At 36.0% G+C, this 72,089-nt stretch overlaps 1 protein-coding gene across 1 annotated transcript; it reads right to left on the bottom strand.

Annotated features, from left to right (window-relative positions):
• Positions 1-5,498: 5,498 nt before the first annotated feature.
• On the bottom strand, positions 5,499-53,702 carry LOC135471188 (focal adhesion kinase 1-like). Its single transcript, XM_064750295.1, is given in 33 exon segments — positions 5,499-6,300; positions 6,941-7,021; positions 7,786-7,926; positions 8,268-8,329; positions 8,616-8,748; positions 9,453-9,605; positions 10,898-11,377; positions 11,666-11,703; positions 11,820-11,899; positions 12,324-12,528; positions 12,991-13,080; positions 13,808-13,908; positions 14,440-14,555; positions 14,944-15,047; positions 15,430-15,514; positions 15,973-16,070; positions 17,839-17,904; positions 18,380-18,436; positions 19,320-19,384; positions 19,687-19,717; positions 22,414-22,446; positions 23,652-23,868; positions 24,270-24,347; positions 24,756-24,896; positions 25,274-25,391; positions 25,845-25,869; positions 25,872-25,923; positions 26,428-26,465; positions 26,468-26,514; positions 26,985-27,118; positions 27,120-27,161; positions 32,773-32,982; positions 53,621-53,702. Coding segments are annotated over 33 exon segments (3,585 nt in total). The 5' UTR covers positions 53,666-53,702; the 3' UTR covers positions 5,499-6,081.
• Between the last annotated feature and the right edge of the window lie 18,387 nt (positions 53,703-72,089).

Below are 72,089 nucleotides of genomic sequence, written 5' to 3' on the forward strand. Positions count from 1 at the left end.
AATTCTCTTACAACATAGACCTATTACTAAATTTGTAATGTGTTGTATTGCTATCAGAATGCAGTCACAATTAAACTGCCTGTCCAGTTTCCTTTGTTCATGTGGTAATGATGGAAAGTTAGAAGGATAGCCAATGGATATGGCAAATTGTTTGATAATTCATTGTTAACTTATACATGTGCAAAACAAATGTATATATGTTCAATGCTTATTTTACATATGTAAAATAAATTTTTATTACCAGTATACATATGAAGGGGGCCTTCTTGTGCATGATTAGCGTGGAAGTGCCGTGCAGTCACCCAGGAGAATCTCACCAATGAGGTCTATGTTAGTTCAAGTCCAGCTCATGCTGGCTTACTTTTCAGCATCCTACGGTGGTGATGGGTTCCTGACAAAGTGCTGACTACAGTCCAACAAGTGAAATATTCTTGAGTACAGTGTAAAATGCCAAATAAATAAATGTACATATGCAAAGTTCTTGTATACATGTCCATTTTGTTTTGTATATATGTGGAGATGTTCTGTGCCAAAATTTACTCCCCCCCCCCCATAAAAAAAGACTCAGACATATACAACATTGTTTTACACATGAATAATTTAAAGAAATCCCAAAACAGCTAGCCATATAACCGTCAGTTAATCACAGCCGCTAAACTTACCTGTAGAGCCTTATTAACCCATTTTGTTCAAGACACTGGAACCATTGTTCCCAAGTATCCAGTATTTTAGGTACTAATATTCGACTTTGAGCGGGTACTTGCCTTCCTACCTTGAATTTCGTTACCACAGGGTCTCCTGCTATCTGAAAGGCCAGACCTTCCAGCACAAGGTGTCCCTGGGCCCTTTGCCTATAGGTCTAGGAGAGTTCTTCGATCTACTTCTGCCCCCCAAATTTTATAACTTTTTACAGCCCCTCTCCAGAAGGCAACCGCTGGCACCATGGGCTTTGACAGTATAGTTCTGCTGTTTCAGCATCCCAAAATTACACAATCTTCTGCCATAATAACAATTTACTCCGGGTTTCTATCATAATTTTAGTTATCAAGTTCGATTTGTTAGCAAGGCTACCTAAGAACTCACCTGCAAGACGCCTACAATGTACATAACCCTGAATATTTACCTTTCATTAACATCACAGGCATCAGCTTAATTTTGATTCATTGTATTTTATAATAATTAATATGCACGTAGGACTGCAACAATGGAACATCCCCAGTACATTATTGTAATTATAATTGTATGCAAACTTGCCCTCAATACAAGCAACACCCTTTAAGTTACCACCCCTCTTACATACATTTACCATGGCATTGTTTTCGATCTTATTAGAGGCCGATGCTTGGGTATATGACACTAACTACTTCGTTAAAGTACAGCTAAAAATCACCTGAAACGTGTCTGAGTCTATTTGGAAGGCTAGAACTAAGGGTGGCTTCACCTGGACCCTTGCCTCTTGGGCTGAGATAAAAAAATCCTTTCTATCTCAAGCTCTAAATTCTATTAGGTTCTGCCATCCCCAATAATAGTAGAGACCCCAGGACAATGGAGCAGTCATAGACTTAGGTTTAACTAGGTCTTAATTTCCTAAGTTGAAACTGAAGGGATACAGAATCTTCCTGATTGGCTGGTGTGAAAGATAGGCAAGTACAAGCTACTTCAGGTATGACAGATTTATTCAAGTGTGATCACAGCTGCTGGGTTTAACCCAGGAAACCCTATCTCAGCTGTCAGCCAACTAGCGTTAATTACGTATCCCTTAAAACACTAAGTTTTATTTTTGTCATGAAAGTCTAGGATAACTCTCATGTTTAAAATAAAAATCCTTCAGGTAAGTCACAATTTTAGTGCAGTAAACTGTTTTGAAGTTAAGAATAGGTTTGACTTAAATCTAAGACAGCATCGTGATTCTGATCCTCATAATAAAACAGGCTCGCAATTCATTTCTGCTTTTTAAGATAACCTATACATTTCTCATCATGACAAAATTTAATAAAAACAAATCTTGATTATAATTTATGAAAAAAATGCGGTTTTATTAGAAACCATGACTGTTCAGATACAGTATTCAGAACCAGGCTTAAATTCACAAATAAATGAAATCCATCAGCCATATATATCCAGAGAGCCATTTTTTACAGATTTCTTTTTAAATAAGTAACTCATAGTGACAATATATCAAATTTATGAGAGTGATTGTCTTTACAAGTGATGCCAAAACTCCTATACAGTCATGGTGAGAGGTCAAATTAACATTTTGACCATCACACACATTCCATCAATGAAAAAAGCATTCAATGTTTTAAATACATAGAGATGACTGAACACATTTCATGTTCTTATGGGTTACATTACAAGTGCAATACTCAACGGAAGTCATCACGGTTGGTTTGGGGGAATATTTAACTATTTACACACAACTCTGTTTAAGTGATTGTTTAGTCAACCAATCAGAATCTTCATTAGTGTTCACATCCATTATTCACAATACTTTAACATGCTGATTGCAAGCTACTTCACAACTACTATTCAAACAGAATTCAAGTAATTATAAATAAAACATACTCAACATAAAACAGAAGACAGAGTTAATACATGATTGCACTTGATTTGCTAGCGAACTGTTCAATTGCTATTACCTAATGAGGCTATGGTTAGGATCCTCTCAGCTGAATTTTATATGTATGCCAGTGTATATCAACTGAAATACACTGCATGCAAATTTGTGTTATAACTTGTGATTTTTCAACTAAATGAAATATAAATTTCAATTTAACAGAGAGAGAGAGAGAGAGAGAGAGAGAAACTGTGGTTCTTGCAATTTATGATCTTGTTAAAACTAGCCCACAAAAGGATATCAATATAAAATTTCGGTCCTTGTACAGACAGTTCATTTACTGTTACAAAGGTCCGGTGAAACTTATATTTATGCATCACAACAAAATCTCATTAGTCATTATTTACTTAAAATATTTTAAAGGATTAATAAATGCAATCAAAAGAATGATTTAGAAATTAACAATGGCCACATTTAGTGAAGGAATGTGGACGGCTGTGTCTTTTAATTACAAAAAAAGAATACAAATGTTTTGGCATAGGGTGAATAACCTGTGTTGAATATCAGTTTTTCATTATACTATTCAAATTTATACCATACCTTCACAACCATAGTGTGGCAACATTTACATTCATTGACATATCCAAAGTCATTCTTTGTATGAGTTTTTGAATTCTGGATCTTCAAAAACTGATCACTCTCAGTGACAGACAGTGGGCACATAATAGTATATAAATTGTATTTAAACAAAGGTTTAACACAAGCTTACGGATGATGGTTACAATTCTACCCGAATTCCATGGATATGACAATGAAGCTACTTTTAACCATCAACTAAGAAAGTTAGATGTTGTTGGACTATTGACCCCTTTTATGCACGGCCAAAACGGAGACAAAGATCATGTATTAAAAGACAGGTTAGAACACAAACGTCAAGATTCTGTTTCATCTGCTGAAAACACAAAGAGGGGAATGTGAATAGCCAGTGCTTGTTTCCACAACTTCATGGAAGCTTGAAAATTTAACATTTATTCTTAAATACTTCACATTAACTAGATATAGCATACAACTAAAGCCATTCCTAGAGAAAACAGTCAATGATCAAAAAAAAAAAAAAATGCCAGGATTCTCAAAATCAAGAAATACTGTAAATATTATGACAAAATTTTGACAAATCAGTGAGATCTCTCGGAAAACTGAGTTCATCTTTTGAAGTTCGATGATTAAGGCATTTTGGTGACAGAATTAGGGAAAGTGTTTTGAAGGCTTTGTATTTAGATAACAGAATTAACACTGATATTCTTTGCACAGTGAATTAACATTGGCACTGCACATACTGAACTAAGATTATGCAATGCAATACAAGAAATATGTTTTTATAATAACTATCATTTACACTTTGTCTAATATTCAATAGGCACACCAATTTACTGCATGACAATACAGCATATACCCTTTCTAGGAAGTTTTTGGTATCAATTCACTTAAATATCTATAAATTTTCTTAGCCTAGAAGCCCAACTAGACACTACATAAGGCTAACATTAAGCAATTGGCAATGTGACAGTTCACAGTCAACAAACAGGATCATGGACACATTATTATGCACCACTGGCTAGAAAATTAATACACAGAATTAATTCATAATACACTTGATGTAAATTTATATTTTTTGCTGTCTCTTCTTTCTCTCAGCAACCTGCTACAAACAAAAATGGTCAATGCCACAAACACAGAGTTCTAAAAGCTTTCATCTGTGCTTTATGCATGCATTTAGAAAGCCCAAAATGTTGACTAAGAAATATGAAAGCAAGTGATGGCATATTTCTCCCATTGTGCACTCAATGTGGACGGCACCTTGCCGCAGTGTAACAAATGAATAAAGGTTTGACAAGTTCAAAGCAATATTTCAGCTGATGACTTCAGTTTTTACATGATGAAAAGTTAACTAATCTAATAGTGTAAGAAAATAAAATACATGTATCATGAACACCAGTCTCAATGGTGCATTAATACCAGTCTCAATTAATGCAGTCTGGATTTATACATCATCTTGACAGAATTTTTATGACAAAAAAAAAAATCAACTTTTTTTTTTCTGTTACTGAACTCTATACATGTGTACATGAGTATGTGACAATTTTGCACCTGGTTATTCATGTTGTTCACAATGACTGGAGGAAAATGCATTTTTAATGTGTCGGTAAGTATCTATTGGCAGCGACCAAGAGCTTAAGTATCGGTATACAAGTAGCTTCGTTGTTGTTGTAATAGGTTTTCATATAAATTGACCTTAATATCAGCAGGGTAGTGGTTCACAGAATATATCAGAGTAAGATCAGTAAAAAAATATACATGCATGTATAGACCATGAAATACGAGTCACTCCAGAGACGTAACAAAAGTCAGCAAGACAGAATCCACAGATTACCTGAATACAAAAACCTCATGAGCATGTAAATTACAGAAATTTATGTAGTGCATGAAGACAATACCATTTCATGATCATCTTGGGAGCTAATTTCAGGGTAATAACTAACAAAAAGGAAAATTTCTGTTGCAAACAAAAGATAAACTGTTAACAGTAAGTCAACTCATTTTCTATCAACATAAGCCTTTGTCTGAATTTCACATCACTAGAAAGGGGTATCCAGTGGTTTTATATTTGCCTGCATATCTTTTTTCTTTCTCATTTATTAATGAACTTGCAGGACCACAATCAATTGTACTAATGGATTGTGATCATCGTAAATAGCTGAACTGTGGATAGGAACCTGAGCTGGTATTCTCACAAAGCAGTAACTTTTGAAGTGTGAAAGGCTAACGTATCTAAAGATGAAAATTGCATATGTAAAACATTCTGACATGGTCACTGACAATTTACTGGCTTATCACTTGATCTGCATGTATGTTTAAAAAAAAAATTTTGTAAGCAATTTGAGTGTGTGTGTGTGTGGAAGGGGGCACTGCGGTTAGTTAAAGTTTTGAATTGTTGTTTAAGGCTGTGAATGATGATGAATTTAATTTTATGCAGCTGTCTATACCAGAAGGGTGAGATCGAACAGGTGCTTATGTTGAGGAATTCCTTCATGAAATGTCACCCTGACACAATGATCAACACAGTCAGACAACACTGAACAGGACATACTGCATAAAACCTGGAAACATCTAATTTTGTAACTTAATACAGCATTTCCAAGCCCATACTGTCTTCAAAAGTTCATTATAAAGGGCTAAGAGATGTCATTTTTGCTTTTTTTATGCTATAAAATTAACACATGATGTAGTATCATACAATAAGTTCAAAAAGCACGGGCCTGCAAACTTGATAATTATCTTTCTGACGGGCTGGAAGAAAAGTTCAGGGAAGTCAACATGTCATGCTTTCACATCTCTGTGGTACATCATAAGTAGAACAATTCAGCAGTGTACTTCACAGTCCAGTGTTCGTGGGCCGGCACGGGTCAAGGGCAGACAACTGCAGACCAATCACAGACTGTGCTAGATTTGCCTAAGGCGGAGGGTCACCTCAACACAGATTTTTTGGTTAAGCCCCCCTGGACTCTCGCCGTGTCCACAACATCCAGTAAGTTTTTAGAGTCCATGGCCAGTACATGGGCAGCCTGTAACATGCTCTTTCTGTACTCTGTATCCAATGTTGTCGTGCTGTACTGCTGTGCCAGCTTCATGGCCTGGATTAGGGAGGCCATGTCTTTACTCAGCACTTTGTGCGCCATCTCAATCTAAGACAAAGAAAACAAAATATGTTCAGTGTTAGCCACCATTAGCCACACAATTTCAATCCCATAGCAATTTAAAGCATATGTATGAAAGCAGGAGAGCTACTGGTTTACACTTTATTTTACTGCAGACCACAGTTAACTGCATAGAATAGATGAACAAATGAAAATGGTTACAGGCCAAGTGGGCAATATTTTAGCCATTTCAATATTGTGGCAATTATTCACACAGATATCCAACTCTGAAATCCAATCAAAAATGCTTCCATCTACTTACACATGTTTATTTATTTATCTGACTCCTCATCTATCCCGTACTCAAGAATTTTTCACTTATAAATGGAGGACACTGGAGTGCCTGGTATAAATATCTGAACATTGTGAGGTACATTTGTGCACATGTTAGTGAAAGACGTTATCTTGAACGAACCTTAGACTTCACAAATGGGTAGATGAGCATCACTGATGCTACACCAGCAACGAAAACACAGGAATGTAACAATTCCTTGTCCAGGGTCAAGTTTGAACTTGCACCTCACCTGTGCTACATACATGTAGATGCTCTACCAAAAAAAGTCATTGAAAAACGCATGCAAATTTATTAACAATAAAAAGCATTGTCCAGTTCACGGACTTTACTTACCTGACTGCTTTGCTGTCCTGGCAACTTTGTTACCACATCATCTACACTACCCAGAAGGCCTCTTAACTCCAAACCGACTTTCTGTAACAAGAAAGCAAAACTATATGGCTGTAACTCTACATATTTCAGGGCATGGAGTTTACCACACAGAATTATGCATTTTTCACTTAATGAATTTTATTTATTTATTTATTTGATTGGACTTTTATACCATACTCAATAATATTTTTAATATATTTTAAACTGAATAAGAAATTGTGTTGTCATAATTACTACAATGATTTTCACACAAAAAAGCACCACTCAATTGTTGGAGTTTTTGGTCTTCTAATAAATTTCAAACCTGACTAAGATATTAATGATATTTAATCTTAATACCAGCAAATGAAAGTTTGCTTGGCATGAATGTTTAGAATACTTCTTCTATTCCTAGCTAAATTAAACAGGAAAAATCACACGATCACCATCATTTATTTATTTATCTGACTGGTGTCTTACACCATACTCACGAATATTTCACTTATACTACGGCAGTCAGCAAAAATAAAATTCATCTATAATGAAATAGTGGGAGGAAACCGGGCACGGCCCTGTGGAAACCACAACCATCTGCATATTTCTGGCAGACATTCCCACATATGGCCACAGAGGAAGCCAGTATGAGCTGGACATGAACTCCCAGCGACGGAGGCTTCTGGGTCACTGCGCAGTGCTGGCACACTAACCACAGGCCACACAGGTCCTCACTATCACCATCTGGATGTAAGTTTACCTGGTAACCAACTATTTCATTACGGCCGAATTTTTTTTTTTTTTTTTTTTTTTTTTTTAAATGAAGTACTGACCTTGACAAGGTCAACATAATTTTCTGCTCTTGCCATATGGACTCCTCTTGACATGTCCATCACAGCCCGCACCACATTCGTAGTATACTCATACACCTTATCACCAGTTCTTTCAATGTCCGCAGTTGGACTCGGCTCATACTGAAAACAAAAGAGAAACAGAACATAAACAAAACCTACAGATAAGCAGTTCCAATAGAACTGATTATCCAACAGTACTGATTATTTCAGCAAAGTTTAAAGCACACTGAGCATCATGGATAATTTCAGGCTACATAAGTAGTTCTGTCATGAGAACCAACATATTTTAAGCTCAAGCAAACCAATGTCACTGAGATGTTTGTCTCGATCTTGAATAATTAGCACAGTATTTAAAATAATATCATTGTGCTATGAACTGGAATAAATTGATGGAATCATTTGTCAACCAAATAAGCATTTGTTAAAAGGAAATGATAATTAGTTCAGAGCGACCTACTCACAGTTTTTTCTCCTGATGCTCCATTTTCTGTGGCTTCACTGGAACTACTAGCTGTGCTGCTGCCTGAAAAAAATATAACCAGTTATGATTTTAATTTTCATATTAGCTTGGACTAACAAGTCTTCACTTTCAGTACACCATGAAACAAAACCAAACATTTTAACTTTTTCATTTTCAAAGAGTGATTCATGTCAGAAATGTAGCGCCACTTGTTAAAGACAAACATTTTGTTCATTGTTTCATATATTCATGATCTCTAGTTATTTCCACTTGATGAGGCAACTAAAATATCCTACCACTCAAGCTGGAGTTTCAGCAAGGAAATTTAAGGAGGTAATTATGTACTCACTGGAGTTCTGACTGGTAAGTCTTGGATGACACCTGGGCCCACCTGGAGCACTCGGTGGAGGTGTGTTCTCTTTGGCACTGTTTTTCTGAACACTACTTGATAGTTTTTTCACCAAGTTCTTCTTTTGACCATCCTGCAAACAAGAGTTCAAGTAATAATGTGATCTATCATGAAGACTAAAAAGGAGAAAACAACTGGGTTTTTATTCTATTTTAAGGCATTGTATGTATATATCTATGCTTGGGATTTTACATCGTATTTCACAATTTTTCAGTCATATGATGATAAAGAGTCATTAAGTGTGTGAACAAATACTGTATCTTCTTGTGGCAGGGACAGTCGATTCCGTCGAAGTGCTGCTGCCACTGAAGCATCATGTCAAAGACACCAGACATGACACCCAACCCAGTCACATTATACTGACACCGGACCAACCAGACATGTATCCTTTCTTTAGCCTCTCAGTGCTGAGCACCAAGACTCAACAGGGATTTGATCCTATGTCTGTCCACTGAGGCAGATGCTCTAACCAATGTCTCTTTGAAGCGATTTTTATGGTATTGTGTTAATGACGATACAGATTTACCTATTATATATAGCAAAGTGAGTATTCATGCTACCAACACGCAACAAACCATGGACATGGGCTGAGTACTTTTCTTAATAATAGTGTCTGCTACAGCACAATGTGGCTTTTTCTAGGCGAACAATTCTGTTTCCTATTAAAGGACTGTAGATTCAAAATCAGCTGTTCTGGAGAGAGTGAACTGCAAACTTACACTTTCATGATTGAAATGTACAAAAACTATGACAGTGTTTGTGAGTACACTTTTCTACCTGGACCAACTGCTTTTCCTCAGAGAGCAGCCATCGTGCATCTTCCTCAGATTCTCGTTGTTGCTGTCTCATGCGGTCCTCGAGTTGCTGCTGCTCTCTCTGATCCATGTACTTTTGCTGCTGCATTGTCATGTGATCAATGGCTTCTCTTTCCTGTAAAGGAAGATAACTGACATCACAATCTGACAGGCTAGATGACTATAGTATGAATGAATGAATGAATGCTTGGGGTTTAACGTCATACTTGACAATTTTTCGTGTGACGATGAGGAGTCATTACGTGTGTAAATATATACTGTGTCTTCTTGTAGTAAAGCGAGTACATGCTGCAAAAATGCTGTCCCCACTCAACTATCTTGCCAAAGACACCACACATGCCACGGGTCTCTCAACTTTGAGGTGGATGCTCTAATGCCAGCAAAGCAGTGTGACTATAGTATGTAGTTTAAAACAATTTATTAACAGCTGCAGACACCACCGCTTTCATATTTAATACACCGATGGCCTGCCTGATGCATTACGACCAATATAATTATTTATCTGACTGGTGTTTAATGCAGTACTCAAGGTCTTTCTCCTTCTGTCGTATCAGGAACATAACAACAAATGCTTTCTTAAAAATATTTTACGTGCATTTATAATTTGTGCAACTGTAAGTTGTTAACAAAGACCTAGAAATCTTCACTACAAATTACCTATGTTAGTTACATGTACACTTAAGTATAATTAAGTTTGTAATGCTAGTCATACACCATTGAAAGGAGAGCACAACAGTTCATTAATGCTCAATACAATCTGGCATATGCTCATATTAGTAGTATACTAAAGCAAAAGTGAAAAATTACATCTGTGTCAAGACTTTGTTATCTTAAAAGTTACTCAATGTACTATGTTACAGTTACTACAAAGCTGAAACAAGCAACAATTTAGATTGCTTTATAAGTTAACTGAGACTCACGGCAGGTCAAAAGGCAGATTAAAGAAAAAGTAAAACACAGGCACATGAATTTTTTCACACACACACACACATATGCTCACAAAACAACAACAACAAACCCATGGATGAGTTACTTAAACAGGAAGATCATTTCGATTGTAGTGCACAGGGCTAGAAAAATGTCTAAGACTAAGAGCAGACATGCAAAAGTCCGAAGTTTTCCTCTGTGTAAGACTACACACAAGGTTTCTATACATATGTCTCTAATAGTTGTTTCAACCAATATCTGGAAATCACATAAATTTCTGTTAGCATACCTGAATGTTGTTTACCTATCTTGATGATCAGCATTGAATTTACTGAATACCTGCTTGATCAATCAGCCTCTGATCAGTAACATTACACATTAGGTCTAACTACAAATTTGATTACTAGGAGAGGTTTTGATGCTGTCTATTACTTAGCCAAGGCAGTGTGTTAGGTTAAAGCAGCTTTGCTTGACACTCACATGCACACTCAGGGGTCTTCGGGGCGAGCCGATGCTGGGGATTACAAGGGAGTGGCGAGGAGAGGGTACCTGTCCAGGTGGAGGCCCCTCCATCATCTCACGCTCAGCGATGTATGCTCCAGCAGTGTAGCCTGCAGACTGGTACCCTGACGACTGTGCCCCTGAGGAGACACTGACTGCCGCACTCGGCTGAGCGGCTGTTGTTGTAGGCAGCTTACTGTAACCCAGTGAAGAAGGGAAATAACTCTGGTGGATTGAGGGTCCTCCTGGAGCAACAGTATTGACTGGTTCATGGGCAGTCTCTTCTACCTGGCTGTTAAACGACTTGCTGGGGTTTTCGAAGCTGGTCACAGGTGTACTGTGCCCAAGTGGTAAGTTAGAAGTGCTGCCCCACTGGAGTTGCTGAGGTACAGACATACTGTTGTTTATACTGAGATTAGGGGTGGAGCCTGTTGCCACAGGAAACGGGGGCCGTGTTGGCTGGAAGAAGAGGATGGCAAGTTTATCAGTAAAAAGTCCACTAATTAACATTCAATTGACATGATTACAGCTGTTAATTTAAAAAAACTACGTTTGGCAGTGGGGTGGCGTAACATGAAGTGCATGGCTGTCTTTTAATGTGGTAATGTGGCTAAATACAAATTATCATAATATATTACAGACCAGTGGTTAAATTTGACCAAAGCTTCTAGCATGTATATATTCATAAACTGAATTTTTGATTTAATACAGTAAGTTTTTAATACAGTGAGTTTGGTGTAGGCTTACCTTTGGAGGGGCTTGTTCTTCCTCTGAGCCATTAGAAACTGAAACAAACAGGACAATACATAAATATTAGGTTCTTTCATTTTCTTAATCAATGTGTTATAACCCTATTACATTCGTATACAAACTACAAAGAGAGAAGGGAGTTAACGCTCACCCCATGAAATGGCTTGAACCCTGCGATTATCACGTCTCATTTCCTCCTCTTGTCTCAACCGCTCCTCTAACAGAGATTCCCTGGAAAACAATTAAACAGGTTTGCATCAGAACAAACAAATGCCATGAATCACTGGGATATGGTAAAGCTGACTATGATGAGCTTGGACTGAATTTCCTTTTGCTGTGAGCCATAGTAGTAGCTATAGTTACCCTAATTACTCAACCTTTTCGCATATGAAAAAGGAATTTTCAGTGCAATTTAAGCAAGCTCTTAGCTTCACTTTGTAGACCTAACTATGGTTGGATTGGCAAATTTCAGGGCTTTATAAAAAGTATAATGTTATAATGTTACACAAAATAATGATATGCGAAAAGGTTGAAGAATTACATAAGTGCAAAATAAAGATGCTTCCTATCAGTCCACATTCATGTGTCAACACATATGCTGGAAGCCAGCATGAAAAGCTTATTTAAAGATTACCTTGGGCAGCAGGTAACTTACTGTAGCGTCTGTTTAAGATGTGAAAAGGCTGGCCTCTTGGAGGGTTCATAGGACCAGCAGGCACACATGAGATTGTAGAGGCCTGGGGGACAGCCAGGTGGGAGGGGCAGCCTCTCTCCTGCCTCTATCTTCCCTATCACATCGTTATTCTTTACCCCCTGGAATGGCTTAACACCATACATCAGGATCTCCCAGATACACACACCTGCACAATAACAAAGTAAATGAGATTTTGTCACGACATCTGAGGAATCTGTGTAAGAAGACAAAACTACATGTCTAGATACCCCAAAATGGAGGCAAAGTTATAAAAATGTGCCTTGGAAAGCTACATCAAGCATTCCATGCTATGCAGACTAAAATCTCTCTAGAATGCATTCATTATTAAATTATTTTTGGGGCAACGAATTAACCATCAGATGTTGTTTAATGTTGCTGTATGAATTGTTAAATTTTTCAGGCTTTACATTTCGTCAAATGTTTCATGTCCTCATGGAAATCAGTACACCAACATACCCCCAAATTTCCTGATCATAGTCTCTATTTCAATAACACAAATGAACACACAAACAACCATATATAAAATGAAGACATAAGGTATTTACATTTATTGAATGCTAGTTTAGTGATAAAGCCAGTTTTTCATGCTAAACCTCAGCTAACTTACCGAACATCCATACATCACTGGCTGTGGTGAACCTTCTGAAGTTAATGGATTCAGGGGCCATCCACTTTATAGGCAGTTTACCTTTGGAAGCTGGAGTGCAAGGGCAGTATGCACCATAAGTATACATTTAACAGCATATTGGCTAAAACGTCAGGACATAACATACCCCTGGTACAGCTTTATCAATACTTGTTAAAGTTTAGTTTGATTTGAATAAAATAATATATAGCAGATATCATACTCACATTATGGATTGGTCTTATTTAAAAAAAAAAACGTTCCAAGAAAAACAATCGAAGCCAAGTAACTGAATTACTGCACCTTCACCGTGTCAGCTGGCCCAGCTGGAGTATAGGCCTACCCTGGCGTATAAAACCAGCCTTTCCTGACTGCTTGTACAAGGCAACTCATGATGTCATTTTTCAGTATATGTGCATATTTAAAAAAAGAAAAAGATAAAAATACTGATATCTGAACATCAACCTAGTGAAAATATATCTTTGCTATTTCCCTTCACAAAACACTTAACATGCTGTTTTCCGGGTTGTGTTCTATAAACTATGCTATCCAATATTTAAAGTTGATGGTTGTGTGGCATTATTTACAGGGAAACATTCAACACTCCTCTGCATTAGGCTTTATATTCACACGGTTGTCTTGAATCTACCAATCGCCTGTCTACCTCCCAACTGGTGTATGCAGTCCATACAAGAATGGAACATGGGTGGTTGCCGTTTGATCACTAAATAATAATGTTGCCTTGCATGTGTGGATTAAACACCCATGACCCCATGAAATTACTGAAAATGTACAGTACCTTTGTAATAGCACTGCTCTTCAACCCAGCGAGACAAGCCAAAGTCTCCCAATTTCACTGTGTCGTGGGCTGACACCAAAACATTTCGTGCTGCAATATCTCTGAAAACACAAATGCAACATATTCTACATAGACAAAAATGTTTGGTTAAGAAAGAAGGTATGATATTTAGGATATAACATTTTAACTGGATGACAAAATACATTTATTATTATAAAGCACTCTACATGGTAAGGGTATATTATCTATTGCAGTTTAAATGCAATTTCAAACAGAGAAGGGCCCTCACTAGACAGAAAGTCAAATGAATTTTGCTGAAAGTTTGTAATGTCTAAAATCCAGCTATAGCCATAGCCATGCACATTCACAAGTAAATTATTTTGAGTGTGGCATACAATATCAACCACTTAGACAAATAAATAAATGAAAAGAAGTTGAAAGAAGGACAAAACTGTCTTTCATTACTTTCAGGTATAATAATGACTGTTAGTGTGAGGCAAGAGTGAAATGTTTTGGTACTGACTTACAAAACTGTGATAGCTCTATAAAACATTTTGAAATTTTTCTCTAGCCAGCACAGAAATCCATGTGGCACACTCACATGTAAAGCATACATAAGAAAGTAAGGTTACCTGTGAACAAATTTTTTGCTCTCAAGATACGAGAGCGCTGTGCTAAGCTGATAGGCATACATGATTAGGGTGGTCAGATCCAGCCTGTGGGAGTTGTTTTGAAGATATGCCCTCATCTGGACAACAGATAAACACTCATTTAAATATGAGTACAAAGGCAATCAGACATCAATAAAACAAATCTGTAACTGTTTTCTTGTATTTTAAAACACATTTTTGGGGAGACATTAACCAACACCTGCTGATGTTGTGCAATGATAACAATAGTTATCTGGGGACATATTCATGTACCATTAAGTACTCAAAATTATATACCATAGCAAAAAAACGCGTAGCCATTACACCACCATAAGAGTTACGTACTCATAACATTAAGTGGGCTTCAAGAATCCTGCGCCAGACGGATGATAGAAGGACATAATGTTATTTACAGTAATATCTTACAGCAAGAAATTTTTATGATAGGCTCAATTAAACAGATGATATCATATTATCTAGAGTTACCTCTCCATGCTTAGCTAACTCCATAACAATCCACACTGGTGATGTTTCTGAACAGATTCCAATCAACTTCACAATATGGGGATGATCAAACTGACGCATAATATCTGTAAAGAGAAAGAAACATTTTAGGGTACCCAGGCAATCTAATTAAATGCTAGTCTACATTTTCAGTACAAATAGTTACAACTTTTGAGGCACATTTTCATATGGTGATGTTCTGAGAAAAAATTCATGATTTTCTCTAAACTTTGCAAAGTTCATCACCTTTTCAAATCATAACTGGAATAGATATTCATGACTATTCAGATTTTATCATGACTGTTGGGGCATTGTATACATGTATATATATAAAATTAAAACTGTAATATTTACTACACCAATTCCTTCTGATGTGACAAACTACATGGCAACGGAAATTAAGCATTGCTAAGACTCAAACAGCTTATTATTCTGACAATAAAAGGAAGTTCACTTTTTCCAACTTACAAGCTTCCTCAAGGAATTTTTCTGTCATAGTATCTTCGTTGTCTTCTTTACAAGTCTTCACAGCAACTGGAACCTCCTCATAATCCTGGAGAAAAAAAAAAAACAAAAAAAAACAAAACAAAGATACAATTAAAGTCATAATTCTGGACAGCAGTTTTCCCCTCTTTCTTCAGTATATTATTATACTTGATAATTCATTTAAAATTTTAATATGTCGAATGATAAAATTATTAGCACTTTTAATTACTCTTGTTTATTTCTACAAAGTGCAAGTTTTATGGATAATTTTCATTACTGTATCCATGAATACTAACCTATGTTAAAATGTACTTATTTAACTCTCCGAGCCGCAAAGCGACATAGTCGGTGCAAAGAGAAGTTACCATGATGTCAGAATGTCACCACTTAAAAGGTCCATAATGAGTTACTCATACACCTTTGTCATTTAGTAAAAATGTTTCCAAATGTATTTATATTTACACTTGTTAAAAAATATGACATTACAGAGAAAGATATGCATGTTAACAAACAGATATTCCTTACCTTATCAAAAAATACACCTTTATAAACATCTCCAAATTGTCCTTCACCAAGAATTTCAATCAACTTGATGTTTTCTCGACAAATTTCATAATTTTTGGCTGAAAAGAACAAATTTAAATGTCAATCAAATATTCACACATTGATCACTGACAAAATAGAAAAGGACAAAAACAAAAATTAATGTGTTCCCTCAAAAACATTAAGAATTTTAAGTTCACATTCAAATACAGCTGCAGAACAAATACATTTTTACATGATTCACAACATACACAAAATGAGCATTTGGGAGTATCTTTGGATAAATGCAACACTATTTAAGTATAATAAATATCTCCTTTGGAAACTTGTACACAAATGTGACAAAATAATCATTATCTGAAGATGATGATATACTTCATAACAATACAACCGTATAGAAACAACTTGAGTAACAAGCACACAATATGTGGAGCAAATGCTATTAGTAAGTTACCAATATATGATACAGTAGCTACACACGTCTCAACAGCCCTCCTATGGAAATACCTCCATCACTTTCTCATCTGATATGCCATGTGTACAGTAATGACTAACAAGACATTGAAACCAACAGAAAACCAACTTATTCCATTACGTAAGTATCACGTAGGATGCAGCCTGAAGTTCTTGACTATATTGACGACACAGTTGCACAGCTTATCCCAATATTTCATTTCTTTGAAACTTAGATTAGAGTTTTTGGAAGGTTGTGGCTAATTTTGAGAGGAGAAAGGGCAACCCTGATTTCGCACAAAAATAAATTGTCACATTAAATGAATGAAAGACTGAGCATTTTGAAAGTATCTTGGATGTGATGTGTACTAAAGCCACTAATGAAAAGGGTAACTAAATTTTATAATTACACAATTTTTCTCTTGAGTGTTTATCAAAGCAAAGAGAAAAATTAAAAGATATGGCGGCACTGGCTAATAAAAATTCTATGCTCATGTTGCCAACAGTGGCTATGAAGTAAGCATAAATAGGGAAAAGATGTTCCTTTTCTGTGTACATGTACATAAGACTGACAGTGTAATAATATACCAAATAACACCAAAAGGTCATTATGTTATTTCATCATTTATGCTGAGTACCCTACAGGTATGTGTCGGAACACTAAAAACAAAATGCCTTATTAATCCTGTGTACATGTAGAAGTTTACAGCGTTAGGTAGCACAAGTATCGTTATGTAACTACAATGTGCATGTGCATTAGGACTAGCAGATATAAAAATGTATGTCAGGTAATCTCTTAATAATATCATTTTATTTCAATTTTTAAATCCCGAGATAATTGCAAAACGAATTAAAGCTAGAAAGATGCACCTTTTCTTTTTTAACAAGTCACAGAATGAATTAACCAATGTATCACACAGTATAAGATATGTCATAACCTCCATGCATATATGATGCGGATTTCATAAGCAAACCTAATAACTACGAACAAATACATTCCATGCTGTTATTCAAATACATGTACATACAAAAACTACATTTATTAATAAAGAAACTACTTGGAACTTCAATGAGCTGTTAAAGCTATCTTGTCTAAATATGGATGCCATTCACTAAAATGACAACCGCCCTGAACATTCTACTGATGAGAATGCAGCACAGCATTTTTCTTGTTTTACAAGCACAGATTGAAATACTTTTGGTTTAGCTGTTCTTACAAATACTACCTATTTTCGCACATCTGTCAAGTTTTCACCTCAGCAGTATCATTCAGTCAAGTTATTTACTAAATGCATCACGATTTGTTTGTTGACAAGAAAAAAAAAAAAAAAATCAGATCACTGCAAACAAGTAACCTGGTCATGCCACCTAGTGGACAAGAGGTAGACAACTCACACTTTTGCTTGGCAGATGAGAGACTGACTTGCCCAGTCAACATTGACTGGGTCAGAATAACTGCAACTGATGGGAACAAAACCATCCCAGTGTACCATATTAAAAGTATTTTCAAGTCAAATTAATAAGCTCTAGTATAAACACCTGAATTATAATGCTCAATTTTTCTTCAAGAAAATAAAATCTGGAGATATTACAAAGAACTTAATGTACTCTTGTGCACAACTACACAAGTTTGGAAAGGAAAGTTTTGTTTTCCTGATGCTTGGGTCAGTGTACTTCTTGTAACTTGCAATTCACATGAGCCAAAGAAATATTTTTTTTTTCATTTTTTTTTAAAGCATAACTGACATCAAATTAAATTCTACATGTTCACTACTGCTAAATGCTGCTAGAAAACCCAATGGTGAATGGCAAGGAAAAATAAAATCATGGCCAACAAAAGAACTGCCCTTTTTTCTACTTTAATCTTAAAACTTGAAAATAATAACTTAAAATAACTTCTACACCTATTGTGCTAAAGACTATTCCGAATTCTTACCATCAGGGGTGCTATAATCTCCTTCCTCTTCAACTATTTCAGCATAGTCAGACACCCCTGCCGAGGAGAAATTAACATGGCAGCTCACCAAAATGCAAACTGTAATACACATGCACCAATGCCATCATACAGTATTGTAAACCAGAGACCTGTGACTGGGGGAAGAATTCCAGATCGCTCTATAAACTTTTGGTGAAGCCCTAAGCCCAAATTCAACATGTGGAGTTGTAACCTGTACATGGCATACAAATCTTTTTCTTTTAGCTACCTGAATCAAATTTTCCAATGAATAAAAATGTATAGAATACCACATTTATTTTTTACTAATTTTACTTTATGCTGTTTTTTAACAGAATGAATCTTTGAGCATTAGAAGCCATTACAAATAAGCGAAAAACTTACGCTAAAAATTCATGTATTAAACTCATTCTGATACCCTGGTTACAGGCCTCTGGCTATAGACAGCAAGTACATGTAATCCAATCCAATAAGACAGTCAGTAGAGTCAGAGAAACAAAGCGGTCACATGACCAAAGCAATAAGAATAACTGAATACACATGCTCACACCGCCATACGCTAGACAGGAAGCATTTCATAACTCCGAGCACAATTCAGTAGTGTCTGCATTCCACAGGAGAGAAATTTGTCAACGAATTGGAACAATCACGAAGACAATGAAGTACGAAGAATGTGATTGGCTGATTTTGACACGGTACATGGATGAGTTTTTGAATGGCCTAAATAAGCCAATCAATGCTGAAGGATTGAACAAAAATCCCTAATAACTGCAGGGTAAACAGAAAAAAAACATACACACACACAAAAATTTTGACTGCCTTTTTCCACCACTTTTTTGTAACAGTTCATAAGAAGATTTTGTGCAATCCTTTCAGGTTTCTCTGGGTGATTTAGAACATGTCAGTAAAGAGTACAACTCACGGTCTGTGGGACTCAAGGGTGCAGAGGCCTTAGTGAAGTTGACTGGATCTGAGCTCTTTTGAGAACTACAACAAAAAACAAAAAAACAGAAACAAAACAAAGGTCAGTATTAAATGAACATTTTAACTGAGCATGTATATACAACTATAACATTTTGAGCTAAGTTTAATATAAGCTTCTTATTCCTCCCTTCTTTTTTTTCTTTCTTTTTCACAAATGTTTTTTGATACTAATCTTTCAGAATAGCTCTTTATTTGAATTGTTTCTACACACATTTTTGCAGAAAAGCGTACCTTGAAAACACTGACAAACACATGCCATAAAGTATGTCTTATACACAAATACTGCAGGTTAACTTGTTTCTTACCTTGACCTTGGTGTTCTTGGAATCGTTTCACCTGGGTAAACAGTGAGATATAAGAAATAACACTCATTTGGAGTTATGTTTCTTTTTTTTCAAGAAAAAGGACAACAAACTTTTGCAGGTAAAAATAATGTGAAGAATTTTTCAGTCAGTTTAAGTTTCAAGAAAAACAACTGACACTGATTACATCTTGTCTATGTAACCTAGTTACTCACTTACATCCTTCCAACTTTAACAATCACTAACAAATCTTATACCATGTGCATGTACAACACCATTTTGAGAAATGACAAAATAAAACAATTCCTCACAACCGACACACATGATGTGATATTTTTAATTAGATATGATCCATTGTGACAGTTATGCTACACGTCCATCTAAACAAGGTACATATAAATAAGTGCATGTTACATCATGAACAAGAATTGTTATTTGCAGGCACAATTTTCGGAATGGTTTATAGGAAATGCAGGTGATATTGGAATACACCAACAAAGTGGCTATCATTGTCCCATGTCCTGTTATCCATATATAATTTTGTCATAATTTGGTGATTATTTCATTTATAATCAAACTCCAGCAAAAAAAAAAAAAAAAAAAGAAAAAGAAAAAAAAATATCTTAACATAAAAAAGAAAAAACTCCTGGAAAATATACTTTTATGTGTTCAATGAAAAACTGAAATTTTTTTTCTCATCATGTAGTAAACTTAGAGCTCCTATAACACAAACACTCCTGTTAATTCATCGGGTGCCGTGCAATGTCCACACATGACAACATAATGACAACAAAACCATGTACGTGATACAAGCAAAACTGAACATATTGAGCAAGTGCAACATGCCATAATTATTATATAATGTACTATCATACCATAGGTGACACATAACCACACCCTTACTATAATGTCCCACAAATGGCTTGATACATAGATTTTATATGATGTTACAGCCGTAAACATATGTGCTGTAGGATGAAAACAAAGAATCATACTAAACATTCATAATGCAGGATCAGGCCTTGTAGAGTTCAAATGAACCTAAGATGAAAATTCCATCCCATTTTAAAGAATAATTCCATTCTGTGAATTCTGTGACTGCAACATTGCTATTACCAGAAATGTTCACCATAATTTGCAACTTAGAAAAAGAAAAGGAGGAAAAAAAAAAACAGTGGTCTTTTTAATCACATTCAACCAAATAAAAAAAACAAAACAACAAAAGTCAGATTTAGGTGTTTTAGAAAACATGCTTCTTTCATTAAAATTGATGCTATCACTAAATTATATGCTCTTATTCTTCTACCTTTTGCTGACCTTGGGTATTTGGAGGAACTTTATACTATACATCGTCATGCTTAGTACGCGAACGACTATTTACATATTCAAATAATTACGGAGCATGTTCAAAGTTTATCTTTAACACAAAAAATACAGTACTAGATCTGTGCTTGGACACCATGCATGCCAAATGAGTATGCTACCATATAAACACATACATGTATTTACGTATATATGTATACCAATTCGCGAATGGCTACTGAAGTCCAAATTAATGCAATCAACCATGCAACATGCCACGATTTGAACATGACTAATAATAATTATGATTATAATTTGTCCTATCTAAAATGTGTATTACATAAATTTAGCTCATAAACTTCATGTAAGGCCTGTCTGCAAATTTCTCTCATGGTTACATGCAGTGCTACACTAATAACACTGCCATTCCGTTTTCCAAGTCACAGACATTTATATGGATGTACTTATTGAAGTGTTTTATATCATTCTCAGGATGACCAACAAACTAAAACCATGTGACAAGAAAGTGAAACCATATTACACCACCACAGTGCTGAAGACCCATCCAGACAATCCATCCAGATAAGAGGTGATTTGTAATCCTCAAACCATTTTACATAAAAAACAAGATCAATTAGTATGAAAATGCACCATGCTAACATCCATATAACATTATTAAAATTTAACAACCTTAAATAATGTCAAAACAGCACCAAACCCAACATTACACATTTATCAGAAGCAGAAGTGTTGCAGGCAGAATACATTGTATATGTACTAACAGTTGTAGCAACAGGTATGTACATGTACATCTTTCTTTTTGTGGGTACTCAGCTATGTATGCTTACTTGAGCTTCAGGTGTACTTAGTACATTTCAAATCACTATGAGTAATATTTTAGGTACTGCTTGACCATTAAGAGATGTGGAATACTTCTCATGTAATATTGCTATTGGCCTACAATAACAATGGAAAATGGTACCTAAATCTCATTCTTTGTACGCATGCTTGCTGGAGTTACATCTCTAACAGCCCATGGAAACAACAACCTAGTTACTTGTCCCTATAATTGCCTTTGGAGGTACATATTATGGGATCCAGGTAAGTTTTTATCATCTTTTCATTCTATACAAAAGAGATATTTACAAGCACACAACTGCTCTGTGAGATAAATCTTAGTTTGAGTGTGTATAAAGGATTTGATGTGAACGTGTCTCTCATCCTTTAAACTGCTGTACAAGTTATACAACCAGCCATAAGATGCTAGGCAAGAAATGAGGGACAAGTTACTAGACTAAACAACAACATGCACAAATACTGGTTTAACTAAATGGAGGAGCAGGTATGAAACTTGGCAGTGGCTTGGAAAAAAAAAAACAAAATGGTAACTGGTGGATGAAACAATAACATTGGGAGAAGTTCACCAACCTTGATCTAGGAGGGAATGCTCTATGCTGAAAGCTTAATAAATAAATTACATTTTAATTAGATTTTTTAAGTCTATTAAAGTTTCTTTTTTAAAATATTAGATAAGTTTTATTAATTTTTTGCACTTTTCATGCAATCTGATTCAAATATTTACAAACACAAGTACTTGTATACATAATTAATTTTATTTTGAAAATTTACTTAACCTTGTCTCATAAAAGACTTATTTAATGACATAGCTGAAACAATTCCATGACATACTTTACAGGTTTTTCAGGTTTTTTTTTTTGGAAAGATCTTTTTCACATTTATCCAAAAGATTAACGGGAGCCTTCCACGAAACTCTATTTGATACTTGTACCATGGATATTTTCAGTTTTCCTTAGCCCCGGTTGCTATTGACATGCTAAACCAGGATTTTTCTTCTGTGTTACCTGCCATCTTAATAAGTTGCATTTATTTCAAGCTAAATTTGAATGTTTGAGGTCTCTATGGATGACTAAAGGAGGGCGAAAACACGCAGCCAGTTCTCTATTCAACCCACCTTCCTATATACACTATTAGTCTACATTTACGTTAGGGGTTATTATAACTCTGTCAACCAAAACTCAGGAGTTATATGCAACAATTTTCTGCTTACCAATGTGATTATCCCAGATACATGTAAATAAACCTTCAAACAAACATACGAACAGTTTGTGCACATCTTTGTTCTTTCGCAACTTATCTTTATGTGACCACAAGCTTTTAGCTATGCTGCTTAGGTCTGCATCAGTAAAACTTTCTATACCTCATCCCAAAGAAAAACTGTCTAATCCATTTTGGTTTTACCTTGTTGATAACTAATCATGGTAATATAATTAGTATGTATCTGGTATAATGACTGTTAGCAAAGACAACTGAAGCACTGAATCCTGTATTCTGGTTGATTATCTTCTATCATACCCATACACTTAGTACACAACACTGATACCTTTGCCCTAGAAGTGGTTGTATCTAACACAGACTAGCATCTACTGAGCAATCATCAATGTTTTATCACATGCCCAGGTATTACATCTGAATACAATCTCCTGAAAAATGCTAAAATTTACAGGGAGTTATAGTATTTTATAAGCATCAACACATTTGTACGACCGTTGAATCCAAAAAAGGTGTATCATGGTCTTTAAAGATTTACTTGAAATCCGACATTGAGATTTGTACAAATGACCTTGACTTTTTTCTTGTGCTCTCACCTTTTCGACACCACAAGGTCGCCCTCGTGTCATGGGTCAACTGACAGTAACCATCAATGAGGTCAGCAATATCCTCTGCATCCATCAATGAGAAGCAAGTGATCGTCAACGGCTCGGATGCCCCAGCTATTTTTAATTGGAGAACACCTTTTTGGTCACCTTCCAATGCATGCGTCTGTATTGACTGGACTTGGGTGAAATCTGCCATGTGGGTCGGCTGAAAGCAAAGTTTAATAACATGTTCATATTTGGTAATTAACTTACTTTCCTGATCTTTCTTCCACACCATTAACATGTGTTCGAATCAAAATGCTGTTGTTTTGGCTGCAATTTTAAGTTAAGAGGTTGGTCTTGTATCTGGCTACTATACCTGGTTTACTCCAGGCACTTGTCCTCTGACGGCTGTGTTACAAGTGACAAATGCTTGAGCACCTTTTTAAAACTCCAATCAATCAGTCCACTGATAAAACCAAACTAAAGGTTTCAATCAGCTTTATTTCCCAGTAAAAACTCTCAAACTAACTTACTAATGTTGATCAAAGTACACTTGGTCTTGCATGTTCAAACTAAATTTAGAAACACTGTTTTATATAGAGGGTGAAAGATACCTATACCAACCGTCAGTGCTTTTTCTGTTAGATAACTGATCCCGACATCAGGGCCAACAACCAAGTCAACAGACACACTCCATCCAGACTAGAGTAATAAGAAGGGAATTCAATATAATTAGAACATGTAGCTTACTCTTTACTGAATAAATAATAATGGTATTATTATGTATTATTAACATCACTTGAAGAATGTTTGTTTGGGGGGAGAGATGGGAGAGAGCAGAAAAATGCTACGCAGATACTGTTCTAATTTTTTTCTTCACCGATTCCTCAGACTTCACAGATGGTAATGTGATGCTGTTTTTTTTAACATCAGAAATAGGGTATCAGGTGTTTAATAAAGCGGTAAGTTTTCCCCACCAGAGAAATGTTTTCATGCCTTACCCAAGTTTTGAGCAGAACACAAATGGAGTATAACATAAAGCCTCAGTTATAATTTACTGCTTGACCAAATAACTATATTATAAATGAGAGCTGAAGGCTAAACACTTACCCCAAGAGCACATTTGAACCTCTCCTGTTTGAATTCATACACTGTTGACAATTCATCAAAAAAATTATACACACATTCTGACTCTGAGAGATTGGCATACTGTTTGAAATGTTGCTGAATAGCTTTCCGCAACTGTTTTGGCTGAAAAAAAAGCAAAAAAACACACAAAACAATTCAAACCATGATAATACAATTCGATGTTCACCAGACAACAATTTCTGATCGAGTGAATTAAAAGAAACAACCCAGTTCAAATAACAAATGTTAATTACTCTATACACTTTGAAAATAGCCAAATATACGTCAAAAAAACTAAGCTAATTTGTATTTCACTGATTATCAATGCCACGCCCAAGAATTTGCCACTTATGAAATGTATGTCATGTTAGTTACTATCAAACATTGGTCTTGGATGGCAACAGCATCACTTTATTGTGTAGTATAATTTCCATTTGACTTGACAACACTGTAACCTAAAATTTTAGCAATGGTATTTCTTCAACCTGTCACATACAAACCTTATAACTGTCTATTAAAGATTTTGGAAGGAATCGTTTGAGTCCGACTTCTTTTTCTAAATATTCAAAATTGGACTTCTTGTCCAAAGCCACCTGTGGCATGTCTTTAAAAAATCTCCTGAAATAACACAAAAGGCAATCAATACATTATCATAATATAAGATCTTACACTTCATAAATTTTTATAAAATATAAATCACATGGATAAATCAATCTAATCCAAGTGATTTAATACAAATCTAAATGGTACTGAAGGCTGCTTGAATGAAAAATAAAAGGATGATTAAAATGTCTACAAAGATACTTGTTTGACTCAACATAACAGCATAATTTTTCATCTAATTATGTCAACGTTTATGCTCCAGAGCAACTTTTGGAGAACACAAAAATCTGACATGGTAAATGGTAATTATATCTCATACTGTGAACAGCTACGTATTAGCAAAATAAGTAATTTTAGCAACCATGTGCTGTCTATCCCTATGAGCCAAACTGGGAATCAAATAGATAACTGACTCCATTGTTCAAAATTAATATTCAAACGCCTGACTCCAGTGTTAAATTCTCACACCTCATTTCCAGACACCCAAGACGATTGTTTTCTCAGGGTCTGCTCTCTCTGCCACATCTCGCATGTAGTCATTCCGCACCTGGTAATGATACAATAAAGAGCAGTTTAATTACAATGAGTTTTTCTCCGTGAAGAAGTACTTGTACTTAGGACCTATTTAACACAGGTAATAACCCATAGACAGATACATTATTGACACTGGTTAGTAAGATAATTATACAATAAAATAAAAAACTATATATATATTTCTGTTCACCAAATGACATTATCATATCTAAGTTTTTCCCAATACAGCAATGACTTGACAATCTGCTAATGAAAAGTCTTGCTGTACAGAAACGTACAGGTCCAGACAATGGACAAAGTAAACAGGTGCCCTACACTCTGAAGTTGCCCTGGAGTTACAATATCAAAACATGTCTAATGTGAAGAAAAAGATGTAACTACATGAACCTCTCACAACCTCACAAACATGTATGTTATCTTAATGACTTCCAAGTTAAATGTAAATCTAGAAAATTTTTCTCACAACTTTTTTGACACAAAAAAAGAGAAATTACTCCAAAAGAGGAAAAAATCTCACCTGATCATAGAGGTAGTAGAAGGTGACCTTATCTCGGCCATAAGTTCATGGAAGCTGGGAGGCAGGTAGCGAACCCGCAATTCGTACCTATATAGGACAGAATAAGACAGGCTACGGATACATAAAGCTACATCTTATTTAGAATATAACATTCAGTTCACCCATTATCGAACAAATGGCTCAAAACTTTTCTAGCTTCTTTTAGCAAAAGAGAAAGTGCAAAACTGCTACATTATCTATATTATGGAAGCACTACATAATAGACATAATACAGATGAACGAAGAGGTTTTAAACTGGTTACATGCCATGTGTGTTAATGATATGTAAATGAATATGCACTATACATGCTACTTTAGCATGTGATGAATACAGTGTAACATATACTTGCATTTACACTATTTACAGAAGGGGAATACTGGAGCTATTACATGTATTCATAATAGGTATTTTCAGACCCAAATATCATGTTCAGTATCATGTACATAAATATGTGTTTCCTGATGATAAATCTAAGTACTTAATCTACTTCTAGAAAGTACCCCTCCTGGGTATTTACCTCCATTCCTCATGGGGATGTAGCACCTCATATTTCTGTAGCACCTGGTACATAGTAAGGTCATTATGCAACCAGAAGGCTTCCCTGGTGACTGCGTGCACCAGCCGTAGGGCGTAGCAGCCCCCATAAAAACCGTTCTCCTGCAGCAAGCCTCCCCACCACAAGTTTGATTATGTCCTGTGAAGAGAGATCAGACAGAATGGAACATTCAATATTCAGTTTTGTAGAAAAAAAAAATTACATTTACAAAAAATAACAAAAATAACTGCCTTTGTAGTGTTTAAATGATCTGAAGCTTGATAAAGTAATAGTGTCACCTGCTTAATAAATTTTGGAACCTTATTACCCGTTCTGAATGGAAATGTGTGTATTTTGTGCATGTTAATTATTAGAACTAATCCTAAATTTAGTGAGCAAAGATTCACTGTCTTTGCTGGGGTTAATGACCCTTTGTTCTCATCAATATGATCCATGTTCTCCAAAATTACATGTTATTTCACCACATCTATACATTAGGTTTAACTGAATAAATGATAGTGGCTTATCATGACTAACACTGTGGTAGTTGTATGCTTATTCAACTCATCACTAATGACAAACATTAAAACTGTCAACATGGCTGAAATTAGACAATAGTACGTTTTTCATTATTTATTTTAATCATGGCAGAGACAAAGTAATAATGTAACCTGCTTTATGAATTTGGGAACTTTATTAGCTGTTTTGAATGAAAACGCATGTATTTTGTGCATGCTAATTATTACAACTAATCTAACCCTTACTCTGAAGTCTCTTATCCCAGACTATCAGCCTCCGTTGATTTATTCAGTCATCCTTGGATGTAACAAAGCTTTGATGATTATTTCAGCTATACCATCTAATGTCTCTTCTAGCAAGTCATTCCTAATTATGACATCTTTACAATGCTACCTCACTGGAACACCATGCAGAAGGCACAAAACATGATACCCCATGCAGTCAAGTTATACTTGACTGACCAGCCCCAGAGGCCGGTTGTTCAAAAGTGTATAAAAAGTTAAGGCAGGTGTAAAGCTTAATACAATTCTTGTCCTAATATAAAACTAAGGGCCCTTTAGTCCAGACTAAAGTTAATATCGGGCTTAACTGCTTATACACTTTTGACAACTGGGCCCTGGCATAACCCCTTGTGCTGAGCATCAAGCATGTGTAGGAAGTTCCATAATTTTCAGTTTTGAAGCCTTAGCCATTACCTAACTTGGAATTTGATTCACTTGTTTACAACAATAAGTGAGTAAAGTTTGTAAGCACTCCGCAGCTGTGAAAAATTGTGTCTATGTAACCATTCCACCTTGCTCTGGCATGTCATGTTATGTAATGTAAAGTACATGTACAATGTTGCTAGTTCAGAAATTTATTGTTGATTATTGTATATAAATATATATAAAAAAAGAAATCATAAGATGAAATTCACCTTCTAGCAATTAAAATCTATTTCAGAAAGGTGTTCATACTAAGTGGGCACAGTCACAGTGATATGGCCGAGAACACACCGAGAATAGCTCATATTATTATTACATACATGTATACAGCTAAACAGAAGCAAGTTTATAAATGGCTGGCAAGGGCGATACATTCAATAAATGTTGAATGCGAACAAAATTCAGCACAACTATCAAAACTGATCAAACCCCAAGGTTCAACCATACAGTAATCTGAGAAAAAAAAAAGATTTACATGTGTCTGTACTTTAATGCTACAGCACACAACAAGCTATTCATTTGGTATCCATCCACTTGCCAGACTACCTAATGCCAGACTACCTAATGCCAGCCTACCTACATGTACATGCAGAGTTTCTCATACCTACTATACACACATACTGCATTGTTTGAGTCTTCAGAGGGCCATACAATTACTCTGCTGGTGTGATCACTTTGACATTTTTCCCTGCGTAAACTGATGATCCGTATCATTTCACTATAACGCATTATTTGAGCAATAACTGTTGACCTATGCCCTTGATAACACCAACTACAAACACTATACAGACAAGGGCAACAGTCAGAGAGCCACTACATGACAGCAACAAACCAAAACAAACCAAAGTTGTTGTCACAGGCTAAACTGTTACAGAAAAGAGCAATACATCTGTATGTGTACTTACTTATAATTCTTTTTATGCATTACATAAAATACATTCACCTGCAGAAAAGTCTATTAAAACCATGATCATCACTGCTGAGATTGGAGATGCACTGTATGTTTACACTACTGCTTAACATACAATTCAATGCAAGAAAAAAAAAAAGAGTGAAGTTTGTTGACACCATTTATCAGCACAGCATGGAATTGCCTGTAGCATAAAGCTTGGTCGATTAAGTGGCTCGTTTTTATCTGGGCAGAGGTAAGGATTAACTGTCTTTGCTGGGGTTAATGACCCTTTGTTCTCATCAATATGATCATGTTCTCCGAAATTACATGTTATTTCACCACATCTATACATTAGGTTTTAACTGAATAAATGAGAGTGGCTTATCACAACTAACACTCTGGCAACCGTACGCTTGTTTAACTCATAAATAATGAAGAACATTACAATTGCAATATGGCTTGAATTACACAACAGTATGTTTTTTTTTTCTCTGGTTTTTATTTTAATCATTTTAGACACAAAGGCTGTTATAATAATATATCATACTATGGCATGATTTTAGATAATTAAGATATTAATAACAGGCAACTTATCAACCTCAATCCACGGCTAAAAAAATTTCATGTAAAATATACAGGAGTTTAAACAATTACAATGTGTTGCGTTTTACAGTCACATTTTGATCTATGCTTGATATTAACACATTAAACATCGAGAGTCTTCATTGAGAATTTCAAGAGTTAAAGTTAAAGTAAACAACAAAAGAAAAAATGTGCAAATATGATACATGTATTACCAAAATCGTTTGCAATACATGGATATTTTACTTTATCTCGTCAGATTTACATATTCACACACTGCAATCTTAAACAGTTTAAGACAGTTGCAATTTTATCATTTGCAAGCATATAAAGGTGTATGCATCAAAGAATCATCTACACCTATAATGAACAATATAATGTATATATTGGTGTATCAAGAACTGGTATGGATTTTTTGGACCAAAATGTCCCTAATTATTGTAAAAACACTGACAGTAGGTCTTCCAAAACAACAACACAGCCTGTATTCAAAAATAAAGGACTAGTAACAACAGGAAGTGATAATGACTCCAGTGATATGCTACTTGCATCCAAGCAATACCTTCCTCGGTCCGAGCACAGAAAAAATCTGGCATAATCGAGAAAATTAGGAGGAGATAACGTTTGGAAATCAATATTGGGTTGGCACAGGTGTGGGCTAGGAAGCGAGAGAATGCAGTAACAATCCCCAACCTTCAATCACTGGGACATTAGGAAAGCAGATTAATGAACCTAACATGTCTTGGCTTTTAATTTGGGTGGGTTCGACCCGGGGAGATACCATTTTCTCAGAGATCAATATAGCGGAGTCTGAACGCCCTGGGTGCCACCTCCGAGGGCATTAAGAGCTTGTCCTGTTCTGCACTTACCAGGCCTGTAAACACACCCATTTAATGGGATCCCTGTGACAAAGGGGCTGACAATACAACACTAAGGGTAGCAAGGTCTCTAGGACAATCCTGTTAACCAGACCACTTATTCATCCCTGTAACCCTGTACGCCACCTCCTGAATCTCCCCACCAATGATATGGTAATAAGGCCCTACTGTATAGGTTTTACATCACAAGGGTTTATCAGCGACAAAGAATGGATTCTAGCTATTCCATAGGCATGAGGGCATTCCCCGCTTGTCAGTTTCACTGCACAGCGTTTGATAGCTGCACAGCGTTTGATAGCTTTACATACATGTACATGTATACATGTGGTCCTGTGGATTTTGGATTTGAAAAAAACACCATTAAAAAGAAATCAGCTTAGATGTTTTAGAGAATATTTCTGTGAAACAACATAGTTTTAAGATGTACAAAATTGTACATACCATAAAAATTTAGACTGTAACGCATCATAGCAACTGGAAACTCACTGATGCAGATATCAAAACACAGCCCTCAAAACACTATAATAAATGCAGTTTTAAATTTAATCACTCAAAACAGACATTCAAGCTAAATGGTGACAATATATCAGTCAGGTTGATAGGTAATGGCAGCTTACACCAAACAAAGGACAGTCTTCTTACACAGAAAGTTTCCACTGTTGTCACCATATTCTGTTTTCAGGGTAAACAAAATTTCCCACCATAGAATGTTATCTAAAATCTCATTTAACAAGTCGTGTGCTTGGAACACTGTGGCAAACTACTAATTTCCCCTGAGGATAATACGGTTAAGGGCTTTTCAAAACAACCATTCACCAGAACTGGTGCATTCTCTATCCGTTCACCCATGTGATGTCTGGTGCTCCTTAACTGTCATAGTCATTCATTTCCTGCACTAGACCACAAATGTCATTTTAACGCTGACCATCAGCTGTTCGTCTGGTTTCATGCTATGGTGCTTTATGGGAGGTAAGAACAATGGCTTCTGCTGTCAAGGGCTTTTCCACAATTACCGGAAAGGGAACAGTCAACAGCATGACAATCACACGGAATTATACTAACATCTGTCTGTCGTGTGTTCAAGCACAATGCACTTCCTCTTCTTAACTTAACATAAACAGGCCAACCATGAGCTTTCTATAATCTGACTGATGCTCCATATCATAATTTGAAATGTTTGGTAACACAGGTTTTATATACATGTAAATACGCATTTACTTGGATGAATAATATGATTAAGAGAAATAAAATATACAAGGGACAATACGCATGTATATTTTAAAAACAGAACCCAGTGCTTCAAAAGTGTCATACAGAAAGTATTAAAGTATCTGAATGATACATCATATTCCCCTCCTGGTACATGTAGATTGACAGCTACTATAGGAGTATATGTACATGAATGGCACAGTGTATACTCTGGACAGACTCTCCTCTACTGTAGTAGGTGAATGGTATCCCGAGTAAATTGCTAGCTGAAATCTGAATGGAACAATGATAATAACTAATGTACATGTATATGTACGATACATGTAATCTTGATGCTGTAGGAATTTATTTATTTGTCTGACTTGTGTTTTACACCCTACTCAAGAATATTTCACTTATATGACCGCGGCCAGCATTATGGTGGGAAGAAACCTGGCAGAGAACGTGGAAACCAACCAAACTCCACAGGTTCAGTGCACTAGCAAACTATAATTGAAGTACATTATATTCATACATAGTAACATGTACAACCTCAGACAGAGTGTTGATGTACTTAATGTATTTCACCTAAGGTTTGGTATACAAAAATGCACTTTCAATAGCACATGAAGATCTTAAATGACCTACATGTAAACACAATTGGAAGTAAGTGTCATTCAGATTATTTGAGCAATTTCTGATCAAACAAAAATGCCCTATCAGTCATTTGCTTTAAGTGTAAACCTCATCATATTTCTAAACAAACCTCTCCCTTAGTTTAAGATGTATATTTTATAGAAAGGCCAAGCCTGCCTTGACTGAATATAATGAAGAAATATTTAAGCACATCCCCAGAGCTTACTGTGCAATCAAAATAAAATAAATAATGACTTGTACAAAAACTCATGGTGAAGAGTTACAGGTAGTGTGGCCCAAGTTAGCTTCCCTAACACGCTTGCACAATCTAGGCCCATGGTGGATCAGCTGTAGATCTTATCTCCACTGACCTTAACATCTGTTGCATCTCCATATTTCACCATGTTAAACCCTCCATTGGGCAGATGAACCTTGAGGATAGACCGCTCCATCAGGAACTCTCTGACCTTGGGGTCAACCTCAGGTTCAAGGTCACTGTTAGGGTCAAGATCAGGTGGTTCAGTACAAGGGTCGCAGTCACTTTCTTGGATCAGTTGCCAGACTTTGCTCCATCTTGCAATCTGGAAAAGAACAACACATAAATTAGAAAACAAGACACTCAAGTGGAACAGGGTTTTTGACGGTATCGATATATAACTACAGCCACGTACTTTTACATCATGAATTGTAATATTTTGCCATAAATCTTTAGAACTAATTTAAGATATTCTCAATCGTACATGGGTGTAAATTTAAGAAGAAAGCTAGGAATGTTACTAAATACAAGTTTTTTGCATCATTTCACGCTTTGCAAAAAATGAAACCCATTTAAGGTTGATTTCCTGCATCCAGGGAAAATATTATGTGTATAAATTTAAAATAAAATACAAGCAAACAGTTCTGTCATTTATAAAATTTGTACATAAAGAGAACATTTCACAGGTTGTATTATAATAACTACAATATTAAAGGATACAGCTTAAAAAACTGCAAGTTTTATGAGTATACTAATAAAATAATCAACAGCAAACTCCATAATCCTTATGCTCATATGGCGAAATAAATAGTATAAATTCATTCCTAAAAGCTTGTGAGAATCAAAGACTTATTAAACAGGATTCTTCATAATGCTGTTCAAACTCCTGCACTGGGTTAAGTTATAACCGTTGTCAGTTTTCGTGCAAAGAAGATATAAGTATTTATAGACAACAAGGGGATAACCAATTATCAGGTAACCCATGCACCGGAATCAATACAAATCCACACAAAGGGTAAAAATTAATAAACAAAAGTAAGAATGTAAAAGGTTAATGACAGGTGCATGTTGGTGAGCACTGATTACAGTTAAGTATCCAGAGGTCACTATTCAGATCCACAACAGTAAAATTGAAAAAGAAAAAAAAAACTGACATTCTAAATTTAACCACCAAGATATGAATTGAAAGTAGAAGTGTCAGTGACCAGGCAACTTGAAACAATATTTCAAAGAAATGCCAATGTTAGGCAAAGTGTTCAATGTATATATTCACCATGAACAAGAGTCTCAGCTTGGAAATGAAACTGCTGAAAAAAATGTGAGCAAAAAAAAAAAAAAAATCTTCTAGAACTGAGGAGAACAATCCAAAAAAAAAAAAAAAAAACCCAACAAAACAATAAAAACTATCCACAGACACTTTCACATGGTCAGAGATGCAAAGACAACAGTTCTGAAACTCTATGATGCAATAAAACTGCAGTCATATGCAACTACCGACCTCCAGAAGGCGTGTGCAGTCCATGTACACATGTACAGAGGAAATCGGAGTTCTGACTGTCCTCCTATAGTTGCTCCATTCCCTATAGCTACTGGCATGGTACAGGTCAGGGGGTTACAGGGGAGAGCAGGCAACAGAGATAAGCAGCAGGGAAATGGGATCTGTCAGATATCCTATGATACACTCATCTCTGTTTATCTGCTTCTACATCAACCTACACAGCTTACAAGCTACACATACCAAAATGTACATATGCCTATATGTGTATGTATTGTATGTGTGTATGGATGCCGGTAACATGGTACATGTCTCGTAATAAACTGTGCCGGAGTTCACTGAGCATCTACAGTGACGACACGTCAATACCTCAACACATAGAGACTTGAACTGGAGGTTGGAAGGACTACTAATTAAAATCTTCAATCTTTTCAACCACAAAAGCACTTTTTTCTCTCTGGAATCTATGTACACAGTTATTATGAAAAGGAGGGTAAAAATGGTTTGTTTGTGTCATTAAAGATGCAAGCTTCATACAACTGTGCAAATTATTTCTCTACACCTCATAGTTTTCTCAAAATGTTTCAAATATTGGTTGCAAAGGCTGTTGAAAGGGTTGAAGAATTAGCTTCAAAACCAAATACAAATCGATTCATAACAAATGTAGCAAAGCCAGATAAAGGCACTTCAATTTCAACCTACGATATGGACTATCCAAAATTGTGTCCATACAAAATTCCATAAAAAGTGAATGTTTTACATAAAAAAAAATGTAATGCATATATCCTTTTGAAGTGTACATATGGGCACCTACAAAATGTAAATGTCAAAAAATACTGTCATCACTTAGCACATGTAGTAATAGCGTGTCAATAGATTTCCTCACTCAGTGGTACTTAATGTGTGATATATGTAACAAAAGATGACATCTGAAAAATAAGATCTGCAAGAGTATAAGTACCAGTAATATGGAAGAGACAGACTCACAATACAGTACCTTAGACTCAAGTGTAAAAAATGTGCAAGCTCTTTTTATACCTGGCAGAAACCTCCCATGTACAGACATGTATTTCAGCAAATATATACAGTGTCAAACTTTATATACAGTGCATATATTAGCCCCAGTATTAAGAGCCACACATTTGCACAATTAAGTGTTAGCGATCAAATATACTGTATGAAGTATGATCCACATGTAGGGTATTATGACAGCATACCTGACAGAGAAGAAAGTAACATGTGGCAACGAAATACATTTAACACTAAGACTCTACCATCTTTCGCCTGCATCATGGTTAGCACTACTCCAGATAATAATTTATGTGCGCACCTGATACAGTAAGAACCTGTCTTTGAAGCGAATACATGCACGTACTGTATCACACCTGTACTGTATGCGTCCTGTCTCTCTCAATTGGCTTCAGACACTTTTGCCTACAGACAGACTGTATAAGGTGTAAGACAATATCTCAAATCAATAACATAGTAAACAGAACCCACATTAAATGTATTACTGTAGCACTATTAATGTGTTACAATGATGCCAGGTTTCACATGTAATATGAACATAGAGAAAGAAAGATTTGGCTGCATGACTACCAAAGAGCCCACATGTAGGAGACACATGACTGCAAAAACTTCACCTCAATACATGAATTCTTTTTCGGGAACACCTTAACATGGATTCTTAAACACAAAGAAATGCCTATGGGTTTACAATTTATTGCAAGTAATATGCAAACAGCACATTAAGAATGGAATATACACATTGTGTTAATGTGCTTTAAATGAATGTAAAACCTCAGCTCCATATATATGCCGTACTTTTTGAGATAACACACTTTGTATGGCTTTAACTGTCCTTGAACGTCAATGCCAGGTATGGCTTTGGCTCTCACTGTGCTCTTTACCGGCTAGCTATTATATAAGACCATATAGCTTATATGCGTTAAATTCTAACAGTAATGATTTTGCTGTAAATGACAATCAAAGACACCTATTAAAAGAGATGAAAATAACCACATGATGCATTGTTCCTATCTGGCATCGTGAAGTAAGAATACACGAACACAACATTACACATTTCACTTTCGAGCATTATATAGTGTATAATCTCCCTCATTCAACCAATACCTACTTAAATCAAATATTTTATATTGCTGCAAAAAGAGTACTTTCAAAAGCAAATAAATGTCAAAATATTACTCTGGTGCTGAAACTCACATTTTTCCAGTAGGATATCATCCTACATTCCAAACAATCCTCAAAACATCTTTCTAAGATCAAAGGAACTCGCAGAATCAGGCAAAATGAGCAACTTAGCCAGGAACAAAATTTTAGTACATTAAAAATAGTCGAGACATAATCCCATACAAGTACATGTAGTTTCCTGAAAATGATGCTCTGTATAGTGTTTCAGTGTCGTGCTTAAGTGAAGCTCAACAATAAAACCAGCAATTGACACATACATGTCTGAAAAGAATTCAGACTGACAAATCACTTAACAAAACAATATATGAAATGCACTGCACATGGATGCATGTTGTACATTCCTATGTCAAGTACCTGTTCCATCCTGAAATGCAGGCATACCATACATGATGTACATGTCACATTAAATGGCTGGGAAATGATCAGTGTGATGCTGTTATAATTACAGGATTTACTTCCTTAGAAGCAGATACATTTCATACACATATGTATTAAAAAAATTAAAAAAAGCACTTTCAGAAGCACAATGCGGCCTTAAAATAACATTTATGTTGTCCACACGTAAGTTTTGTTTAAGAAATTAAATCCAACTTTACACAAAACTCAAGAGTGGCACTATAAGTTGTATGAAAGTCAGATTCAAGCAAAATGTGTCACCTGAAAAATACTAAATGTCAGGTGAAATACAGTGTATCAATAATCCCATATATTTACATGATTTAACAACAGAGAGTATAATGCAGTGTACATTCTCTGTACATTCTCCAGAACATACCATGTACACGACATTGGTCATGTTTATAGTGTACCTCTGAAAACCTATATCACATCAAACTAAACAGGTACCCCATGACAGCCATGCCATCAACCTCTATGCACACGTACAATGTACAAACACCAGATGTAAAGTGTATGGGGAAAAGCAAATCATACATGCATGCCCTGTATGTTAAGCATGTGAGACATCTTAACAATACATGCACACAGGAGCGTGCCTGGGCCTCAATGGTTATCACACAAGTACATCATGCATGCACATTATGTCGCTGTTATGCGCTTGGATTACATGTAAATCGACAGAACATGCAACTATAAACTGACACAAATGCTTCATACATGTGGATGTAAAACATGTGACAGCGATCAAGACCATGAATCTGTCCATATCAAACACGCACACAGCTGGACATATAGGCTAGGCAGATACAGAAGACATTGGAAATGTGACTTGTTTATTTCCTCAACAGGAACAATGAGGAAATGCTGTATCAGTAACAGTAACCTTACCCTTTTCAGGACCCCTATGGACAGGGCTTTAGCTACACCCGGCCTCCCCCAACTCTGCCAACAATGTGCAGACTGCCAGGCGGTATACTGAAGAAACACTGCAGCTGCCGGCCTCTGGCATGCGCATCCTACATGCACCACTCACTGCAGGGTGGAAATTTGACTCATTTCTCAGAGGGAGCAAAAAGACGTTCACAGAGGTGGAAGCATCCGCTTGTTATAGGGACTGCCACTCTGATATTCTTCTTCACTCAGTACTGCACATGGGCTGTCTGCTCAGGCATCTTCACACAGACAATATTGACTACTAAAGAGCCAAGCATCAACCAAGCCAACTGTTTTTAAAAATTCTGTGCAGTAAGCGCCAAAGCCTGTCGACATTCTTCTCTGCAGTCCACCACTACACCACTGACATGCTACCACGCAGCAGTGCTAAAAGGGCCCCGGTGTACACTTGTTCTATGCTGACTGCTGAACTGTCACAGGGGGACCATTGGAAGAATGTGTTCAGAATACACATGTATGCATCCCAACCTACCTCAGAGGATACCAGTGACTGACAGTGAGGCTCTCTAGGAGGGGCGACAATCCCAGTCAAAACAAACACAAAACAGCACTAGATATTGATCTTCATGTTATTGTGCCCAACATTTTACACAGCAAAACACATGCTCCATATAAGGACACATCTGGTCCAAATACACTTTGTAATTAAGGCATCCTCTTGCAGCTCTAATTTTTACCAACAATAAAGAAAGTGTGGAAACATACAATGTATGACTGATACTGAGTTAAATGTGCAACACACTAAATCACACATAAAATGTCAGACACCTTAATTTGTGCTAGCAACAACATGTGATCGGTTTCAAATGACTCAGCCTGTACATGTGTAAATGTACACAGGTGATATCTATAGACAGTTCTCAACTGTCACAAGATCAATTGTGTATGTTAGTAAAAATCATAGTTTGGAATCTGTGACCAACCATGTGATGTACATATATATATGACTTTCGTGGTAATACTTACGTAAGCATAATGGCATGATAATTAACGTTAGATGCAGTCTAATAGCCATGTACATAACTATATGATGATCTTATCACAGCTCTATCTTGAAGAATTACAACACAGATAATACATATTTAGGGTACATGTACTTGTAAGCTACAGACATATGGAAAATATTTGATACTGTGCACAAAGATGGACAGGTCAAACAAACATACAACTCCTGTAGAACATATAACATCACAGATGTATACTTCTGACAAATTTATCCCTCTGGAAAGTGAGCCCATATGGTTTAGTGTGATAGTACATAAGGAGACGGAATAGGGGACTTGCACACTGAGCAAATAGAGGTACATGTTATATAGCTCTAAGCTGCCTCTCATTTATTTCCCATCTGTTCATCATGTGTTCACACTGATATATACACTGGTATCAACAGTGTTCATATCAGTCTTCCGCATATCCCGCTGCATAAAAACATGGTATTTGGCAATCAATAATACATCAAGATTATAGACTCAAGCCACAATAGGCCCTATTTAACAGACTCTGATTTAATAATGCACTAAAAAGTACCAAACAGTCGAACTTATACCTGTGATAATTTAAAGGTAATTTACGGAAGAAAACATGAACTCTACAGGTTGGCTGACTGATACTGGATGTACTTAAATCTATATAACATTGCTGACTATTGCTCATGACATACATTAAATATCATATATCCATTAACCACTGGACTTTTAAGTCTACCTGTATTATTTTCTTTATAAGATACTCAACTTATACCTTCATCCTTGCATTCTATACTAATTCAATATTTAATATTCTAATTATCACAGCATACAAATACAGTTGCAGAGTACTTATGCCATAAAAGGCATCTGAAATATGAATGTATACCCATGTCGTTACTTTCCAGTATATCTATTGGTAATCTGAGGCCAACTTATCAAAATTTAACTTGTACAGAAGATGCCCGATAATACATAACATGCACATACAAAATAAGTACTGTACATTCATATTTTATAAGTAAAACACAACTACATTTACAAACATGAACAGAAAATAGAATGCTGTTTGCCTTGATTTTAAACACTTTAAGGTCAAAACAAGTTCATACTAAAATAATAATATTAACACCACCACCTTATGGTCAAAACTATTATAGGCTGAAGGTAAATAAAGCATAGTAAAAAAATTTACAGACAACAGTAAATTATACTTTAACTTTAAGCTCTCAACCCTTGCCTTACATCCACATATCGCCAGGCAGTGGTTGCTCAGACAGGTCAGTTCAACCTTAAATTTACAGCGATAAAGATTTCCCAGTAGGAGACAACTCTGTACTCCTGTCTCCTGAGGGTCTGTGTGCAGAATCAATAGGGGTCAAAGCCATGGCTGCATTAATACAGGCTTTTCCTGACTATCGTGCGAAGATAACCCTAGTAAGAGAAATTAGCCTCTACCCACCAACAATAACATATATATCCTGGCTTAAATACAGACCTGTGATCAGATAAATTGCCAGCTATGTTGTAGTGAAAAAAAAAAAAAGAAGAGAAAGAGAGAAAGAAAAAAGAAACTGTGACATGCACATGGCTTGTATGTTCTAAGTTGCCCACGTCATATGAGACATCCTTCTACAATAAAACAGCAGTTAATGTCCTTGTCAAGTACTCTGTGCATGCTGGATGAACTAATATGGTTTTGTATATGTATACAGGCTTGTTTCATTAATTCACATAGAAAGTATCAATTTTACGATCAACCTGGGACGTTGTGAAAAGTGGAGCATAAACAATATGGCTCCAAATACAAAATTGCTACCACTAGTATTTTCTAGAAGCTCCAGAACACACAGGGAAAGAAATGCAGGCCGTAAATGCCATAAAGCACATGGAATGTTTTTGTTATTAAGTGGGCAGGGAATTGCGCACAGAATTTGACAGTCAAATTAATTACATCCATATACATCTACAGGACAAAACATGGGTAGAGATGTCAGTTGCTATGGTTACATGAATATCAATAAGACTGCCGGATAGTTTTGTTAGGATTCATGTCGCCACACTCAAAGAAAAAAAGCTCAACTGAACTCTAATGAGAGAAATTAATATTCTGAGACCGTATAGAATCTGAGAAATCACATGATGTACATGTATCTTCTTCTGTGTATATTTAAAAGACCAAAGGCATGGTACATGCAGCTAGATGTATAATCCATACAGAACATAACTTGAGAAAGAAAGGACAGATTCCCAATTAAAAAATAAAACTGCCAGGAAATGATAGCATTTGCAATAACCATGACATCCTGCAAATAGTCCCAGGTCGTCTTACTTTCAGGCCCTTAGTTAACATACGTATATAACTGAATGACCCATGGTAAAAGATCAATGTACATACATGGTACCAAGAGAATTTACCATTACGTGATGAAATTTTCCAAGACCTAGATGCAACCTAGAAACCTCCAACCAATGTGTTTGAATTTATTGTCTGGCAAGTTCACAATGACTTTTTCTTCTTTCAAATTTACACTTTCAAATGCATTTTATCATGTTATATGTACACATACTGTAAATCTTCAACCTTCTCAACCACTAAAGCACATTTTTTCATTGGAATTTATGAAAACAATTATTACGAAAATGACAATATAGATTTGCTTGTGTCATATAAGGCAGAAAATGTGAATTCATACGATATTCAGAATGGCGAATTCACTACAGACTTATCACCAAATATTTTGTCTAAAACGAACAATGAAATGAAGTTTAAATCTTTCATTTTAAATACAACAATTTGACAGATATGTGCAACAAACATCAATAGATCACTGAAAGAGTTTTGTCAAATTCTTCCTTGTCAAAAATTCTTTCATGTCCTAGGGCTAACACAAACCTTCAGCATAAAAGTACATGTAACAACTGTGTAACTACTAAAAAAACTTAAAGCAACCACTGACAGCAGAGAGCAAACTCAGTTGCAATGTACAAGGCAATCTTGACGGTTACTGTTCATAACGTTATCCCTACACATACATTATAAACTTATCACATTTAGGAATGAAAAACACATCCACAATCTTCACTGTGTCATACACCAACAGCAGCGTTACAGCAGCATTACATACACCATAATATCTCACCTATGTCAAATAATACGATTTATCACATATGTTTTAATATGTTTACTATATTAGCAACAAGCAGTGATTGTGTAAATATAATCTCATCGATAAGAGCATAACACACATGTACATCTATGCGAAAATAAATGCACTGATTAGAGCCTATATAAACAGGTAGGAGAGGCAAAAACCAAAATTAATACACCTGCATACATGTACGTAAGTGAAAATTAACCATTCACTCACCATAATAATAATACTGAGTGCAAACTCCTCTGCTGATACATCTCCAGGTCACTTCACTGCAACTGAATATTGTAAACTTGCTATGATATCTATCTGAATGAACTGCTGCATGTAATTCCCAGGAGCACTTTCTGACAGTTGAACAGAAACCTGCAGACTTGTCATTTCACATGTATAAACACATAATGCACTTCCTCATTCAGGTATTGGCCATAAAATGATTTTTTTTCATTCAACATCTGTGGGGATGTTGGGACAACTCATTCATCACAGCTGATGTGCAGTGAAGCGTGCAGGCGTGTGCACTGCTGCTGCAGCTCTGCCCTACATCTCCACCAATGGCAGCTCTTGCCAAAGATGGGACATTGATTTTTTTTCTATCTTAATGAGAAACGGCCATCTTTGCCTTTGTTTCTGAATGGACGTGAGGCTTCCATCATCCGTCTCATTACAGTCATGTGACAAAATCAATATTCGATGACCTTCACCCCTCAAGCAATAATCTGGATTTGGCTACTCCATTTGGAAACTCCAATTTTTCAGGGCAAACCCCATATGCTGATAAAAAATAGATAACCTACAAACCATCTAAATTTTTACATTTTCTTATCTCAAAAAATAACTTCAGATTTGTAACTACAAATACCTTATACATACTGCTTCAGATTCATAGTAATATGTTGGTCTACCATTATTACAAATACACTGTAATGAGTATACTCGAGTACAGTCAATCAGATATAAATTCATTTTCACCTATTGATCACCCTGCAGTAGGCCTAATAAGATGGTGAAAAAAATCACGAGAAATTTTTATGTGATTAACAGCAATTCACACATAACTTCACAGGGTATTTCACCAACTAAATGTACATGGTATCAGCCTTCTGCAGTACAGTTCAAACAGTTAAGCATTGCAATTAGCTGTAGATTATGTCACTACACATCACGTTACAAGCATGAGGCTCTTTTATGTACAATACTACACAAATGTTCAGTGGTCATTGTTTTAACATTTGTCAGCTCAAAATTCACACCATTGCTCACTGAAGGAAAGTCATAAGACAACTAAATTAGAAGAACAGATGGACTGAAAATCACTTAATAATAATGGGATAAAAATGAGAAAGCCATTGTAGATAGACAGTTAGGGTGGCAAAACAACTGATAAACAAAACTTAAATGGACACTATCCACACACTATTCCGACTTTTCTCATCAACACCAACACACCAACATCACTTTCACACATCATCACAATTACAATACGCTGCCCGACTTCATACTACACCACTGAAACATTTAGAAATACATGTGCAACCAGTATATTTCTTGCGGGGAGGGAAAGCGAGAAAAAACATGATAAAACTACATGTCAAGCACATGTACACCAACACAAAAGTTTAACAACTGCAAACTGCGAAATGGGTATTGTCATAGTCAGACCATGCTGATCAAAGTATTCACAAAAAAAAAACACACACCCAAAAATTGTCATGGCATTAGGCAGTAACACATGTACATGTATATCCATTCACCCTTGTTGTATTACACCTGGTATCCGATGATAAAAACAATGGTTGTGGTAAGAAAAAACTTTTTAGGGTTAATATAAAGTTGTAGATGGTACATATAGAGGTATATTACATAAATGTCAGTAAATAAAACTACACATACACATATATCCTTGTAGGTACATGCATAGGTAAGAAACACCTAACATACACTCATATGATATAATATAAACAGGCACAATATGTGCATGTACTATGGTGCAGACACATACACAGATCTGCATCTAACCAGCGCCTAAGCCACTCAAACACAAAAGAGTGAAGCTGAGCAGCTCGATCCTTAATACTCTGGGAACAAACACCAGGGACAACCTCCTCCTTGGATACACTGGATGCACCTGTGCTGTGCTCTTCCTTATGATGACTAACAGGATACATGTACATCCATAATAAACAAACTATATACATGTACCACTCGGTACAGGCAGAGCAAGTGTAAACATACCTGGGGAAAGACATTCATGCAGGGCTGGAATTATAGTCAAGTTGACTCAATATTTTGGTTTATTGCTCATAGTGTACATCATGAACCATCAGCCATGAGTCAGTACAACAAGGAATACCATCTGTCATATGCAATTTAATAGTTGTACATGTACACGTGTGTGCAGTAGGTCTATACACGCCCCTGCAACAGATCATTTCAGTGGATGGCAGTAGGCTTCACCCAGGACCGAAATTACACTCCACTAAGATAATTACACATCACAGAAAAAAAAAAAATACCCTACATAGAATACATACATATATATATATATATATATATATATATATATATATATATATATAAATGAGTAGATTAAGGTACATGCAGGTAAGGTATCACATGTATTGTGGAAATATCTTATGCCATTAATAGACAAATTTAGACTCTAATGAAATCTAACCACTGCAATGATTAAGTTCTCATGCTGGAATTGAGCTACATGTACTGAGCTGCGTTAAATAAAATCTGAACAATCTTATATACATGTATGTGAGCATTCTTCTGATCAATCTTTTTTCCTTTTAATTGACGTGTAGGCCTTTATGTATCAGACTTATTTCTAAATACATGTACCTAAATCCATAATTTTAACATTTTTTAACTATTTAATCATTCAGTCCTCTAAATGTGCATGTAGCACATACCACCAAGCATGCCTTGTTTGAGAAGGAATTACTCTTCATGGCCCAAGAAATTTTAATGTGATAATTTTATAGGGGTTTACAGCATTCTTCACACAGCTGAAGTTTTCAGATTTCCTGTTCATACTGTGTGGTAATTTGAGGAAGTGTATCTAAACAATATTGAGGTTGCCCTTCACTCATGTCTGCTAGATTTCCTATGTACACATCATTGCACCGGAATGAGGTCAAATTCACAGCCATGTGGAAATTAGGTCAACAATGTCAGACAGGAATTCTAACAGCCCCAAAACAAATGACATCTTGGCCACCATCACAGCAGCACCACTACCCACCCCCGACCTGCCCAACAAAAAGCACATGTAACACAGAGATAGTAAAATCCAGAAATGTAACTGAAGAGACACTGGAAAACTGAATTTTAACAAAGGTTCTTGTAAATCCAATTATACTGAATATTGCTTTGATTAATCAATCTGTCACAGAATGGAGGTGGGGAGGTCTTATGTTTGTGTGAGGCAAACAAAACATTTCAACAACTACAATGTATGAAATAGAATAAAAACTGTTAAATATACAATTTACATGTCAGAAATATGATTTTGACCTTTGAAGTTCTGATATTCTATACAAGAAGAATTAATTTCAGTTGTTCTAGATGAGTACATGTCGCAATACAAAACACATGACATTTGCAATCAATTTCTATAAAATATTTACTTACAAACACAAATAATAAAATCAGGCTTAAATCACATTTTAAAGAAGACTGTAAGAAGACTTGACACAAAATTCATTGCTTTTTATGACAGAGATGTCACAACATATGCAGAGTATGCAACAAAAGAAAACAACATGCATATACTGTACGTAGATATATGTGTTTGCCAAAAACACATCCATCAAGTGTAATAAATAAACCTCCAGAAGGCCAATCATACAATAGCAAATATATATATGAGATTTGTCCATAAAATGTCAACAACCCTGTTTTTGTGTTTGTTTGATAGTAAATGCACTGTAGCTAGTAGTTATGTACATTGATACAGTACAAAGCCAGACTAGCATTTCATTGCTGTGCTCTTAACTGTATATAGATGACATGTACATGTACATTTAATAACAGGGGTCTGTAAGTCTACAACCTGTGCATGACAATTCACAATAGTGAGTGTCTATACCTGTAGTGTTTAGTCGTAGCACAAAAAGACACTATCATCATCATCAATTATCAACCGCACATGGGTAATGTATCAACATGTCACCCACACACATACATGTACATGTACCTGGCACACGGCACAGGACAAATAACAGCATAAAACCACAATAAATACAGGCTAGATAATGCGAAAAGCGAAAAACAAAAAAGTCAGTCACTCACGTATCCATATAACCCCGGATCTGTGATAAGGTTATGATTAAAGGTGTGAATCTGCACCAAATAGCTACCAATTAGTCGTCCTCACATTGACAGCACAATCGGACAAAGCTATGAGCACGAGTAACCTGGGTGCAGCCTGAATATGAACATGTGCCACAAGTTCAGTGTTCAGCGCAGGCCTCTGAAATACAGTACACATGTAATTCACCACCAGAGCCCAGACACTTGTAAGCCTCAAATCATGGCTCATAGGGCAATGCGCTCACTGATGCGGGAAAACAATTCCAATTACCCTATTTTAACACACCAGTAGACGTCACCATGCAGTTAAAAGCGATACACACTCTGTTCTATGACATCTTCAGTTCTCCTCCAGCACTGCACCCAATTTCTTTGATTAGAGAAAGTGAGGGTGGGAGGATAAATAAAGTTGTCCCAATGCCGATGAAATTATCTATTCATGGTCACACTATACATGTTACCTGCCCACAGATAAGATATCAAAGCTTGTTCGCTGACGGTCAATTGATCAAATGTGGGAAATACTCCATACAGATTCATAATTATCCTCAAAGCATGTCTTCTTACATCATCGGGCCTAACCCTCTCCTTTCAGACAGATAAAGTAAGTGGAGACAATAAAATACATTGACCCGACACTTGAGACTAACATAACTGACTCTGATAAGCACCCAACCTATGTAGAAAACACTCCAGTATTGGTAATAATACACATAGGCTCTACATACCCTCGTCAGACTGACAATGAAAAGTTCTGATACAAAGCTTAACAATACCACACAACAAGCTTTTGAAATCTAATATCAAATGTGCTCCAAAAAAAAATATGATTATTTCCAGTCGAAGGAAGAGACAAAAAAACTGAGTCACACCTTCAAACAAGTTGCTTTTTCAGACCTGAACATGACACGTGCAGGGAGCTCTCTCCTCTTTCTCTCACGACAAGACACCCAACAGATGGGAAGTTGATGACAGGCATATCCAGAGCTGCAATGATAAGCTCAGACCCTGGTCTTGTTTAATTGGCAAGAGAACAAGACAGAAAAGTACAGCAAGTTTTTTGACATGCTGCTGAGACCAGGCAAACTTATGCGTCATCACTATGGGGTAAGAGAAACAAAAGGGCTGCAGAGTCTATACAACTGATTTTAAATACAACTCACAAAGTAGAGGATGCAGACCAGTGTTTCAACACCTGCTCCTTTAATGAAGGTCCCCCCCCCCCAAAAAAAAAAGGAATTAAAATCCTGCAGTTTGGAAAGTAATATATTATTTATGAACCAACCAATCACATGATGAAGTTTGTTAAACAAATAAAGTTAACATCATATGCCCAGCACGTTTAGATCAATATTATCACAAACTCTTCCAATACAGTACAGTATGCATTGTAAGTGTCCATACAGTACATGCAGCAATGTGCAATATTACCAAGACTCTAATTCAGCCTCTTTTATATGCATGTATATATATTTATATATTTATTTATATTTCGCAGAATGTTATTAATTCGAGAGCTTGATAATGTAAACACATGAGACCATCTACGTACAAGGATATCTATTTGTCCTTGCTGTTCAACCTGCATTAAATAAACACAAACTATTCCAGCAAACCAGATTCACAACTAACTTGTAGCAGTTCACATCTGATCATCTGCTTACATTAATACTACAAGCACCTTATGCCTTGGCTGTGATATCATAATACAATATGTTTCTCACAGAATATTTTCCCATGGCACATTAAAGTCTATTTATTCTGTTCGTTCAAGAAACCAAAATACAGAAATAAACATCCTTTGCTTGACTTTTGTGACTTATTATTATCACACATTTTAACTACACTCAGCCATCAAGATATAAAACACGGAACACTGATTTGACTATATAAACATTAAATATATTCTTGAGACACAAATACCTGTCCACCCATTTAAAAAGTTATAAATTCTGTTTGTCACCTGTAATTTTTATTACTGAGCATTAAATACTACATTCTCAACATCTCAACACCTCAAACCTATAGTTCGGGGTCAGTACCAGGTGGCTTTTTTTTTTTTTAACCAAGCCATGCTTAATTACACATATCCTAAAATATACCCAGTTACTGACACACATTACACACAGATGTGTACAAATACTAATGGAGTATTTTGAGTATTTCATCCACAGAAACTTTAAATGTGTGGATTACATGTATTATCTATAAAAATAAATTGTTTGTTTTGAGCTATATTTAATTTCACAGCTTCACATTTACGCGAGACAAACATGTACACACGTACATGAAAATATATATATATCTACAGAACATGTACATTTTCTAAACTTCACATTTTAGGCCATCTAAACTGGTTAATACTTTGTCAGTAGTCCATTAATACTCATTCTACGTGCAGGTAATCTTTTACCTAGTACATGTAATTACATTCCTATTTGCTTTAGGCACAGGTATTTAGATCATATCTACTATACAGGTATAAAGTAAATGTACATGTACCTTGCGTTTCGGGGATGTCAACGTCACTAACATTTCAGATTTGTCATTTGAGGAGAAACTTCGTGGATGACAGCATCCCATCATTCTCAAGCCCTTGCAAATAGTGCTTACGGCCAAGTCCCTTGGGGCAGGGGAATCATCATTGAGTGATATTCCCCATAACACAGGTAACAACAGGTAAATCCCAGTTCAAAACAGAAATAACCCTGGTTGTACTGGAGTCACATTGTGCTGGCTGTCATCTGTATGCTACAAGTGGACGTATACACCGGTAAATGTGTCCATGTGTTAAAGCTGTACCCCCACTCCCTGCTGTAGATATCCACTGTGTACAGATGTATGACAGATATTACAGGTAGCTGTATGATAGACCGGAGGTTAATCTGCATGTAGGTCAACTCCTGTAGACAACAGACTCGTTTCACACCTGACCTCAATCCTCACTTTTACACTCAAATCAGTGATAACACACCAGCACAACTCCCAGCCTTACCTTTATTCATTCAGAAAATGATCCCCACAGGCCTAGTCATAATAGCCACAGGGGACTGGTCAAACCCTGATTACTGTACCTACTGTACCTTTAGAAACCAACGTCAACACCCCACAGCCTGACAACAGGCAGATCATTCTCTACAAATTTTTCTCTTATAATTTACAGCTACTTGTATTACAGCAAACCAGTCCTGACTTCGAAAATACCTAAATTCCATCTACCATCAATGTGCATAGTCATACTGTCAGCAAGACTGAAATAACTTGTGGACATCACGTGTACATGTACTAATTGTTATTGTTTCCATTTCTTTGTAGACTGTTTCCATCTTCAAAACAAGGTTACAAGTACAAAATAATGGTTGTTTCTCACATGTTAAATTCTCACTTTGGTATGTAATAATGAGATATTTATATTTATTTAAAAAAAAACTTATATGTTTTCCTACATAATTCTGCAATGTCAAATGTTTCAACAGTAACCCACAGAAAATATTATTAAGAATTCTGAAGAAGCTCTCATGAAGAATGCATTCTCTGTCTATAAAGTGGAGCATTTTCAATGGACATGCAAGACCAGAAATAATATGCACTGGATTGCAATAAATTCCTAAAGGCTTGTGTCCAGAGAAACACTTTTCTCATCAAAGTGTCATACATAGGTGTACAGATGTACCACTGGGGAAATGTTTGTCAGGTACAAACATATATGTGCATGAACATAGGTCTTGAGAGCAAGATCGATACAGTGATTTGCAATCTGTTTGTTGATCCACTTCTGTTAACTTAAAGTTCACATGCTACCGGTTACTTGTGCTATAAATGTGCTAGATACAGCAGCAACCACAGGTATTATCAAGGTGCCTTACAAGTTAGTATTAACCAACAATACATTTATTAAAACTGGACAACCACAACAAATTACCCCTTCCTCCAGTTATCTATCAAGTTGAAGGACTCTGTGAATGAAGTAGGGAATTAAATCAGTCATGGATAAGTGGGTCGTACATACAAACAGCTACTTGAGAAGGGACAGTCAATACCCCCATTACAACCCACTTACACCAGTCTCACACCCACCTGCTACTACACTCCCTTCAAAAACATTTATTACTTTAAACATACCTGGAAGGTAGACATCCTGAACTGATTGATTACCCACTGATAAGCACCTGTCAATAACTTCCATGCACTCTATTAAAGAGCAATTGGAATTCAATTTTTTGTATGTAGGATGCAAACAAGGTAAATATATGAAATACTTTTTCAAACAAATTTTAGTCTGTTCATTTTCAGAGTATTTTATTATTCCGGGAAAATTAATTTTTTTTAGACGTTAGTATTTCCCATTATGTTGGAAATGTAAAGATGCACTTTCAAAGCATATAAAGGCTTTAAAATGATACTTTTCATGCCAACACTTCACAAAAACTCTTAAGTGACCGCTATTAAAGGTGGAGAAATCCGTGAGAATCAGGCAATACGTGTCACTAAAAAAAAGGCTAAACCTGAAATACAATAACCTAAAATTGGTGGTGTGTGATTTATTTATTTATTTAATTGGTGTTTTACACCGTACTCAAGAATTTCCTCTTCTACAACGGCGGCCAGCACTACAGTGGGAGGAAACCGAGCAGAGCCTTGGAGAAACCCACAACAGCCCACAGACTGCAGACATACCTTTCCATACATGGCCAGAGATGGTGGTGTATGACACCTTCATACTACAGTAGTCCTCAAGTTGTATGCATCAATTAACCTAGCCTAAGCAAATGTCTACGCATTAATTTGGAGTAAAAACACTTATATTTCACTAAAACTACATGGGTAAGGTTTCTAACTGGAAAAACCTATACCCAAACTTGCATGCTAAAATGCAAGAAATTGTGACAACATGTATTGCCGATGTGTGCCATGTATTGCCAATGTGTGCCATGTATTGCCGATGTGGTTGTCTTCCTTGCACGGAACTAGGTGTAGGTCTCAGTTTTGCCAGTGAATGTTACTGTCATAACATGACTAAACAAACAAAAATTTGATTCATTCAACAAAAAGGAAATCCCATCCATTCCATGACAATAAAGACAGCAAGAAATATGCTTAACAAATAATGCCTACATGACAAGTGGATATAGGCCACTTCAAACTGCAGTAGCCAATGAACTGTTCTATATATTAAGTTGTCTCTTCTCCTAAAAAGCTCAGTTGGCAAGCCTCTTGTAAGAGCTCAGATTTCACACATGACAGACAGGGTTAGTTGTCAGCTACTGGCACCGCATATTACCACAACTATGTGCACACCACAATAAAAAAAAAAAGTTCCACATGTACTTCACTGACAGCATACCAATACACATGTTTCCCCAAGTAATGATCTTACTGAATGAGTGAGTGCTTGGGGTTTAACTAGCTTGGTACTTAACAACTTTCACTGTTCTTTTATCTAGTGGTGCTTCACTGAGATGACATATTGAAGGTAGGTAAGCCGCCATTATATCAGAGCCATTATACTGACATGGGTTAATCAGCCGTTGCACTATCCCCTTCATGCTTAATGCCAAGCAAGGAAGTTACAACTTCCACTTTTAAGGTCTTAGGTGTGACTCGACACAGGATTGACCCTACCCAAGCGGGCGCTCTACCAACTGTGCTGTAGGGGCCAGTATCTTACTAAGTGGTAAGATCTGACAGCTACATAACACAATTTGAACAGCTCAACTATACTTCAAATAAGATTGACATTAGGACCTTCTTACCTATTGGAAGGTACTCATAGGTGGCCTAACTTGAGCATTCTCCTCAGAAAACATTTTCAAGAATCTCCACAATGCTCTACATGCACTTTGTTCTGGTAGAGTTGTGGTTTAAGATAATAGTTGAAGTCTCACAATCTTGAAGGTCATGTGTCGTTTTTTCTCTCTACAGAAACATATCCCTTCAGTGGGTCCTATAGCATTTGAATGAAAGAACACTTCACCAGAACCTTCGCCCACAACTTCACCTGCTGTCTGCCAGTTTCCTGTACAAAAATTACACACTGTCTTGTGATTTAGTTTGAAATCTCCTTTAGACAGTTCGCCAAGAAACAAATCTAATTCTAAATCTAGCAGGTTTAGTGAAAGGGTGCAAATAAATTTCCTCCAATCACCCATTCTAATCAGTTTATATAACAGTACTACACGCAGCTTCCAGCTATATTCCTCAGAAAGCAGTGTTAAGCAGGTTCAAGGAAACCATAACGTGACAGAACAATGTACATGCATTTGCACCTGTCCAATACCACAGGATTATTTCAATTTAACCATTATCTTCTATTAACTGCATTAAATTTAATCAGGTATGCCAATGCAGATGAATATGTGTTTATTGGTTCGACCCTTGCACAGTAGGGCAGTACTCTCATTGACTACTAGTACTGAACTGCTGTAACAGGTAGGCTGCATTTGAAACCAATGTGACATCCGTTCATTAGCGGTTTTATTTGCACTCATAAGCTTTACTCCCACAGACATGGATTCAAAAATAATGCCTAAATAACACTGAAATTAATTAATCACTGTCGCATATGTCCAACAATACCCCTTGTTGGTGTTGACAATTTACTTACATGTATGCCATGAAGATGGTTCCGTTATTGAAAGTCTTGTCCACACACTGTGATTTGCTACATTGACCCATCAAATTTGACAAGTGCAATCAATATATTACAGGTCTGTTACATAAGACGCATTCAGATGATCTGATTTTTACAACAGCTACAAATTCATTCTCTACTGCTTCATTCAAAGAGTCAAATACAACACCCCTTCATTAGGTGGTAGATCCAGGCTCAATACTGGGTCTGGTCACACCTAAGACTTTGAAAAAAGAGTCGTAACCTTCTCACTTGGCATTCAGCATGAAGAGGACAGTGCAATGACTGGTCGACCCATATCTGTATAATGGCTTGGGCGGAGCGGCTTATTTGCTTTCCGTAAGTCGTCTCAGTGCAGCAGGACTAGATAAAAGAGCTGCAGAAAAGATCCTTCCTGCAACTATGAGGCACATAACATGCACTCTAAGGACTCCTTCATCATCATATGACTGAAAAATTGTACAGTGTTAAACTCTAAGCACTCACTAACTCACATACGACATGAAAACCGCAACATGTGACATGGAAAGCGCACATGTGACACGAAAAGCGCACTATGTGACCACAGCTTAGCTAGCTACTCAAAATTCTCAGAATATGCACTACTGTTCATTTTGCTATATCTTCCTATGATGCACTGTATCCTTGTTGTCTGCTACAGCTACTGCAGCAGCTAACTGAAGTGCCCAGGTGTGCACTGTCTGGAATAAACAGATATGCATATTACCTTTCCAATAAATAATACAGTATCTAAGAAATAGAATGTTTCAATTTACAATCTGCTAAAAACAAAAGTCACTTGAAAGTTATTATTAATTCTTAAATCCTACCTCTGATAATCTCTGGGAAAACCGTTTGGCATCTGACAATTTCATGGCACCTGGAAAGCAACAACAACAACAGCAGCAGCAGCGGCACTTCTCCCAGAGCCTCCAAAACCAGCTTCTGGTCTCTGTCAAAGTCACCACTATGTCCGTGGTTGTAATTGAAGACGGTCTGCTACTTTGACTGGTTGGCTTTGAGATGCCATTTGGCAAGTGCTGTGACGTGTCCGTGGTCAGTAACGGAGTGCTGCTATCCGCACCTACCACCGGTCGTGTGACCACTGCCTTGTCCAATACTGGAGTTGGACGACAAAATAAAGACATGAATTTGAGCAGACTGGGGGGGGTTAATCTAAAGTCACATCACATCAGCCATGGTAAGAGGGTCAAAGCTATTTCTGCTTACAGCTCCTGTCACCATTTGTTTAAACTGTTGTCTATTCTGGACAATGTGCTCAGTTTGTTTGCTCAATAACACTCGGGGACCAGAGTATCTCTGTATGTATACAAACATCAGGATGAAAAACTTCACACCTTGAAACACAAACTCTACCCCTTCTTATTTACAATCAGTCAGAATTAAGCACCACCAAATGAGTTCAGTGTTTGGAACTGAAATGTGTTCTTTTCTTTCCATGGAAGACATACACTGTGCTTTTATGGTAAGTCAGTGCTTTATCCTTGGTGAATATTCATCTTTTTGTTGGCAATATATCTTTTCATTCGTAAAACTTTGGTCAAATCTGGTCAAAGTTCCACTTAATGGCACCAATTTACACTTCATCTAATATGCTATATTGTCCAGCAATGGTCCAAGCCAGGAGATGCCTCCTTTAAGACTGGAGGATTTAGAGTATTTCAAACCACACAACCAATGAAAAGAAAATACAACCATTAAGGAAAGCGAAAAACATTTTCCAACTGTACTTTGTCTCACAAATGAGTTTCTGGTCTAATCAAGGTGTAAGCCACATACAACCATCACAACAGCTGCAAACTATACACATGTATATACACTGCATCAGTTGCAAGTACATAAAATGAATTTACAATTTATATTGTAAGCTGGATCCATCCATTAAACTTGCACTAAAAATGATCTTTTGATTCCACAAATTGTCAAATGCACGCCCATGGAAATACTGATGAGCACATGTTCCTACTGTCTCTGAAGAGCTGAATGTGGAATAGCGTCTGTGCACAACAAGGCCCCAGTTATTATCCCTACGTATACATATTACGTGTATATGTATACAAACACACGTGGCGCCATTGTCACTGCTACACATATAGTTGGCAATATAATCAGCTGATGACATTCATTAGTATCTGCTGTGGCAGTGCCTGTGAAAGGCAGGGACAAGATAAGAGCTCTGTATCATCAGGTGGCTGGTGAATCCTAATCATCGTCTGACCATAACGACCATTAGAGTACAGGTGATACCTGATTCTCTGACTCCAACAGGACCATGATCATTCCGATCCAATGTATACATGTACGTACACCACATAATGCAGTACACAACACTGTCATTTGTATCCAATGAATACCAGGTAGAAAGCTTCGGTCAGATCAGCATATTCCTACAACATGTACAGTAGGAGCTTCATAAAAACTGATCACTGCATTGATTGATCCACCTCCACTGTATACTGCTGCGCCTCCTCAATGTAGAAACCGCTTAGTTAACAGCTTGCCATTCCATTTGGGTGACTGGTCATATCACCATCACTTTCTATATGGAGGATTACACTATGAGCCATGTTGTCAACAGAAGCCCTACCTTAACAATGCAATAATAAACATCACAACCATAAGGAGAAAAAAAAAAAACAGGGCAATCTTCCTCCGTACAAGTAAATGAGGTCACAGCAGGGCTGTCCTTGGAGACTGGCCACTCAGACGAAGGGACATAAATTATGAGGCTGGTCTTGACAGTTCTTTTTGGCAGCAGATTGGTGTGGCTGCTGATCATATTAATTACTGTACACCTGCAGTATTAAGAACATTAGATAAATGCTCTGATTTCCACAGGTAAATGGTATGTCAAGCCTCTTCAGGGCACAGCTGACAACAGAAATTACTTACTTATCTACAGGTTCAAATGTATTGATTCCTGTGAGCGCAACCATTATATCAGTGCGCAACGTTCATGTACTTCTCAGGCACAGCATACAAAATACATGTCACAGGGAGTGTCAATTACAGGTGTATACACAGGGAATATCTCATATCGCTCAAAGTACAAGCCCATCTGCTTTGTCCTCTTAATGTCTCCGTGTACATGTCACATGGGCATGTGTCTCACAAATCTGTCCCAAGCTGCCTTTGACCCTACACTACACACTCCCGCTTCCAGACCTCAGTTGTGCCTCCCCAAAAGTCATCAACGAAGAACTGAATGAATGAATAAATGGCCTACCACCCAGATTTCCAGGGCACTCTCCTACTGGTGGCACTGGGTGGAAAAGAAGCCGGGTTTGCTTGTTACACAAAGGGCTTATGACAAATGGGGTACCGAGCCTCACTGATGAAGAATACCCTATCCAATTGTTGTGCTCCACGCCCCAAAAAGTTAAACTGCTATTGATTTGTCAGGCCTGACAGGAGAAAGCCCGGTCAACTAGGCCAGCAGACACAATGTACACAGACACACACACACACACAAAAAAACAGCCACATGATAAAGGGTACAGCCTGTCGGCCTTTCTACATAACAACTATAGCATGTGATGACAAACCTTCAAAATTTGAAATCTTTAAACACATACACAAATTGCTTAAAATAAGTCTACAAAAGCTTGAGATTTGCATGCTTGTCTACAACCAATGATTTATCTTCCTTTCGTCTTTGACCACAACATACTCCTATTGTACAGATTTTTTTAATAACCCATGTTCATGTGCAAACTTCATTAAATAAATAGCTTAAGTTTCAATGCTTGAATAAATACCTGTATACTAATCTTGTTAACAATGCATGTATCAGCTAAATTCATAACACTGAAAACATGCATCAGAGATGTTTGTATAATATCTTAAGATATATCTGGTAACTAGTCCTTTCTCAGGCGAGTTTCAATATGATTTCACTCATGCATTACACCACAGGTGTCAGGTACTGCACATGTATATGTCAACACATCAACAGATACCTAATGAAAAAGTTAAAGCCAAGAACTACATTCCTACATGCTATTGTACTGTTCAAGGACTCCTTGATTGAATCCTATGATCTTGTCAGTGATGAACCCCTATTTAATTACAGCATGCTGTGAACACATGAATCATAACACTATACAATGTACCTGATCCAACATTTTGTCTTTCATTAAAGTTATATGTACCTGTAATGCCTGATTCTGAAATTTTTTTTTCTGTTAGATAGGTGTTTTGAAATTGTTTTTTTTTAGAGGGTAGTACGATATCCTACTAGAAAAATGTGACTTTCAGCATCACAAAAGTAATACATGTAGTTTGTGATCTCTGTTGCTTCTAAAAATGCACTTTTGGTAGGAAAATCTTTAGGCAAAATACAGTAATTACTTGAACTTCCATAACACATTTATGACAATAAGACAACAAAACTTTCGTGTTACAGATAGCAATTTTTGTAGGGTTTCCTACAAGTGAAGTGTGTTCATATAACTGTAAATAAGAATAAAAGAATGAAGACTTTACGAAATTTCCAAATTTTTCCTATTTACCATCATAGTATGATAAAATCAAAACTAAGTTCAGCTCCTAGAGCTTAAACAAAACACAGGTACTCCAGAGAATCATAAATGCAACTCTAAAGTACAGGATGGTGTAGATGCTGTTTATACCCTTTAAAATAAATCTTTCTGATTCACATGGGCAACACACTGGTACATAACTATCGAATGATATGAGCTTCACCATCCATGCATCACTACAAAGTACGTGTAATAATGATATCTATGTAATAATGATATCTACCACATTTTCATATTAAATTTTCTTAGTAGTTAGCCTTTCTTTATACCATGAGGTGTTAAGTATTAATGTATGCTTTTTCAATTCTTGAAAGGAAATATCTCACGAAAGAAGCACCTAGGTTAAATGAGGCTAAATCTACAATACATTTTGGAATATGCTTACTTTCACTTAATCTTTGTGATTTATTGTTTATCTTTTGGGAGAATAAATAACTTACATCTTCATCACCCTACAATCCTAAGCACTGCACTTTTAAATATGTACTGTACCAATGTTGTTACGTTTATTATCAGACTCGTATCAGACCTATTAGCTATAGGCATGAATAAACCAATCTTCACCCTAAATGCATATTTGATGCTAACCTCAATCAAAACAGCACAAACTTCATATTCTGAACACAGGATACACTTTTTTTACATATGAAATATCTGCCCTTTCCCTTTAAACACTGACAAATTTATAATGCTTCTATGATTACATTATTCACAGATACATGTAAATGTATGACAGCAGACCACTCGTTATCACAAGTACATGTATGTGAATTATTAACAAATTGACAGAATGATTTGATCATTTGTCTTTCTATATTTGTTCAGTGCAATGTAATCATTAATCTGCTGATGCAATGGAGATGTCAGAGTGACCCTAAATGTACTAATGCTGAGGTTTTACACAAGAATTATCTCCCTTGTGAAAACGCATACAGTGTATATATTAACATGCACTGTGCCAGCACTGCAGGTACAACTGACAGTTAAATTTCAGTAGCAGGCATTCCATAATGAGGGAAAGATTTCAGTTTCAAAGTTACAAATCTACTGAGATCACAAACTCCATTATCATATATAATAGTGTGCAGAGACATGGAACACCGAATTCTACAACTAAATGTAGCAAGCACTATCTATGACGAAATTCTGTCAAAGTGCTTGATATTTCTTGCGCAAACAAAATTTTCAGATCAGTTGAAAGCTTTATCTCTGTCAAACCCATGAGGGTCCAGGGGCTGTTTAGGCCCCGAAAGATTTGGTCATTCAGACAGATGAAAATGGGTCTACAGCCATTTCTGGTGACTAAAATTATAGAAAATTAGGATAAAATGTATTTTTTCTCCCATGCTTTATTATTATATTGTTAAGATTCATAACTTTAGTATCTTTTAAATCAGTACATACAGTACTTGGTGGACACTTTTTTCAATTTCATCTAGGCACGTTTTCTGTGAAACTGTATGATATTGAATTACACTGAAAATTGGATGAGCTTGCTGTAACCTGAAAATATGTCCTACAAGAAATAGATATCTGTGATAAGGGCTTTTATTTTGCTTTAATCCATCTCTTTTCTTACAGATTATTTTCTGATCAGAACTCTATAAAAATTCCCAGGAACATCATGCAAACCTTTCCCTTAAGAGAATATAACCTAATAAACAAAGAACAGAATGACCTTGCTGTGGCATTGTAGAATATGGCCTTGTTTCCTCTGCAAAAACCTTATGTTCAGTTCAGAATATATTTATAAAACAGATTAGTTGAACTAACATATTCAACAAAAGAACTGTGGTGCAATTTCATTTGCATTCAAGTTTTATATGAATCCTGTGATGTTTTATAATAAAAGTAGAGGTTTATCTTTGTTAGATTTGAAATTAAAAACTTGCTGGGTTTTCAAAGACCAACATGACAAACAAAATTCTCCACGGGCTAATAGTACCATTCATGTGTCTCTTCCCCTTTCTCTCTCAAACTACCTTGCTATACTTTATTTAAATTAGAGCCTTTCTAAGAAACATATAAATACACTTATACAGATATATACTGAACCTCAGTTTGCTTTACGTAGAAGTGTACAAGTCAGGTAAAAAATACTTGTTGCTGCATGTGTAAGAACAACAGGTGAAAGTCGTCAAGCTAGTAGTTATCAATCCCCACCCAATCCACCTGGACAACACCTTCATGTACAAGTTCATATAACAATCTTCGTTAGGTGTCTCAGCATCCTAAATACAAGCACATTACTGAGCTGAAGTACTCCCAGGGCAATTAATCAGTTGGACAAGAAAGACATTAATGTGAGAAAGGGGACCTGATAGTCCGCAGGCTGCTGTCAGACCACAGGTGGTCCACCTTACAGGTGCACAACATGGCCATGATAAATGAGAAAGGGCAGATAACTTGGTCCTGTGCCATGATACACACAATGGGAGTGACCCACTAACAGATCTGAGCCATGATATCCAGGTTGTGGCCCAGTATGCATCTGCTTCCCATCAGGCCTGGCCACAGGAGCATGAGACAAACCTCTTCACATATTGTATACAGCCAGCATTGCTATTCCAGCTTATATACCTACAAAGCTCTACCTACCTTAGTCCCTAGGGGTTATACAACTGTTGGGTTGTTGCACTAAGACTGCCAGGTTAATCACAATGGAAGACTTTCACACTCAGGTCAATGCCCTGGCACACAAAGTTGAGCCTGTTCAACAAAGCACAGTAATAAAAGGTAAAACATATGTCTACTCATTAATAAATAATTTCCTTATATGAAAAGGAAAGAAAAAATAATGAAAAAAGGCTTCACAAAATGTTCCTGAAACTGTTAATCAGAAAGGTATACATTCAAGTATAAACAGATTCATTTATTCATTTGTGTTCATCTTATAGTAATACAATGAGCAAGTAGTCACCAGAAACTAGTGGAGAAACTAGCAGTGCCTGGAAGAAACCAAAACCATTCAACTAAATATGTCTAACAACCTTTCCATATAAAGCAGATCTCTAACCCTCAAGTAGCTCAACGATCCCTGTTATCATCAACCTGAAAACATATATGTTAATGTAACTTTATGGTAATGATTATGCCAAAGGGAACACCTTGTAATAAATTCAATGTTAATATAAAGTATGACCTAACTAAGGGACCATATCCAGATTTCGGTTCAGTGTGGCACAATGACTATCAACATGCTAACGCTCTACACACATTGTCGCCAGCTAGACAGGCATGATGGATTGATATGCCAACCAGCATACATGTACCACCTGCAGCTTTTTCAGTTCACTTTAATTGTCTCCACCGGCCCGATAGCACTGTTGGTCGAGCATCTGCTTCGGGAGCAGTAGATCCAGGGTCAATCCTGGGTCGAGTCACACTAAAGGCTTTAAAAGAGAAAGTTGTAACTTCCTCGCTTGGCGTTTAGCATAAAGGGGATATTGCAATGACTGGTTGACCAGTAGCTTAAAAGTAATTACAGGTGCTTTAAAAGGGAGAGCAATTAGACATACCAGGAGACATGTAGATGAAGCAGAAGAAATAGAAAATCAGATCTTCGAACACTAAAAATAACCATTTATCTACTACACATAGTAATGAACACAAGATATCCTTAGTTCCTATGTTCTGAATACCAGTATTCTGTGATCAAAACCGGTGACCTATGTTTTAGGAGTAGTGACGGCTGCATGTAAAAGGAAGAAATTATTTAACCTCATGGAATTACAAATGCACATTATCTAAATGCACCGATACATACGTACTTCCTTAAGTTAAACATACATTGTAAAATTTCTATTCGGTGTTTTTACTGAGCTGTCAGTGTTCTAAAACAATTTACTCAAACTGCATGAAGAAATAATTCATTTTACATACTTTTCACATTTATACTTTTAAGATAGTATCATAATGCCCAGGTTTTGTTCAGCAGAAAAACCTTATCAGTAAACACATATTTCCTCCACAGGCTGGCCAGATCAAGTTCGTTCAGGAAACATTTAGGAAGAAGGATAAACAGTCTTTACCAAATTTCCCTCAAGGTCTCATAATATTAAATACTGTAGAAAATTCAACTCTGTCCAGCAGAGTTTTCTTTTACAGCTTGGCAAGGACCTTACAAACTTGTATCACAAGTGCGTCATCGGACACATGTTGTAAAGTAAATTAGCCCACACTGTTTAGCAAACGGCATCCGGCAAAAACAGCATTTATTACTGTAAACTGAATGGTTGTAGTAGATGTCAACACTTCCAGGTCTTCATCATATCCCACCAGGGTTAGCAACTTAGATAAACACGGACATTGAGTACACTTATGGCATTTAAGTCAAACATAATTCCTACAAAAATATTTAAACCCACAAGCCCTTAACGTAAGTAAGCCTAAATCTGGGATTGTGAAACTGATCAGTATTCTATACTGCAAAGATACAAACATACATACATGTATGGTTTGACACTGTCTTAAGCATTTGATTTACTTCAGCCATACTAAAGTTTTTTCTCTCAATTTCACTGGCACCACTGATCTGACACATAAATACAAACTAGTTGGCCTGTTTCCTTTTTCGCTCTCTAGCACAAATCCTGTACTGGTCTTTTCCTTCGAAGGAGTAAATCACACCATGCACATTTTGCTTAAAGTATACATGCCATGTGCTCTGAGTTGCTTTTCAAAGGTATGCTGATTTGCTGGTAGAGTGTGTCTGTTCTACAAGTAGCAAAACGCTCAACTGAAATAGGCTCAGACTTGGTGACGACAAAAAAAAAAAAAAAAAAAAAAAAAAGCAGAACTTAAGGAATTCACTTAAGGAATTCACTTCTTCACAAGAATGTAAAATCATACTGTTTTACATTTCCTTGGCTTTGTACAAACAGACACATCTCTTTTCAACAACAACTAGCCCCACTGGATTGGTGCACACATGTTTATAGAACTACAGGTGTAGACAATGCACCAGCTCCAGTTCCCATATCTTTGTATCAGTACCACTACAGTACCTAACCTCTCTGACGAGCTCAGGAATGGTCCTAAAAATATGTATTTAATACTTTCATACAAACACTTTATACTTCAAAGATGTACCCGCAACATTACATGTAACTGTGTGAATGACTTTCATTAAGAATTAGAAAAGACAATAAGAACTGAAAAGTATTTCAAATAAACAATACAACTTTGTTGTAAATTTATATAACAATGTTATTGTTGTTGTTTTATTTTATATGGTCATAGGTACAAGGCAGAGATTCAGTAACTCTTTGCAATTTTCACCTTTGTACCTCCTGGGGACAACATTCATTTTAAACACCTTATTAGCTGTCCACGTAGTTAGTCCTGCAGGACAACTACTGCTTTCGTTCAGATTATTATTTTTATTTATTCAATTTTGTGAACCCAATACAGCCTAGACTTCGACTACAAACTTTGCTGTAAAATTCCCCGACACCTTAACTTGTGCAGCAAATCCAGTTTTTGATTTGATAATGACACACAAGCCCCATATATATGTCAATGCAAACAATTTCAAAAGAATTCTGCCATTAGGCTTGTCTTTTCTGGGTTAACTGGTTACCGCGAATGCGCCATGCAGGAACGACAACTTTTTCAAGACCCATAACTGTGGTGAAGTCAAAATGGCAGCTGGTTCAGCGGAGACTGTCTCATGATTTCGGAGATGGTGTGCCATTACCGAGTGGAATATACCTACGGTGCTGCGTGTGCGGGTGAGCTGAGAGGTATGAGCCACAGATGACACCTGTTTTGGACTGCAGACATCATTTAGAAAGGTCTTACCTAACATGGCATAAATCGCTGTATGGTTTACCACTGCTTGCCAATGTAGTTATACCCCGCCAGTCCAGTATTAAGAGGAGTTGAAATAGCCACCTGGAGCTATTTATACATGTACATATATACAAATGTTCTGTTCTGTATTGGTTGTATTGAATGTACATAAAAGATATAAATATAGTGCATATACATGCATGTAGCTGCCTTCATATATATGAAATATTCTTGAATATGGTATGAAACACTTACAATCAAATAAAAACATACATGTATATATGTACAGGATATGTCAAAACTGTTTTTCTCACTAATCCTTCATTACATTACCTTTTCCATTAACACTCCTATATTTTTGCAACATGTGCCTTTTCACATGATACATAGCCTGGGCATCTGTGCAGGAGACCTCAGGTACTACATGCAGACTGATGTATCACTGGGTACCTCATGCATGCATGCATGCATGCATGTTAACATTTTCACACTTTCAAACTGCAACTCTCAAAAGGCGATTTTTATTAGACATTACGGTAATTCTGATATTTCCTGGTAGAGTCTGACCATGTGTTTATCTTTGACTCATCCAGTGCTATGCAGCAGTTGTTTATGGGGCTATAAGATCATAAGGGTGTAGGAGGTGGAAGGTTGTAGACAGGAGGGCTGGAAAAGGAGATGAAGTACCCATCCCCTGGCTGGAAGGCAAACAGTCAGCTGAGAGTCAAACTATCCAAGTGACCCTCTTAATGCACTTCTTCCATACTAAAACCAACACCTAACAGAAGAAAAAGCAGCCTGTACCAAGTAGCACACAGATTTGCTAGTAGCAGGAAGGTTGTGAGAACCTACATCTATTGTCCTCATCCATTATTCATAGCCAACAAAGATAAAAATTAAGACAAAAGAGCTACATGTATATATAGGAGATATATTGTGAAACACTAATATAGAAAAAAAGTCTTATAATAGAACACTCAAAACTTTGTTTTAGCACAACATTTAAAAAAAACAACAAACTGAAATTCAAAACATGTAAATAAACTCATGGACAACACATGTCTAATTTCAAGAAGGTATAACCATAACCATGGTTACAGTGCTGCTTGACCAGAACCAAGAAAACAATTTACATCCTTGATAATGCTATGTAAACATTGCCGTAACATACACCTCTGTGCAGACTAACTTCTCCACTTTGAAGTCCTGACATCTGTCAATCAAACTAACAGGCATCCTTTACATGTACCCAAAAAATGCTTTCTGTATAGAAAAAAAGCTGACATGATACATATTTTTATGTGTAGCTCTCCCTAGATGTTGGGTGTGTCAGTATTCTGTCACATAATATTTCATTTGTTCTTAATGTAGATGTTTTTCTTTGAAATTTTTATTAGTAATGTGACTCAATCTGTCACATAGCTGTTGTAATTTCTATTCAACTGATATTACCACAGCATATTTATATTTAACAGCCAACTTTAACAATGTATTGAATATACATTAACAACATGGTTTTAAAGATGCACTGCATTTGCCTTACACTTATTAAATATCACAACATGCCATTTCTTCAAAGCAGTTTTTCCTCTAATGTACGTATATGTATTGCGCGCAAATCATCAGAAGCAAGACTAACATTCACATTAGAACTTTGTTACTGTTTGCATGTTCTGAACACATCAGAGTAAAGATTTACTGATTTATTTGATGTTTTTGTTATTTGCTTCACATCATACTAAACAGTTAGTATGATAATTACTGGTGGTGGAAACCTGAGTGCCTCGGGTAAACCACCAACTTCTGGTAAGTTCCCAATAAACTTTTCCTTGCATGATGTAAAAGATAAGCTAAGCACACTATACTGGTGAAGACATGGTCTTCAACAAATATTAGACTACACTAAGGGTAACATCACCATTATCAACCACTTATTGCCAACAAGGCCTCACGTGCATTGAGTCAAAGGGAAAATACATCTAAAACTTGCCTGTGCAAGGCTAGGATTGAACAGCACCTTCTGTGGCCTAACGATTGAAAAACTTTTGTCTTAACTACTTGGCCTATGTCCATTCCCACCAGACGTTGTACATGTAATGAAAAATGATATTAATCGATACACTGTTACTCAGAGGCAGAATAACGAACCCTTCTCCCAATCTAAGGGTTACTGACAATATATTTTTGTATCATGTCAATGCCTTCCTAAGTATTTTCTAAAAATATTTTTGGTGTTTTCGCTATGGATAATATGAAAAGGATTTCGTGCTGTACCATTGGTGCAGATTAGGGAATAAAAGGTCAACCATAAATATAGAAAAAAAAAAAGCCAAAACATAACACTGTATAGCTTAAGGTCCTTTAAATGCAGAAATTTTGTCGCATATGTGTGTTAGAACATTCACATGTTCTGTTGTACTTTAGTAAACATTTAGAGTATCTGCAGTGAAATAGTGAAGTGCTGAATAAAACATAATGTCACAAGAAATTGTTCAGCTAGGTGAGCCGCTATAATTTGACCAAGATGGTTTAGAGATACATATACATTTTCCATGGCTTTTCCCATATGTCACGTCACCTTATGGAGCTATAGCCCAAACGTAATTTAGGAAGATATCAGAAATTTGATTTCGAGTAATTCAGCCTGACATTTGAGCAAAGCAGTTTATTTAGTTGGGTGTTTCAAAAAGTATGACAAACTGATTACTTCTATGGCATTAAACAGGACTGAGTAGGCTAAAGTGTTCTGCAAACTCATACCTCCGAGTGAACTGCAACTGAGTTGTAATTGTACATTTGAGATGACAGTTTCGTATGATTTCTCTCTACCATCCATGCAAATGATGCACAAACTCCTTGATGAAATTCTCTGTTGGCCTATTCGACTTGTTAAAAAAAAAAAAAAAAAAAATCCGCAAGCAGTGTATACTTTTGTTAGACGTTCCATCAGATCTTCCAAATCTTTAACTAACTAAAAACAGCGATCATACATTTTCAGTCAAGTAAAATAAAAACCTTGGCAATATAATAACTACGGTGCCGACTTTAACAACAACAACAACAACACTCAGCACTTGACAAGAACTGGCTCATAGTTTACACACACCAATTCACGATTAGCATGGCATGAAAATATAACATTCATGTTCATGACAAACCCAAGTCTCTGTAATAAACAAAATAAAAACTTACGTTAACTTCAGCAAAAACTTATCCTGAAACTTTGTTCGGCAGGAAGATGTGAAACCTCAACCTTCCACTGACCTAGACCAGAATTCCCTGTTTTGACCTAGATCCTGCTGTGACCTGCTTTAGGGTTTTCTATCACTCAGCTAACGTGTATATTTCTTAACTTTTTATTATTTTAAACGAGAAGGCAAACCATCTTTGCACATACAGATTTCTTTAAATGGCTTTTGCATCTTATGAACAAGTAGGCCTAATTATGGGAGAAAAGGTGTGGGTTCAAATCGAGTTTGCGTACAGATTCGAGCAGAAACCTTATTTAATTAAGTTTATTTATTTTTCCTCTGCCATACATAAGGCTAATTGCGAAGTGGTGTAACTTACATTTTTCAGTCAACAGCAAAATAGTGCACAAATCCATGAACATAAGTAATATTGTAATTTAATCATCTTACCATATTTCATATACCGATATGCGGCTTAATTTAGATCTGTGCATAATATATATTTTCTTTTAGCATATATGTACTCTTTGCACATTCTTGTAGCTTGAAAGTCTAGTTTGTTGTTTATCACTTAAATAAAATGTCAAAACAAAAAATCTTATTCATTTAGATTGCACTCTATCTGTCAAAAGAGGAGTGAAATGGACAGAGAAATGGAGGATTTGTAATTAATTAACTTTGAATGCAGAAGATGTGAAATATGGTACAGTGAATACAAGTGAAATTACATAGGTACATCATACGGAGTTCCATGGGCAAACTAAATGAAACCCAAACATAATTACCATACCTAACATGATAAATTACTGATGAAGAGAAAATCTTATACCGCTTTGATGGCCTCTAATGGTTATATATACCATACCAAGGATTTAAAAACGGTACTTGTTGCTGCCTCGCCTGGTGCTCAACTGTGAAAGGTTTGAGCAAGGAAACATGACTGGTTGGCCTGGTGTCAGTATAATGTGACTAAGTGAGGTGTCATGTCTGGTGTCTTTTGCACATACGATTACGTGTGCATGGCGACAGTACTTTGGCGACATGGATTCGCAACAAGACACATGCTAATTGTAGAGAGGTAAAGCCAGATTTTTATAGTACAATCCTATGTCTTAGGATCTATGATGGCATGACCGGGATTTACAACCTGGATTAAAGGGAGGCAATCACAGTTATGTTCTGGATTTAAAGAGTTACTCCAGCAACTAAGTTATATAATCTACTCCAGTTTCCATAACCTAAGGAGAATTTTTGGATTTATAGAGAACCTAACAGAATTCTCAGTACATTTCTACAAGATTTAGACTGTTTCATCATCATTTGATGAATATAACCCGGCAATTGATGAAACAGTGACTAAAACAGATATTATCTTAAGAAACGTAATTGCACATTTCTGAACAACCTTTGAGAGCGGGTACACGACTGTCCATATACATCAGTGATGGGTGATGTCATGCATTTTTGTATGGCATAAATATCACTACAGGCATGATGGCCACACCACTTTCAAGTTGCTTCTGACTCGCCTGTTACCACTATATTATCAGCTAGCCAATAGCTAATGGGAATGCTAGGTGGATTTAAGATGGGGAATTCATATTCAATTTAATCCCACTGATACTTTTGAAATGCCAATGTTTGGCTTATCATGTACATGGAAACTTCAAGCCCAGTGTACCAGTCTTTTTACAGCTAAGGAGTAGTCTCCCTTGCTCTTTTAAAACCATTTTACCCGGAAAAATTCTAAAAATATAAATCGACCTGTTTTGTTCGACAGTTTTTAATGGTCTTTCATCTGACATATACATGTACTTCATTTTAGTGTCTTCTCTGCCTTCAAAACACAGCCCAGACCCCCATGCTTCTTGGTACCTGCTTAACCCCATCACTAGTGTAAAATGGTTCAAGAATTTACTCTCTATAAGGGGCACAATGGGATTTGAACTCCTATCTCCTCATCCAAAATCCAGGATAAACACAGAGCTGCTAGTCTACTAAATGAACAGATAGCAGTAGCTGTATATGGAAAAGGAAACAAACAAGGATCTTGTTTCTTTAATTACAAAGACAGACATGTTCAGGTACTAAAACTTTTTTTATTATACTCACAATACACTGGCACTATGAGAATTTATTTATGCACATGTCTATTAAAGTACATGTTTCAACAAATCATCCATAACAGTCTTGGAATCAATTACCACGTTAAAATTCAGAATGGTAATCAGAAAATGCAGATACACAGCTGAAAATTGGACTTTTGTTCTTAACAATTCCTTCAAAAAAACATACAACAAAGTAAGAAAATTTTCTACAGGAAGCAGAATATCTCTGGATTTTCCAACTGGCTAAAAATGGTGCTTTTGGTGCTTGCCTTTCCTTTGTATAACATAAAACAAACAATAAATTGACAAAATTTCCTAGAGGAAAAATTTTTTAGGCAAATTATCTTTGATTAAGGTAAGTAAACAATGTTGTTACATATTCTAACTGTAATGAAAATATAATATTGACACATCTCCTTAAAAAATAAAAAATGATAACATGCTAAAGAAATAAAAAGCAACAAGTCATCCACCCCTGGCTAAAAATGGTACTTTTGTGCTTGCTTTTCCTTTGTAAACAACAGTCAATAAATTTAAATAACTCGCTAATAGAAAATTTTTTTTAAGCATATTGTACTTTGATTACAGTAAGTAAACAATGTTGCTACCCATTCTAACTGTAAGGAAAATATAATATTAGCACGTCTCCTTAAAAAAAAAAAAATCTTTCCATGCCTAAGAAATAACAAGCAACAAATCATCCACCCCTGGCTAAAAATGGTACTTTTGGTGCTTGTTTTTCCTTCATATACAATAAAACAATCAATAAACTGACAAAATTTCCTACAAGAAAAAAAACAATTTTAAGCCTATTGTACTTTGATTAAAGTAAGTAAACAATGTTACTGCCCAATCTAACTGTATCGAAAACATAATATTAGCACATTCCCTTGAAAAAAACAAAAAAAACAAATCTTTACATGATTAAGAAATAAAAAGGAACAAATCATCCACCCCTGGCTAAAAATAGTACTTTTGGTCCTTGCTTTTCCTTTGTATAACATAAAACAACCAACAATGGAAAACAAATTTTCAGCACATTGTACTTTGATTAAAGTAAGTAAACAATGTTGTTGCCCATTCTAACTGTAAGGAAAATATAATATTAGCACATCCCCTTAAAAAAAACAACAGAACAAATCTTTACATACTGAAGAAAAAACAAGCAACAAATCATCCACCCCTGGCTAATAATGGTACTTTTGGTGCTTGTTTTTCCTTCATATACAATAAAACAATCAATAAACTGACAAAATTTCCTACAGGAAAAAAATTTTAAGCATATTATACTTTAAGGCAAGTAAACAACATTGTTGCCTATTCTAACTGTAAGGAAAATATAATATTAGCACATTCCCTTAAAAAAAAAACACAAAACAAATGATTACATGCTTAAGAAATAACAAGCAACAAATCATCCACCCCTGGCTGAAAATGGTAATTTTGGTGCTTGTTTTTCCTTTGTATAAGATAAAACAATCAATATATTGAAAAAACTTCCTAAAAGAAAAATGTTTTCAAGCATATTGTACTTTGATTAAGGCAAGTAAACAACATTGTTGCCTATTCTAACTGTAAGGAAAATATAATATTAGCACATCTCCTTAAAAAAAAAAAGCAAAAATACAAATCTTTCCATGCTAAAAATAACAAGCAACAAATCATCCACCGCTGGCTAAAAATAGTACTTTTGGTGCTTGTTTTTCCTTCATATAACATGAAACAATCAATAAATTGACAAAATTTCCTACAGGAAACATTTTTTTAAGCAAATTGTCTCTGATTAGGGGAAATAAACAATGCTGTTGCCCATCCACCTGCAACGACAATATTACATTAGTACATCTCCTTAAAAGCTTTAAAAAAAAAAACAAATCTTTACATGCTTAAGAAAAAACAAGGAACAAATCATCCACACCTGGCTAAAAATGGTACTTTTGATGCTTGTTTTTCCTTTGTATAACATAAAACAATCAATAAAAGAAAACAATTTTACGGCATATTGTACTTTGACTAAGGTAGTAAACAATGTTTGCTGCACATTCTAACAGTAAGGAAAATATAATATTAGCACATCCCCGTAAAAAAAAACAACAGAACAAATCTTTTACATGCTTAAGAAACAACAAGAAACAAATCATCCACCCCTGGCTAAAATGGTACTTTTGGTGCTTGTGTTTCCTTTGTATAACATAAAACAATCAATAAATTAAAAAATACTTCCTAAAAGAAAAATGTTTTTAAGCCTATTGTACTTTGAATAAAGTAAGCAAACAATGTTGTAGCCCATTCTAAATGCAAAGAAAATATAATATTAGCACATCTACTTTAAAAAAAACAACAAGATATGTTTACATACTTAAGAAATAACAAGCAACAAATCATCCACCCCTGGCTAAAAATGGTACTTTTGGTGCTTGTTTTTCCTTCATATACCATAAAACAATTGATAAATTGACAAAATTTCCTAAAGGAAAAAAACAATCTTAAGCATACTGTACTTTGATTACAGTAAACAAACAATGTTGTTGCCCATTCTAACTGTAAGGAAAATATAATATTAGCACATCTCCTTAAAAAAAAAAAACAAATAATTATATGCTTAAGAAAAAACAAGCAACAAATCATCCACCCCTGGCTAAAAATGGTACTTTTGGTGCTTGTTTTTCCTTCATATACCATAAAACAATCAATAAATTGACAAAATTTCCTACAGGAAAAAATTTTTTTTTAAGCATATTGTACTTTGATTACAGTAAGTAAACAATGTTGTTGCCCATTCCAACTGTAAGGAAAATATAATATTAGCACATCTCCAAACAAATGATCATATGCTTAAGAAAAAACAAGCAACAAATCATCCACCCCTGGCTGAAAATGGTACTTTTGGTGCTTGTTTTTCCTTCATATAAAATAAAACAATCAATAAATTGACAAAACTTCCTACAGGAAAAAAATTTTAAGCATATTGTACTTTGATTAAAGTAAGTAAACAATGTTGTTGCCCACTCTAACTGTAAGGAAAATATAATATTAGCACATTCCCTTAAAAAAAAAAACACAAAACAAATGATTACATGCTTAAGAAATAACAAGCAACAAATCATCCACCCCTGGCTGAAAATGGTAATTTTGCTGCTTGTTTTTCCTTTGTATAAGATAAAACAATCAATATATTGAAAAAACTTCTAAAAGAAAAATGTTTTCAAGCATATTGTACTTTGATTAAGGCAAGTAAACAACATTGTTGCCTATTCTAACTGTAAGGAAAATATAATATTAGCACATCTCCTTAAAAAAAAAAAACAAAAATACAAATCTTTCATGCTTAAAAATAACAAGCAACAAATCATCCACCGCTGGCTAAAAATAGTACTTTTGGTGCTTGTTTTTCCTTCATATAACATGAAACAATCAATAAATTGACAAAATTTCCTACAGGAAACATTTTTTAAGCAAACTGTCTCTGATTAGGGGAAATAAACAATGCTGTTGCCCATCCCACCTGCAACGACAATATTACATTAGTACATCTCCTTAAAAGCTTTAAAAAAAAACAAATCTTTACATGCTTAAGAAAAAACAAGGAACAAAATCTCCACACCTGGCTAAAAATGATACTTTTGGTGCTTGTTTTTCCTTTGT

This window comes from Liolophura sinensis, chromosome 7, assembly GCF_032854445.1.
Source record: "Liolophura sinensis isolate JHLJ2023 chromosome 7, CUHK_Ljap_v2, whole genome shotgun sequence".
Taxonomy (NCBI): Eukaryota; Metazoa; Mollusca; class Polyplacophora; order Chitonida; family Chitonidae; genus Liolophura; species Liolophura sinensis.